Here is a 72,089-nt window from a genome sequence, read left to right on the forward strand (position 1 = left end):
GAGTAGTAGCCAGTCGTCCTCACTGAGCCCTCTGCCTCAGCACTACATTCCTACTGGATCTCCTATTCCTCTGAAGCTTCAGATGACTCCTCAAATGAAGGAACCAGCAGCCAGGTGAAACAAGAAGCTGGTACTGTGTCCAGATGCATCATTCAAACAAAAACAATAGCCAGCAGCAGAACTCGGCGGTCCGGTTCTGTGAGCTTGTGTGGCTTACCACTTCACGGCTGAGCCGTTGTTGCTCCTCGATGTTTCCACTTCACAATAACAGCACTTACAGTTGACCGGGACAGCTCGATTAGGGCAGGTCTTTGACAGTGCCACGTTGAAAGTCACTGAGCTTTTCAGTAAGGCCATTCCACTGCCAATGTTTGTCTATGGAGATTACATTGCTGTGTGCTCGATTTTAAACACCAGTCATCAACTGCTGTGGCTGAAATAGCCGAATCCTCTAATTTGAAATAGTGCCCACATATAGTACCAGTCAAATGTTTGGACACACCTACTCAAGGGTTTTTCTTTATTTTGCTATTTTCTACGTTGTAGAATGTAGAACAGTGAAGTCATCAAAACTATGAAATAACACATGGAATCATGTAGAAAGCAAAAAAAAGTGTTAAACAAATCAAAATATATTTTATATTTGAGATCTTTCAAAGTAGCCACCCTTTGCCTTGATGACAGCTTTGCACACTCTTGACATTCTCTCAACCAGCTTCATGAGGTAGTCACCTGGAATGCAGCAAACGGAAATGGATTATGAATAGGTGTCACACCCTGATCTGTTTTACCTGTCTTTGTGCTTGTCTCCACCCACCTCCTGGTGTCGCCCATCCTCCCCATTATCCCCTGTGTATTTATACCTGTGTTCTTTGTTTGTCGGTTGCCATTTTGTTTTGTTTGTGAAACCAACCAGCGTTTGTTCCCCTGCCTGTTTCTTGCTCCTGTTTTCAAATCCTTTCCTGTTTTGACCATTCTGCCTGCCCTGACCCTGAGCCAGCCTACCGTTCTGTACCCCACCTCTCTGGATTATTGACCCCTGACCCTGCCTGCCGTTCTGTACCCCACCTCTCTGGATTATTGACCCCTGACCCTGAGCCTGCCTGCCGTTCTGTACCCCACCTCTCTGGATTATTGACCCCTGACCCTGAGCCTGCCTGCCGTTCTGTACCCCACCTCTCTGGATTATTGACCCCTGACCCTGAGCCTGCCTGCCGTTCTGTACCCCACCTCTCTGGATTATTGACCCCTGACCCTGAGCCTGCCTGCCGTTCTGTACCCCACCTCTCTGGATTATTGACCCCTGACCCTGAGCCTGCCTGCCGTTCTGTACCCCACCTCTCTGGATTATTGACCCCTGACCCTGAGCCTGCCTGCCGTTCTGTACCCCACCTCTCTGGATTATTGACCCGTGCCTGCTTTTCACCTGTCGTTTGCCCACCAGTTTTTAGAAATAAAAGTTTGTTTAATAAAGGTCTGTCTGAACCTGAAACCTGAAACATGATAATAGACTCAGAAAGAGGAAGCGTTAACTACCTGAGAAAGGAAGGTTAGCTAGAAAGTCACAATCTGTACCCCACATTATTGTAGCTATTGGGGTGACTCCTCACCAAACTAGAAAAAATGCCTTGATTTGGGGGTTTTCACAACATTTAATCCATAGAAGGGTCCTTTGGAGTTTGGTAGGATTGTTGACATATATTTGACATCTGTATCTTAAAGCATATTTGAGAAATAATAATAATAATAATAATATATCCCATTTAGCAGACGCTTTTGTCCAAAGCGACTTACAAGTGACTACTTAATGCAAGCCCTGCTTAAAAATCCCATTGTGACCTTAATGACCCTGTTAAAAATCTGGTATGTGGTTCTCGTTAACGGCTGAACAGAACATGATGAGAGGCGGGCAGTGTTTTGTGTAACTCCATACAGGTTAATTTGCTACATTTCATTGGAATTGTCGACATATTGGCTTAGATGTGATGGTAGAAAAATGTTTTATTGAACACTGAGCATTGATCAACGCTTCATAAGCAGCCGGTGGCCGCCAGCTTCTTACTGTTTTGCTACACTGTGCCTAATGAACACAACCCTGATTCTGATCCAACAAGTTGAGTACAAAATTATTTCGATGATTTCGATATTAAAGTTGACCGTGATTATGACTGTTTGATATAGTATGTATTGTTGGTACCTGGCCCTGTCCGTGGGATAAATTGCAGGACTATGAAGCAGAGGTTCCTACTACAGAGATCAAGGCTATTACCAAAGCAGCAGTTAAACTGGGCAAACTTATTTTCAACACCTATTCAACTCATTCACATTATTAGCAGTTGATGTTACTCTTCAATAACACAGACCCCAAAGCAAATCAGGGGAAGAAAAATAGGTTTATTCAAAGAGGACAAATCATAGATGTTATGCATGTTCATTCTCCCCTGTCCTCAGTGATTCTCTCCTCAATGATTCTCTCCACAGAACAAAGGGACAGAGTGTAATGTATAACCTCCAACCCTAGCCTGTGGTTGACCAATTAGAATTCCTTGCAGTAAAACTGGGCTAATGTCCAAATAACAAGTATCCTGTTTCAGGCTTAATATATAGACCATTCAAACCAATGGAAACTTTCCACATGTAGCAATGAGTCCAGGACTGACATTCCTACACAGAGTTTGAACTGAAAAACAACTATTTCCATTGATCGTAAATTCCCTATTGACCTCTAGTCCTCTGCGTTGTGTATTATCTTAAAATATTCTTACAACATGCAGACGCACAATACTGGCCCAGCGTCGTCCGGGTTTGGCCGGTGTAGGCAGTCATTGCAAATAAGAATTTGTTCTAAACTGACTTGCCTTGTTAAATGAAGGTTACACACAGACAGGAACACTTTCCATTTTTCCCATGATTTAAATCAGTCTTCCAATTTGGGGACTAAATGTGAAGTGTTCCCACTTCTAAACATCGATTATTGGTGGGGCCATCTAGTGGAGTTTGTATGGTCATATCCTCTGGTGAAAATGGCAGCAAAACTGCCAAATAAGCAAAAGCCAAATACCTTAGATATATTGCTGTGGAAGCTGGATGTATTTCTGATACACCCATTTCTGAACATGGCCATGTTGGGATTGGAAATGATCTGTTGCTTTAGTTTGCTTCGACTGTATTGGGATCAAATTGGAGTTTCAAGAACAGCTCAGCAGGTTTGATACCATCTCATTGAGGCAGGGTCATAAAACATGAAGAAATCCCAAACTACTTTAGGCTGCCAGTTTCGGAACACGGTCATGTTTGGAGAAGGTCACCGACGGGGTAATAATTGTGGACTTGTTTGTCTAAAGATCTGTAAAACACAACAGCTCCCCATTTGATCCAAGTGTTTCTCCTTGTAAATGTTTTAGATTAAAATTACATTTATCCCTCCATTGACTTCACTCTGCCTGCTGAAAGGTGAAGACCTCATACCTTTACTGTGGACCACAGAGAGATCTGATACAGGCCAGCACATTATGTTGACCTTATTAGTCGACCATGAGGTCCTCACATTGCTGACACCGTAATAGATTTACAGTGAGATATGTAATATGGAAATTAAAATCTGAATTAACCGAGCCAAGATTGGATGTTTTGTGGGTCCATGCCACAGCATGTGACATACCACATCCAGATTTAGATTTGTTGTGGCTTTGACATTTTAATGGATTGAATCATGTAAAAAAAATGCTGACGTGAGCCAAGGCTCTGGAGTGTCTCAGGCCAACTACTTCACAGGTCATTTTACAGAACAAAATGTATTGGATCAGCAGTTACTATCCGATCCCCCCAAGGCCCTGCTAAAATACAAATGTACAATAACAGTTTTATAATGACAGTTTCCTCAACTGCTTAATGACATCTGTCAGTTAATAACAGTATATCAGGGGGCTTCAACTCCTGTTCTGGACAGCCCATCCACATGGTGTGCAGGCTTTTATTCCAGCCCAGCACTAACACAGTGGGTTCAGCTAAATCAAATTATCACAACCTTCAATTTATCCCTTAATTACTTGAAATCAGGTTGGGATTCCTATGAGTTGGGAGCCATCAGCCAATGAAGAAGAATATAATTGACTACTCTAAAATGGAGATAGCCTCAATGGCACTGCCCATGATGTCACAGCCACTATTATGGCACAGATACGAATATGAGTCCTCTATCTATCTGTTGTTAACACGTGTATCCGCCCTCTCTAAAATAGTCCTGCCTAATCTCATCTCCTCCCACCTGCCTTTCATCTTTGAGGACTCATGTATTTCCATTGTTAGAGTGGTCACTCGAATATCTTGTCAATATAATACACAATCTTTGGCAAAATCAACTTGTTGTGAAGGGTCATGCCACCTAGTTAAACGAAGGTTACACACAGACAGGAACATTTTCAATTTTTTCCCATGATTTAAATCAGTCTTCCAATTTGGCTAACTGAATGTGAAGTTTTCCACTTCTAAACATTGATCATTGATGGGTCTATCTGGTGGAGTCTGTATTGTCATATCCTCTCTCTCAAATGGCAGCAAATCTGTCAATGAAGCAAAGCCAAATGACCTTAGATACAGTGCCTTGCGAAAGTATTCGGCCCCCTTGAACTTTGCGACCTTTTGCCACATTTCAGGCTTTAACATAAAGATATAAAACTGTATTTTTTTGTGAAGAATCAACAACAAGTGGGACACAATCATGAAGTGGAACCACATTTATTGGATATTTCAAACTTTTTTAACAAATCAAAAACTGAATAATTGGGCGTGCAAAATTATTCAGCCCCCTTAAGTTAATACTTTGTAGCGCCACCTTTTGCTGCGATTACAGCGGTAAGTTGCTTGGGGTATGTCTTTATCAGTTTTGCACATCGAGAGACTGAAATTGTTTCCCATTCCTCCTTGCAAAACAGCTCGAGCTCAGTGAGGTTGGATGGAGAGCATTTGTGAACAGCAGTTTTCAGTTCTTTCCACAGATTCTCGATTGGATTCAGGTCTGGACATTGACTTGGCCATTCTAACACCTGGATATGTTTATTTTTGAACCATTCCATTGTAGATTTTGCTTTATGTTTTGGATCATTGTCTTGTTGGAAGACAAATCTCCGTCCCAGTCTCAGGTCTTTTGCAGACTCCATCAGGTTTTCTTCCAGAATGGTCCTGTATTTGGCTCCATCCATCTTCCCATCAATTTTAACCATCTTCCCTGTCCCTGCTGAAGAAAAGCAGGCCCAAACCATGATGCTGCCACCACCATGTTTGACAGTGGGGATGGTGTTCAGGGTGATGAGCTGTGTTGCTTTTACGCCAAACATAACATTTTGCATTGTTGCCAAAAAGTTCAATTTTGGTTTCATCTGACCAGAGCACCTTCTTCCACATGTTTGGTGTGTCTCCCAGGTGGCTTGTGGCAAACTTTAAACAGACACTTTTTATGGATATCTTTAAGAAATGGCTTTCTTCTTGCCACTCTTCTATAAAGGCCAGATTTGTGCAATATACGACTGATTGTTGTCCTATGGACAGAGTCTCCCACCTCAGCTGTAGATCTCTGCAGTTCATCCAGAGTGATCATGGGCCTCTTGGCTGCATCTCTGATCAGTCTTCTCCTTGTATGAGCTGAAAGTTTAGAGGGATGGCCAGGTCTTGGTAGATTTGCAGTGGTCTGATACTCCTTCCATTTCAATATTATCGCTTGCACAGTGCTCCTTGGGATGTTTAAAGCTTGGGAAATCTTTTTGTATCCAAATCCGGCTTTAAACTTCTTCACAACAGTATCTCGGACCTGCCTGGTGTGTTCCTTGTTCTTCATGATGCTCTCTGCGCTTTTAACGGACCTCTGAGACTATCACAGTGCAGGTGCATTTATACGGAGACTTGATTACACACAGGTGGATTGTATTTATCATCATTAGTCATTTAGGTCAACATTGGATCATTCAGAGATCCTCACTGAACTTCTGGAGAGAATTTGCTGCACTGAAAGTAAAGGGGCTGAATAATTTTGCACGCCCAATTTTTCAGTTTTTGATTTGTTAAAAAAGTTTGAAATATCCAATAAATGTCGTTCCACTTCATGATTGTGTCCCACTTGTTGTTGATTCTTCACAAAAAAATACAGTTTTATATCTTTATGTTTGAAGCCTGAAATGTGGCAAAAGGTCGCAAAGTTCAAGGGGGCCGAATACTTTCGCAAGGCACTGTAACTGCATAGTCCCCCGCCCCGCATAGACCCCCGCCCCGTAAGTTTCCTTGATAAATCACACTGCAAAAGGGCAGACAATATATCACCTTAAAACACATCATTTGTATTGCTGCTATTTAAAAATGACATAGGATGTTGACAGGTCAACAATCACCGGTTATGTGTCAGTTGGTGATAACTAAGTTGTTGGATTAAATGTGGATGTATTTTTTATAAATGATTAAACTTGTATTTAATGAGCAAAAAGCATTCAGTCATGTCCACTTTGATCTGTGTGTAATCTAGATTTCTGTTTCAGGAAGGAAAAGAGTTCAAAGATGCAGACATCTATGAGATGAACCCCCTAAGTACGACAAGATTGAGGACATGGCCATGATGACCTACCTGAATGAAGCCTCTGCGTTGTATAACCTTCAAAGTCACACCGCCAAAGGGTAGACTATTGGCCTAACCCACTAAATGACAAGCTATTGTCTCATGGGAAGTGGTTTGTCTAACATTTTAAAATACAACGACACAGTGCTCACTGCATTGTGAGAAGACCATGGTTGTTAAGTCAGTTGAGGTCTTTTGGCCAAATGCACAGTTGTCTAGTTGGGTATGACAGCTGCACATATCCCAGAGGGTAACTTCTGCCCAGAGCATGTTTGGAGCTTAGAGAAACATCTTCCTCAAATACAAAAACACAGGTCATATATCATGCAAGATCTTTGCACATTAAAATAACTTAATGTCATAAACGTTTAGTTTGCATGGTGCTAATTTTCTCTCCACCCACAAACACGGCAAGTAAATATATTGTCTATTAACAGTGGTATCGGTGCCAGAATTGGGCTGCGTTGGCAGATATATCAAACAATAAACCCTGGCTTCAGTGAAGACAGAGAGCACAGTCCAAGAAATGAAAAGGCCTTGATGGGATCCTTCCAGATGGTCACCCTGCTCAACTAGTGTATCCAGCAGATATGGGGCTTCTTGTACTGATGTGCTGTGTGGACACTGGACATAAAGAATGAATCAATATCAATATATAATAGTAGATAAGGTAATCCAAGCAATAACAATAACCCTAGAGAGGGAACAAATAAATATAGTGCCTTCGGAAAGTATTCAAACCCCTTGACTTTTTCCACATTTTGTTACATCACAGCCTTATTCTAAAATTGATTAAATCACTTTTTTCCTCCTCAATCTACACATCTACATCCCATAATGACATCACAATAGCCCATAATGCCAAAGTGAGAAACTGTTTTAGACATTTTTGCACATTTATGAATATAAGTATTCAGACCCAAAACAAGCCAAAGGAACCCAAAAGTACCTAAAAGAAAACAAAAAAGGCGTCCAAAATCATCAAGCAGAATAAAACGATCCAGCTTTATATCCTTTTTGCAAAATGTTCCATGGTGATGGGGCAAAGCTAAAAGCACTCCTACCAAACTCTGTTCTTATGTTGGGAACGTTATATAAAATTATATCCTACCAAACTCTGCTCTTATGTTGGGAACGTTATATAAAATGATATCCTACCAAACTCTGTTCTTATGTTGGGAATGTTATATAAAATTATATCCTACCAAACTCTGTTCTTATGTTGGGAACATGATATAAAATTATATCCTACCAAACTCTGTTCTTATGTTGGGAACGTGTAAAATTCTATCCTATTCTGTTCTTATGTTGGGAACATGATATCCTACCAAACTCTGTTCTTATGTTGGGAACATGATATAAAATTATATCCTACCAAACTCTGTTCTTATGTTGGGAATGTTATATAAATTATATCCTACCAAACTCTGTTCTTATGTTGGGAACGTTATATAAAATTATATCCTACCAAACTCTGTTCTTATGTTGGGAATGTTATATAAAATTATATCCTACCAAACTCTGTTCTTATGTTGGGAACGTTATATAAAATTATATCCTACCAAACTCTGTTCTTATGTTGGGAATGTTATATATAATAACATTATATACACAGTGAACATGTGTTTTTATAAAATTCTTACTCAAAATACACCACATTTTTGTTACCTGAGAACAAACTTGCAAACCCCTTCTTCTCCCCCTGCTCTTCATTAAGTGCCTGTGTATTGTCAGAGTTCAACCTCCCCTGCTCTTCATTAAGTACCTGTGTGTTATCAGAGTTCAACCTCCCCTGCTCTTCATTAAGTACTTGTGTGTTATCAGAGTTCAACCTCCCCTGCTCTTCATTAAGTACCTGTGTGTTATCAGAGTTCAACCTCCCCCTGCACTTCATTAAGTACCTGTGTGTTATCAGAGTTCAACATCCCCTGCTCTTCATTAAGTACCTGTGTGTTATCAGAGTTCAACCTCCCCTGCTCTTCATTAAGTACCTGTGTGTTATCAGAGTTCAACCTCCCCTGCTCTTCATTAAGTACCTGTGTGTTGTCAGAGTTCAACCTCCCCCTGCTCTTCATTAAGTACCTGTGTGTTATCAGAGTTCAACCTCCCCCTGCTCATCCTGGACTTCTATTGGAATTCTTTGTGTCGTTTTGTTCCTAACTTATTAGGTTCCAGAACTGTAGAGTATGTCATATCTGTATCTACTCACGGTTTAATAACTGCCCTCTCTGAAATTTGTGTTAGAATAGGCAGCCTTCTATAAAACACATGCTTTCTAAGATGGCCTCTTGTATTCCTATCTTTACACTGTTTAAATAAGTGCTCCGCTCTGCACATTACAGACCACAGGTCCCTTAATAACACATCATTCCAATAATCAAATCAAATCAAATGTATTTATATAGCCCTTCGTACATCAGCTGATATCTCAAAGTGCTGTACAGAAACCCAGCCTAAAACCCCAAACAGCAAGCAATGCAGGTGTAGAAGCACGGTGGCTCAGAAAACTCCAATAAGGCTTGTTGTCCAGCTTGTAAACGTTCCTGACTTGGGGTGTATTCTTTATTCACATCATTTTTTGACCATTTCAGAATATAGGATATAACAAAATGTTTCATAAGAGCCCCAAATCTAAATCAAATCAAGTTGTGTTTCTCCACACTGTCTTCCGATGAGTTCTCTCAGTGTTCTGCCATTTCAGGACAGAGGAAATCATTAGGCACATTTCTTTTCTTACATTTAGGCCTTTTGCAGGATATGTATATTTTGCCCTGAGTGAAGCTCAGTAATCGCTCAGAAACTTCATGGCCAAACAGAAAAGGTCATAAATAAAGGTCATCGTTGAAGCCAGCTCAGCTGCTAAGAAGTTAACTTCAGAGTGTAATAAACGTTTGAGGCAGTTATATCGCTGTCAGCAATATGAGTGGATAAGATTATTGAAATACTGTACTGGTGATATGTGTCATAAGAATCCTACTGGACCGTTTTAGCCAACTGACATGTGAGACAAATAAAAGTGCCTCCAGAATCTTCAATAGGAACATGGGTCCTTCCAAATGATGAGCCCCTTCTGGGTAGTGAAACTTGGAATGAAAACGTTTTATTTCACCTAATTTTAACATTCTGTCGTAAAGAGAACACGTTCAACTTAATAAAACACGTTTTCCCATCTCAAGAGGTTAAACAAAAATAATACTATAGTAAGTGCCTCTTCTCGACCCGCTCAGTTTTCCACCAGCTCACCTGCTTTTACACCAAGCTTTGACTATTAGATGTTCAATGTTGACATTGAAAAAAAATCTTTCAAAAGGAGAAGGATTCATCATATTAAAACGAGAGTTCAGTTCACGTTGACCTTAAAATGAAAAACATGACATAATTAATAATCTTCCAACGTGTATTTGTCATATTAACAAAACAACTAGCAATGATACAATTATGATGAAAACTTGGAGACATTTTGGGGTTAAGGAGGTTAAAATCTTCCTAGAGGTCACAGAGGGTGCACAGAGGGACATTCCTAAATGTATTTTGGGGTTAAGGAGGTCAAAATCTTCCTAGAGGTCACAGAGGGTTCACAGAGGGACATTCCTAAATGCATTTTGGGGTTAAGGAGGTCAAAATCTTCCTAGAAGTCACAGAGGGTTCACAGAGGGACATTCCTAAATGCACTATGCCACTTTAGCAAGTCTTGACTCATATTAGAAATCAGAGCATTTCATTTAATACAACAGGCTTTTAAAATGCAATATTTGTACACAATTTCTACATAAAATGTCAAAGGGATGTGAAAGGGACTCATTTCGTGGAACGACTGTCAAACTGAAGATAAATAAACTACATGACCAAAAGTATGTGGACACCTGCTCATCGGGCATCTCATTCTAAAATCATAGGCATTAAAATGGAGTTGGTCTCCCCTTTGCTGTTATAACAGCCTCCACTCCTCTGATAAGGCTTTCTACTAGAACATTGCTGTGTGGACTTGCATCCATTCAGCCACAAGCAACGTGGACTCAGTCCATTACAATATATGAGGTTCAGTGGAAGTTACATTGGGAAGAATCAAACTTTTGTTATCGTCATAATTATTAATAATGACATCTATCATTTTAAGTAAATTCAGTGAAATTCAATTCAGAGACAAATATGACATTAAAAAGTAATGTCATGGGAGTGTGGTGCTCCTGGAAGTGGGAGGTGCTAGTGAGACACAGAAATAAACAGGTCTCTCATCCAATACATGTCCTTTCCCAGAGTGGTCCATAATTAACTTTTGCTTGGTTAGCACTTCCAACCAGATATAAGGAGGCTGAGGCCCCAGCATCCATAAGTCAGATACCTTCTTCCTCTGTGGTAAGACCTCTACATCTCCTTAGATGTTTACATTTGTCTCATCTTTGTACTCAGCATCTGAGGCAGTAGCTAACTGCACTGTTTGAATTGACTTCTGCATGTCTCTTGTAAGATTTGACCATAACGCAATCAAGTGGCACTTATAAAAAAATATATATTTGTATCATGTGTTATACTTCAAATGTGTTTTATTTCAAATCTGTAACTTTAATTTACAGTCAAAAGTGGTGCTCCTGCACTTGAAATGGTGTTCTAGAATGTATCTGGGTTTTATGGGAATGTATTTGAATTCCTGACAGAATGTGTAGTAAAGTGAGTTGGTGTTCTAGAATGTATCTGACAGAATGTTTTGAGTTGGGAAATGTATCTTTTTATGAATTCCTGACAGAATGTGTAGTAAAGTGAGTTGGTGTTCTAGAATGTATCTGGGTTTTATGGGAATGTATTTGAATTCCTAGAATGTGTAAAAGTGAGTTGGTGTTCTAGAATGTATCTGGGTTTTATGGGAATGTATTTGAATTCCTGACAGAATGTGTAGTAAAGTGAGTTGGTGTTCTAGAATGTAACTGAGTTTCAGGGGAATGTATTTGAATTCCTGACAGAATGTGTAGTAAATTGAGTTGGTGTTCTAGAATGTATCTGGGTTTTATGGGAATGTATTTGAATTCCTGACAGAATGTGTAGTAAAGTGAGTTGGTGTTCTAGAATGTATCTGGGTTTTATGGGAATGTATTTGAATTCCTGACAGAATGTGTAGTAAATTGAGTTGGTGTTCTAGAATGTATCTGGGTTTTATGGGAATGTATTTGAATTCCTGACAGAATGTGTAGTAAAGTGAGTTGCCACTAGGAAAATTAAAGTTACCAGTTGCACCTGTAGTTGAATTTGACATGTAATGATTGAGTTAAATGTTTTCTTACCCTTCAGGCGATAAATGATAAGGCTTTAGACTGGTATGTTTTCACAACACTCTCATGTTTCACAGGGTCCTCAAAGAAGTACACATTCATCTGTAGGAGGGGAAAAGAAGGTGAGACGTGGTTTCAGTCTTCACATAAGAAGTGTGAGAATATTCTGAGCGATACCGCTCACCTAACTCTGTTGACTGGGGAGGAAGCACCACAGAGTCAATCAATCATGTTTCTTGTTTTATCTCTTTCCTAGTTATCCGTCACCATGAGTACGGACGCGGAGATGCAAATCTACGGCAAGGCTGCCATATACCTCCGTAAGCCTGAGAGGGAAAGGATTGAGGCACAAGCCGCACCCTTTGATTCAAAGAACGCCTGCTACGTGACAGACAAGGTGGAGCTGTACCTTAAGGGTTTAGTCACTGCCAGGGCAGAAGGGAAGTGTACTGTAACAGTTACGAGACCTGACGGAAGTAAGGAGGTAAGCCTGATCTGAAAAGTAGTCAAGTTTAATTTTGTGAATTTACTCTATTTCTTAAAAAAAATCACTGAAAATCCAAACAATGTCTATAAGGCAATAAGAAATCAGTTACAAAAAAAAAATAGATTAAGAAACATTACATTATGTTTTGCAGACAAAGTATCACCTTAAAACACATACTTTTAATTGCTGCTATTTAAAAATGATATAGAATGTTGACTAGTCAAGAATCACCAGTTATTTGTCAGTGGGTGATAACTAAGTAGTTGGATTAAATGTGGATATATATTTTTTAAATGATTCAACTTGTATTTAATGAGCAAAAAGCATTCCGTCATGTCCACTTTGATCTGTGTGTAATCTAGATTTCTGACTGTTTCAGGAAGGAAAAGAGTTCAAAGATGCAGACATCTATGAGATGAACCCCCCTAAGTACGACAAGATTGAGGACATGGCCATGATGACCTACCTGAATGAAGCCTCTGTGTTGTATAACCTCAAAGAGCGTTATGCAGCATGGATGATCTATGTAAGAAACCTGCACATACAAACACACACATACATGAACATAATAAATATATACATACAGTACTACACATACATGAATGGTAGAAACCAAAACATATCAATACAGTAGACCCACATCAGTTTACCAAAGTACACCCACATCATCACATCAATCCAGGTAAATGTCAATCTGACTTTGTTAATCTCCTAAATGAATTATGCTTTCATCCAGACCTACTCTGGGCTCTTCTGTGCCACGGTGAACCCCTACAAGTGGCTCCCTGTGTGACGAAGAGGTTGTCAACGCCTACAGAGGGAAGAAGAGGATGGAGGCTCCACCCCATATCTTCTCTGTGTCTGACAACGCCTTTCAGTTCATGATGATTGGTACGATATCTCATGTATGGATGGATGGATGGATGGATGGTTGGTTGGTTGGTTGGTTGGTTGGTTGGTGGTTTGGTTGGATGGATGTATTATTGTGTGGTTGGATGGACGGATGGTTGGTTGGTTGGTTGGATGGATGGATGGACGGATAGATGTCCAAAAGTGCATATGGAAAGATGGATGGATCTATCAATGGAAATTAAAAACTGCCTCAGTCAGGTATCTACTGTTTTGTAACAGTTTCTAACAATATTTGATTTTCACTAAGCTATCACTACAATGGAACATTTTCAAAAATTAAATTCATGATGATGCTATGAATTAAATAATGTCCCCTGAATGTTTCTTGAGCATGATAAGTAATGTGTTTTTGGTTCCAGATAAGGAGAACCAGTCCATCCTGATTACGTAAGTTGTTTACTAAAATGTCACTTGAGGAAGTGTTTCTATTGTAATAAGTTGGGTCACTTGGTGTGATGAAATACATGACAATATGAATAGATTAGAGCATCAGGCTATGTGTAATAACGAGTCGATGAGTGGAAATATTTGTTATTGATTTACTTATCTTAGAAAACAGGTATTTTTCAATGCTATTTCTTGGTGAAAGCCAATCTGACACTCAAACCTGTAACTAAAACCCCTCTTTCTCTGTCATATAAACCAGCGGAGAATCCGGTGCAGGAAAGACTGTCAACACCAAGCGTGTCATCCAGTACTTTGCCACCATTGCAGTGTCTGGTGGCAAGAAGGAAGCAGACCCCAACAAAATGCAGGTAAGTTGTTCTTATGTTTGCCTTCTCATCACATTTCAGTTTGGTTTTCTGAGCAAACTTTTTTTCCAGCTGTGAATCATGTTTCAAGAAATTTGTTCAAGTCATAGAGAAAAACAAACTTTACCACTTTACCAGTTTTTGAGCAACTTGTGTTTGTCTCAATCAGGGGTCTCTTGAGGATCAGATCATTGCAGCTAACCCTCTGCTGGAGGCTTACGGTAATGCCAAGACAGTGAGGAACGACAACTCGTCTCGCTTTGTAAGTAGTATGAAGGGCATACTGTGGAAGTTACCTTATATTGGAAACATGTATTTCAGTAGTTCCCTTTTGTTAAATCAATAGATGTCCAACAAACTGTATAATTTAAAAGGGTCTATCAAAGTAAAATGTTAGATTATTCTGTTGACCTATTTCTGACCCCCATGCTCTACTACAGGGTAAATTCATCAGGATTCACTTCCAAGCTGGCAAACTGGCTAAAGCTGACATTGAGACCTGTGAGTTGGCTTTGATTATTTCTCAATGCTTTCCTAAGTTCACAGATAAAATGTAATTATATCATCTCCATTTTATCGCTCTCTTTCTCTCTCAGACCTGCTGGAGAAGTCCAGAGTGTCCTTCCAGCTGCCCGATGAGAGAGGCTACCACATCTTTTTCCAGATGATGACAGGCCACAAACCTGAGATAGTTGGTACGACAAAGTAGAGGTTGATGGGAAATTATTTCCACCCCCATCTGTGGAACTTGTTAAAAATATTCATAGTCCACACTAATAATACTATTACAATGATTACATCCAAGGTAACAAGGCATCTAGACATGGGTCAGGTCTCTGGGAAATATCTATAAAGTAATGCACTGTGATGCACTAGTCCACATCTCAGTCTCCTCTTTTGATGCTATTCATTATATACTACATGTATTATTGAGTCCATCTATTGAGTAAAGAAGGGAGAGATACTGTAAAGTTAGAACAGCAGAATTCTAAGAGATTTAACTGACAAGCTGTTCTCCGTTGTCCACAGAATTGGCGCTCCTCACCACCAACCCCTACGACTTCCCCATGTGCAGTCAGGGTCAGATCGCTGTGGCCAGCATCGACGACAATGAAGAGCTGGATGCCACAGACGTGAGTTAAACAAACAGTCACGTAAAGCATCCGCAAGAGAGCTCAGTGCCTTGTGGAACTGTGTAACAAACTCCTTTTGTGTTTCCATCACTAATGTGTTGGCACAGAGTAATATCTATTCATCACATTCGTTCTGGAGTGAGCCGAGAACTGTAGTGTAACTGAGCAAACTACCATTCAGTTAATCTCTGTTGTACTTCGTCTTTAATGTCAGGATGCCATCACAATCCTGGGCTTCACTAATGATGAGAAGATTGGCATCTACAAGCTGACAGGAGCTGTAGTGCACCATGGAAACTTGAAATTCAAGCAGAAGCAGCGTGAGGAGCAGGCCGAGCCAGACGGCACAGAGGGTGAGTCCCACTCATAGATATACAATATGTAGAGCATTAGTCCCATTCCCCAACATAGAAATAGAACACCTAAGACAGACAGTGCCACATGAAAGTCAGGCAGAAGATCATTTTGGGGACCAAATTACCACCTTCAGTTGTGATTTGAGAAAACAATTTGTCAATGTGACATCCAAAACAAGTGATCTTGTGTCCCTGAGTCTGTTGTTGTTGGTTCTTTCTCCAGTGGCTGATAAAATCGCCTACCTGCTGGGCCTGAACTCAGCTGAGATGTTGAAGGCTATGTGCTACCCCAGAGTGAAGGTCGGCAACGAGTATGTGACCAAGGGACAGACTGTGGCTCAGGTAAGGTGGCCAAACATGGCATCTACCTTTTTCTGAGAGAGTAATTATTTTCGGAACGAGTGCATTGCTTTAATTGAATAGTGATGTTTTCTCCCAAGCTCGTATAACCTTATCACTGGACATGGTCAATATCTAATGTATTAATTTGAGGTATTATCATTGCAGGTTAATAACTCAGTCATGGCTCTGGCCAAGTCCATCTATGAGAGGATGTTCTTGTGGATGGTCATCCGTATCAATGAGATGTTGGACACCAAGAATCCAAGGCAGTTCTATATCGGTGTGCTTGACATTGCCGGGTTTGAGATCTTTGATGTGAGTATGAGACCAGAACAAGACAATTAGTTGTGATTCAGATTGATTACAATCTTGTATGATGAAATTATCCCTTTTAAAATTCCATCAACAGTACAACAGCATGGAGCAGCTGTGCATCAACTTCACCAATGAGAAACTGCAACAGTTTTTCAACCACACCATGTTCGTCCTGGAGCAAGAGGAGTACAAGAAGGAGGGAATCGTCTGGGCCTTCATTGACTTCGGCATGGACTTGGCTGCCTGCATTGAGCTTATTGAGAAGGTAAGATGTCTGTGAGGATTATAATGGACCATTATAATGGACCACAACAGCAAAGCTCATATGGAGCGTTTGTGAAATATTATCACAGTGGTACAACATATACAGTATTAAAATCACTGGGGAAGCCAATCGAGTCAAAAAAATCGCTTAGCGACCGTTATTATCACAGTGGTACATCTGACTGTTGAGATCTCAATATGTTCCCTGAATCCCAAAATGAATATCATCCTATAATAGCATGTTTGCTAAAATAATAAATATGATCTTAAATCATGCTAATTTGATATACATCTCTTTTCGTAAAGCCATTGGGCATCTTCTCCATCCTTGAAGAGGAGTGCATGTTCCCCAAGTCTTCAGACACTACCTTCAAGGACAAGCTGTACTCACAGCATCTTGGCAAAACAAAGTCGTTTGAGAAGCCCAAGCCTGCCAAAGGCAAGCAAGAGGCCCACTTCTCCCTGGTGCACTACGCCGGTACTGTGGACTACAACATCACTGGCTGGCTGGAGAAGAACAAGGACCCCCTGAACGACTCAGTTTGTCAGCTGTATGGGAAGTCAGGAGTCAAAATTCTGGCTGCCCTGTATCCACCTCCCCCTCCTGAGGGTAAGACTAGCATCACGTCACAATATTTAACTAAATACTAGTTATAACTCAGAACCAAATGTTCTTTAAAGTCTTTCAATGTATGACAATTTCTTAGGGTTTATCACTGGGTTGATTTACTAATACACTTGGTTAATTTAATAAAACAATATATGTTATTTAACACAATCTCATTGGCAGCATTTGCCTCTGGATAAGTGTGAAGTTAACCAGAGATTCTCTGGTTTATACAATGGGGCAAAAAAGTATTTAGTCAGCCACCAATTGTGCAAGTTCTCCCGCTTAAAAAGATGAGAGTCCTGTAATTTTCATCACAGGTACAAATATGACAGACAAAATGAGGGAAAAAATCCAGAAAATCACATTGTAGGAGGGTATATAACAAAGTATTGAGATAAACTTTTGTTATTGACCAAATACTTATTTTCCACCATAATTTGCAAATAAATTCAGAGATTCTCTGGTTTATAATTAGTGTGCTTGTTGAAGACAAGACCACTCTAGATTTCTTACATACTCTTATTATTATTATTCTATTTATTCCACCCGCTCTAGGAAATGTACTTTTCTAGTTATATTTAACTTTCCCCCATTTTAACAGATAAAGCCAAGAAAGGAGGCAAGAAGAAGGGTGGTTCCATGCAGACTGTGTCCTCCCAGTTCAGGGTGAGCTTTTGAAATGTGTAGATTCAGTCCTTCAAAAGGTGCATTGATTATCATAAATGATAACATGGTTTGTAACCCTCTTACAGGAGAACTTACATAAGCTGATGACCAACTTGAGGAGCACTCATCCTCACTTTGTGCGCTGCCTGATCCCCAACGAGTCAAAGACTCCAGGTACAAGAAATATTGAGTTAAATATGTCATCTTATCAGTACAGTATCAGTAACCTTAACGATCCCAATCTATAACCTGTTTATGAGTATTAAAAGAGACTTGTTTTGTTTTACCAGGTCTGATGGAGAACTTCCTGGTTATCCACCAGCTCAGGTGTAATGGTGTACTGGAGGGTATCAGGATCTGCAGAAAGGGATTCCCCAGCAGAATCCTCTATGCTGACTTCAAACAGAGGTACATACGCACACATACACACACACACACACACACACTGAGCCACCCGGGAGGCCCCAAATTTGGCATATTTTAAAACTGTCTTCTCATTCAGGTACAAAGTACTGAATGCCAGCGTCATCCCTGAGGGCCAGTTCATGGACAACAAGAAGGCTTCCGAGAAGCTGCTTGGGTCCATTGATGTGAATCATGAGGATTACAAGTTTGGACACACCAAGGTCAGTCAAAAACCCCCAGAAAAATCTGACAACAAAACACAACTTGAATAATAATTTAAACCCGTACCATATAAAATCTCTGCAGGTGATCTATCCATCCTTTTGTTCTTTCTTCTTCATTTAACTAATGGAAAATGTGGAAAAACGTTGTAGTGTTTTTCTTCAAAACAAAACATTGTGTTTTTTCTTCAGTAATGCAACACAAGTATAGAAGAGAAACTAAAGTCATTATCATGTGCATTGTGTTAGAGTGGTATGGCTGCAGTTATCTGTATCTGAGTACATTATTAATATATATATTTTTTTTCACCTTTATTTAACCAGGTAGGCAAGTTGAGAACAAGTTCTCATTTACAATTGCGACCTGGCCAAGATAAAGCAAAGCAGTTCGACACACAACGACACAGAGTTACACATGGAGTAAAACAAACATACAGTCAATAATACAGTATAAACAAGTCTATATACGATGTGAGCAAATGAGGTGAGATAAGGGAGGTAAAGGAAAAAAAAGGCCATGGTGGCAAAGTAAATACAATATAGCAAGTAAAACACTGGAATGGTAGATTTGTAATGGAAGAATGTGCAAAGTAGAAATAAAAATAATGGGGTGCAAAGGAGCAAAATAAATTAATTAATTAATTACAGTAGGGAAAGAGGTAGTTGTTTGGGCTAAATTATAGGTGGGCTACGTACAGGTGCAGTAATCTGTGAGCTGCTCTGACAGTTGGTGCTTAAAGCTAGTGAGGGAGATAAGTGTTTCCAGTTTCAGTGCTTTTTGTAGTTCGTTCCAGTCATTGGCAGCAGAGAACTGGAAGGAGGGGCGGCCAAAGAAAGAATTGGTTTTGGGGGTGACTAGAGAGATATACCTGCTGGAGCGTGTGCTACAGGTGGGAGATGCTATGGTGACCAGCGAGCTGAGATAAGGGGGACTTTACCTAGCAGGGTCTTGTAGATGACATGGAGCCAGTGGGTTTGGCGACGAGTATGAAGCGAGGGCCAGCCAACGAGAGCGTACAGGTCGCAATGGTGGGTAGTATATGGGGCTTTGGTGACAAAACGGTTTGCACTGTGATAGACTGCATCCAATTTGTTGAGTAGGGTATTGGACGCTATTTTGTAAGTGACATCGCCAAAGTCGAGGATTGGTAGGATGGTCAGTTTTACAAGTGTATGTTTGGCAGCATGAGTGAAAGATGCTTTGTTGCGAAATAGGAAGCCAATTCTAGATTTAACTTTGGATTGGAGATGTTTGATATGGGTCTGGAAGGAGAGTTTACAGTCTAACCAGACACCTAGGTATTTGTAGTTGTCCACGTATTCTAAGTCAGAGCAGTCCAGAGTAGTGATGTTGGACAGGCGGGCAGGTGCAGGTAGTGATCGGTTGAAGAGCATGCATTTAGTTTTACTTGTATTTAAGAGCAATTGGAGGCACGGAAGGAGAGTTGTATGGCATTGAAGCTTACCTGGAGGGTAAGTGTCCAAAGAAGGGCCAGAAGTATACAGAATGGTGTCGTCTGCGTAGAGGTGGATCAGAGACTCACCAGCAGCAAGAGCGACCTCATTGATGTAAACAGAGAAGAGAGTCGGTCCAAGAATTGAACCCTGTGGCACCCCCATAGAGACTGCCAGAGGTCCGGACAGCCGACCCTCCGATTTGACACACTGAACTCTATCAGAGAAGTTTTGTTCTTAACTGACTTGCCTAGTTAAATTTAAAAAATATATCCTCTTAAATATAACATTTTCGGCTTTGGAGAAGGCACGAGAGATTGGCTAAAGCCATGCCAGCTAGCTTCAAAAGGCAAGGCAATCATTTGAGAAACCAAGGCTGTCGAGTCTGCCGATGAGGATGTGGTGATTGACAGAGTCGAAAGCCTTGGCCAGATCAATGAATACGGCTGCACAGTAATGTTTCTTATCAATGGCGGTTAAGATATCGTTTAGGACCTTGAGCGTGGCTGAGGTGCACCCATGACCAGCTCTGAAACCAGATTGCATAGCAGAAAGGTATGGTGAGATTCAGTGGTGAAATGGTCGGTAATCTGTTTGCTGACTTGGCTTTCAAAGACCTTAGAAAGGCATGGTAGGATAGATATAGGTCTGTAGCAGAACAGCTGCATATCACGGGGGCTGTTCGATGCTAATGCAGAACGCCATAGGATGTTTTTCTGTTGGTTAAGGGCAGTCAGGTCTGGGGAGAACCAAGGGCTATATCTGTTCCTGGTTCAAAATTGCTAGAATGGGGCATGTTTAGTTAAGATGGTTAGGAAGGCATTTAAAAAAAATATCCAGGCATCCTCTACTGACGGGATGAGATCAATATCGGATACTGAAGTTTTTCAGGGAGCGTTTGACAGTGATGAGTGGAGGTCGTTTGACCGCTGACCCATTACGGATGCAGGCAATGAGGCAGTGATCGCTGAGATCTTGGTTGAAGACAGCAGAGGTGTATTTAGAGGGCAAGTTGGTTAGGATGATATCTATGAGGGTGCCCGTGTTTAAGGCTTTGGGGTTGTACCTGGTAGGTTAATTGATAATTTGTGTGAGATTGAGGGCATCAAGTTTAGATTGTAGGATGGCTGGGGTGTTAAGCATGTTCCAGTTTAGGTCGCCTAGATGGAGGGCAATCAGTTCACATATGGTGTCCAGAGCACAGCTGGGGGCAGAGGGTGGTCTATAGCAGGCGGCAACGGTGAGAGGCTTGTTTTTAGAGAGGTGGATTTTTAAAAATAGAAGTTCAAATTGTTTGGGTACAGACCTGGATAGTAGGACAGACCTCTGCAGGCTATCTTTGCAGTAGATTGCAACACCGCCCCCTTTGGCAGTTCTATCTTGTCTGAAAATGTTGTAGTTTGGGATTAAAATGTCAGAATTTTTGGTGGTCTTCCTAAGCCAGGATTCAGACACAGCTAGAACATCCGGGTTGGCAGAGTGTGCTAAAGCAGTGAATAGAACAAACTTAGGGAGGAGGCTTCTAATGTTAACATGCATGAAACCAAGGCTATTACGGTTACAGAAGTCGTCAAAAGAGAGCGCCTGGGGAATAGGAGTAGAGCTAGGCACTGCAGGGCCTGGATTCACCTCTACATCGCCAGAGGAACAGAGGAGGAGTAAAATAAGGGTACGGCTAAAAGCAATAAGAATTGGTCGTCTAGAACGTCTGGAACAGAGAGTAAAAGGAGGTTTCTGGGGGCGATAAAATAGCATCAAGGTATAATGTACAGACAAAGGTATGGTAGGATGTGAATACAGTGGAGGTAAACCTAGGTATTGAGTGATGAAGAGAGATATATTGTCTCTAGAAACATCATTGAAACCAGGAGATGTCATTGCATGTGTGGGTGGTGGAACTAATAGGTTGGATAAGGTATAGTGAGCAGGACTGGAGGCTCTACAGTGAAATAAGCCAAGAAACACTAACCAGAACAGCAATGGACAAGGCATATTGACATTAAGGAGAGGCATGCTTAGTCGAGTGATCAAAAGGGTCCAGTGAGTAGAGAGGTTGGTTGGGGGTCACGGCGATTTAGACAGCTAGTCAGGCCATCGGTAGCAAGCTAGCATAGGATGGAGGTCTGTTATTAGCCACCTCTTGCGTTCCGTCAGTAGATTAGTGGGGTTCCGTGAGGTAGAGGGGATTAATCCAAATCACACAACAACAAAAAATCAATAGATATAGTTATAGAGGCCCAAGAAGAAAAATAATAATAATAATAAAAATAAATGAATTGTCCGATTGTCTTTTCAGATAGCAGCCGATAAGACAGCTTATGGTTAGCGGGCCACAGATGGGCGTTCAGGTAACGTTGCGACGGAGGAGCCAGCCGGATAATTCCTTCGGGTAGATAACGTCGGCAGTCCAGTTGTGAAGGCCCGGTGGGGCTTCGCGAGACAGTAAAACGGGTCCGGATAGGTGACTGCAGCCCAGGAGTGATTGATGGAACTCTTCAGCTGGCTAGCTCCGGAATAATTGATGTTTGCTCCGCAATCGACGAAAGCCAATAGTCACACGGATAGCAGCTAGCTAGCTGTGAGATCCAGGTATGAATGTCCAGAGTTCGCGGTTGAAATCCAGGGACATGGAGAGAAAAATTGGTCCGGTATGTTCCGTTCCGAGCCGTGCTGCGCCGTACAAAACTGGCGATAGATTTTCGAGCTAAAGGATAGCTGATGACCACAAACCGTGGTTAGCTGACTACTAACGATTAGCCAGTAATGAAGCTAACTAGCTTCTGATTAGCTTCTGATTAGCTTCTGGATTAGCTTCAGGGAGTTTCTGGCTAGCTTCTTGGAGGATTACAGATTTGAGGTAAATAATACTTTTTTATAAATATAAATTGGTGAGGCGGGTTGCAGGAGAGTGTTTTGAAGATGAGTTTATGGAAAATTGAAAATATATATAAAAAGGTATGTGAAAAAAGTTGTAAATATATATATATATATACGGGACACGTCAAGACGAGGACAAAAGACGTCTGAACTGCTATGCCATCTTGGAAATAATCTACAACTGTACAATAACTAACAACTTAGAAACAACCTATCCCATGGTTTGTTTGTAACCATTGCAAAGTTAATGTTGTTTAAATCAATCTAGTGGTGTTGTTCCCCTCTTTTGATTCAACCATTTCTATCTGTCACCATCTGTGGTTCCATTGACCATGTTAACCTGTGTCTCAGGTGTTCTTCAAAGCCGGTCTGCTGGGTGTCCTGGAGGAGATGAGAGATGAGAAGCTGGCCACTCTGGTCGGCATGGTCCAGGCTCTCAGCCGTGGATTCCTCATGAGGAGAGAGTTTAGCAAGATGATGGAGAGGAGGTGAGGAATAGTAGACATCTTGGCAAAGCTTTCTGTCAACCACTTGTATCTAATGCATTATGATTACATACTGTATATGCTGTGAGTTGTTCAGAATGAGAAAGTACATCTTATAATGGTCTACTACAGCTTTTGGGTTCATTCATTTAGTCCAGAAATGGATGTAGCAACTAAGGATTCTAGCTTTATAGCTGCAGTTTGGGATTTGGCTGTTCAATTGTCATTTAATGTGTGATATTAACCCATTCATTTTTGAAGAATATAAAAATGTCTCATGAGCTTAGCATAATCTGTCAGTCCTTGCATTTAGAGTCTTTGAATTTAAGATGGGTTACATTTCCCTAGCCCCTTTCAGCTGTATACAAAAAGTGATGGGGTTCCATTTAGTTATTCTTGGATTCCCAGATTGTAGCTTTATGAAACATCCCACTGGTCATTTCAACCCCCAAATTAAATGTGATGACATTGAAACAACCTGGATTTAAAAAAAAGTTATCAATATAAGGGAATTTTGATTTTTTTTCCACTCAACTTTGAACCTAAATCCAATAACATGGTGACATTTCTGTTGTTTTCACGTTGAATTCACGTTAGACCAAATATACATCAAAAATAGACATTGAACTGGGATGTCACTCACCATCTGTCCTTTCTGTTGAACAGAGAGTCTGTCTTCGCCATCCAGTACAACATCCGCTCATTCATGAATGTCAAAACCTGGCCATGGATGAAGTTGTACTTCAAGATCAAGCCCCTGCTGCAGAGCGCTGAGACTGAGAAGGAGCTGGCCAACATGAAGGAGAACTATGAGAAGATGAAGACAGATCTGGCCAAGGCTCTGTCCACGAAGAAGCAAATGGAGGAGAAGTTGGTGGCCCTGACACAGGAGAAAATGACCTGGCGCTCCAAGTAGCATCTGTGAGTCAGCAACGACCTTCAGGAGGGCACATTTACATATACATGAATACACACACATACACACGCATATGAACACACTAAAGTATGTGGCCAACTGACACATTTTCATTGCCAGTGTTATATACTTTGTAAAATCCATTAATTTCTTTTTTGATTTGCTCGACCTTCAATACACAAAGTGAGGTCTCTGATTTTGTTTCTCCTGTTCTGAAACCAGGAAGGAGAGAGTCTGAACGATGCTGAGGAAAGGTGTGAGGGGCTCATCAAGAGCAAGATCCAGCAGGAGGCCAAACTCAAAGAGACGACCGAGAGGCTGGAGGATGAGGAGGAGATCAATGCTGAGTTGACTGCCAAGAAGAGGAAGCTGGAGGATGAGTGCTCTGAGCTGAAGAAGGACATTGATGACCTGGAGCTCACCCTGGCCAAAGTGGAGAAGGAGAAGCACGCCACTGAAAACAAGGTCTTGTGTCTTACTATAGACAGTCTAACCAAACAATAATCCAAACATTAAACAACTCAAAACACAGCTTAACAGAAATGGAATTCAAGTTGTATTGTGGGTGCAGGAAATATTATGACACAATAGGGGAATTTCAGTTGCGGGGTACTTCCAACATTCATTGTATGTTCTGCTCCCCCTCATTTATGACTTTCACTCAGTACACTGGCATGGTGAACACTGACATCTAGTGTTGAATCTATAGTACAGTCAATTTTGATGAAATGTTTTATCTAAATGAAATGAATGCAATATATAACAAACTAAATCTCCCCTTTATGGTGAAGTATAATTATGTTGTGGCCATTTTCAGGTTAAAAACCTGACAGAGGAGATGGCGTCTATGGATGAGAGTGTTGCCAAGCTGACCAAGGAGAAGAAAGCCCTCCAAGAGGCCCACCAGCAGACACTGGATGACCTGCAGGCAGAGGAGGACAAAGTCAACACTCTGACCAAGGCCAAGACCAAGCTGGAACAGCAAGTGGACGACGTGAGTTAAGATTTTGGCCATGATAGTGTGTAAGATGATATTATCTTCAGTTGTTAAGATTTTAACAATATATGTGTTTTTATCTTCTAGCTTGAGGGTTCTCTGGAGCAAGAGAAGAAGCTCCGTATGGACCTTGAGAGATCCAAGAGAAAGCTGGAGGGAGATCTGAAACTGGCCCAGGAGTCCATAATGGACCTGGAGAATGACAAGCAGCAAGCTGATGAGAAAATCAAGAAGTAAACACAAACAAATGAGAACAGTATTACCTACTATAATGGTTGTTCTTGACTAACTATTGTAATTATGAATTATTATTTACATGTGACTCTTTAAAGCAAAGTGAATGGTATGATCCTCTGCCTTTAAACTATTGAACCAAAAACAACTCTACAGTCAACCTGTTTGTGTTTCTTAGGAAGGAGTTTGAGACCACCCAGCTCCTCAGCAAGGTTGAGGATGAGCAGTCTCTGGGAGCTCAGCTGCAGAAGAAGATCAAGGAACTCCAGGTACAGTACAGGATATAAGCTCCAGTACAGAAAAGCACAGACTTGAATCATTTCCTGAAAAACATTATTCTGGAAGCAAACATTTTTCCAGGTGGCTTCTGATGGCTGAGTAGGTTGGAAGATGGTGGTTCTTAACATTGAGGTTTTGGCTCCTGAATGATACACTGTCTACTGAATATATTAGTGTAATTGGCTTCATATTAAACACATTTATGCAAAATATACATACTTTTATTATTTTGTTGAGTTTCAATTGTTTCAACTGTATTGTAGTGTTCATCCCCCTGCTCCTACCCCTGTTCTAGGCCCGTATCGAGGAGCTGGAGGAGGAAATTGAGGCTGAGCGTGCTGCCAGGGCTAAGGTTGAGAAGCAGAGGGCCGATCTCTCCAGGGAACTTGAGGAGATCAGCGAGAGGCTGGAGGAGGCTGGAGGCGCCACTGCTGCTCAGATTGAGATGAACAAGAAGCGTGAGGCTGAGTTCCAGAAGCTGCGTCGTGATCTTGAAGAGTCCACCCTGCAGCATGAGGCCACAGCCGCCGCTCTGCGCAAGAAGCAGGCCGACAGTGTGGCTGAGCTCGGAGAGCAGATCGACAACCTGCAGCGCGTCAAGCAGAAGCTGGAGAAGGAGAAGAGCGAGTACAAGATGGAGATTGATGACCTCTCCAGCAACATGGAGGCCGTCGCCAAGGCGAAGGTGAGTAGTGATGTTTTGGTCAAGCAGTATAGAGGAGAGTCAACTATATTACCATTCAAGTGAACTGAAGTTGACAGGAGTCACATATATAAAGTAATGATGGAACATGTTTCACTAACAGGGCAATCTGGAGAAGATGTGCCGTACTCTTGAGGACCAGCTGAGTGAGCTCAAGACTAAGAATGATGAGAATGTTCGCCAGGTCAACGACATCAGCGGACAGAGAGCCAGACTCCTGACAGAAAATGGTACCATCAACAATGATCAACAACCCAATCCTTTCCTTCAGTAAAACACAATAACGTGTTGGGGGCTGTATCCACATAATTTATACTGTACTATTGCCCTATGATACCTCAGAATCCATTTTCAATCTTAGAAAACAGTGACCCTATTAACAAGATGTTCCTCTGTCCCTGCAGGTGAGTTTGGTCGCCAGCTGGAGGAGAAGGATGCCCTGGTGTCTCAGCTGACCAGAGGAAAACAGGCCTTCACCCAGCAGGTGGAGGAGCTGAAGAGGGCGATTGAGGAGGAGGTCAAGGTAAGGGACCCAAAATGGACTCCACGTCCACAGAGTTTAGAGCTTTTTCTTCATATAGATGTGACTGTGACTACGCAACCCTCTGAGACTCCTACGGTCTCTCCAGAGACCCTACTGTCTCACCATCCTCAGAGACTCCTACTGTCTCAGAAACTCCTCCACGGTCTCTCCACCCTCAGAGACTCCTACTGTCTCTCCACCCTCAGAGACTCCTACTGTCTCTCCACCCTCAGAGACTCCTACTGTCTCTCCACCCTCTGAGACTCCTACGGTCTCTCCACCCTCAGAGACTCCTACTGTCTCTCCACCCTCAGAGACTCCTACTGTCTCTCCACCCTCAGAGACTCCTACTGTCATTTGTTTGACTCTCTCTCTAATCTGTCTTTGTCTTCGTCTTTCTTTCTCACAGGCTAAGAACGCACTGGCCCACGGTGTTCAGTCTGCCCGCCATGACTGTGACCTCCTGAGGGAGCAGTTTGAGGAGGAGCAGGAGGCCAAGGCAGAGCTGCAACGCGGCATGTCCAAGGCCAACAGTGAGGTGGCTCAGTGGAGGACTAAGTATGAAACTGATGCTATCCAGCGCACAGAGGAGCTGGAGGAGGCCAAGTGAGTCACACGCAACAGAAAAACTCAGATATGGTGTGGATGGTGAGGGTGGTAGGAGGCTCTGACAAAATGTTACGTCAATATGTATTGTCTGTCAAAATAAAAAATTACACCATAAAACCACCCTCTGTTGTCCAACAGAAAAAAGCTGGCCCAGCGTCTTCAGGATGCTGAGGAGACCATTGAGGCGACCAACTCCAAGTGCGCCTCCCTGGAGAAGACCAAGCAGAGGCTGCAGGGAGAGGTGGAGGACCTCATGATTGATGTTGAGAGAGCCAACGCATTGGCCGCCAACCTTGACAAGAAGCAGAGGAACTTTGACAAGGTGAAAATTAATAAACCTATATTTTCTCATCAATTTTGTAATTGTTGCATATTTCTAATTTAATAACTCTTCATCTATGACTTCTCATGAAAATCCTATGGATTCTCCTAGGTTCTGGCAGAGTGGAAGCAGAAGTACGAGGAGGGCCAGGCTGAGCTGGAAGGAGCTCAGAAGGAGGCTCGCTCTATGAGCACTGAACTCTTCAAGATGAAGAACTCCTACGAGGAGGCTCTGGATCATCTGGAGACTCTGAAGAGAGAGAACAAGAACCTGCAACGTGAGCATTTGACAGCAGTTCTATTTCATTCATGTTTGACTAGTGTTTTGAAAATGGAGGGAACTGCAATCAAAATGAAAATTACACCATTTCAGAAAAGCCATGTTCAGTATAATTTGTATATATTTTACTTGTAGTTGGTATTCCTTTTAACATTCCAAATAAGTGGTCGGCGATTAGATGTGCAAGATCCTATGAAGAGCTGTTAATTAATTAACTGTTTATATGATTTAATGTCAAATTCTGCGCATTGGCATATCCACTGAAAACCCCCAAAGTCTAAACGTCTTGTGTGTGTGTGCAGAGGAGATCTCTGACCTGACTGAGCAGATCGGAGAGACTGGCAAGAGCATCCATGAGCTGGAGAAGGCCAAGAAGACCGTGGAGACAGAGAAGTCTGAGATCCAGACCGCTCTGGAGGAGGCTGAGGTACAAACTACAGCTGTTTGATGGGGAAAGCACTGTTACGCTAGCCAATGCCAGCTACAGTCCAATAATCCCTGTATTGGAGTTTATTGTAGTCATTTATATTTAATTCCTACATCCAAATGTATTGAACACAATTGGCCTGACTGCTTCTGTTTGTCCAGGGAACACTGGAGCATGAGGAATCCAAGATTCTGCGTGTGCAGCTGGAGCTGAATCAGATCAAGGGTGAGGTGGACAGGAAGATCGCAGAGAAGGACGAGGAGATGGAGCAGATCAAGAGGAACAGCCAGAGGGTGGTTGACTCCATGCAGAGCACCCTGGACTCTGAGGTCAGGAGCAGGAATGATGCCCTGAGGGTGAAGAAGAAGATGGAGGGAGACCTGAACGAGATGGAGATCCAGCTGAGTCATTCCAACAGGATGGCCTCTGAGGCCCAGAAACAGCTGAGGAATGTCCAGGGACAGCTCAAGGTAAAGGGACTGGGACATCAGGCTCAAACACCTGAACATGGAGAGGGATTTGTTTGTGAATCTGTAGAAAATAATAGAACAGAGGAATTGAATAGAGTGAACTATGTGCTGTAGAAAGGTAGGGATACTGTGGAAATTCTTACCAATGAATATTTCTATCACTGATTGATCCTATGTGTGAACACTTCTATCAGCCATCCTATCACCTCTACTTCCACAAGTCCTAATGAACGTATGTCATTGTGAACCCCAGGATGCCCAATTGCACCTTGATGACGCCGTCCGTGTCGCAGAGGACATGAAGGAGCAGGCAGCCATGGTGGAGCGCAGAAACGGTCTGATGGTGGCTGAAATCGAGGAGCTGAGAGTTGCTCTGGAGCAGACAGAGAGAGGCCGCAAAGTGGCTGAGACTGAGCTGGTAGACGCCAGCGAGCGTGTTGGACTACTGCACTCCCAGGTATGGGTCAAAAGCCATTTCTAATGAAACTCAACCAAGCATACAGTTTAAACACACCTGGAATTTGACAGTGCTTGCCTTAGAGTTTTAGAATTTCAGTCTTGTGACTTGCAAGTAATCTTGAGAGTCAAACAAATCATCTTGTGTCCTTCTTAAGAACACCAGCCTTCTGAACACCAAGAAGAAGCTGGAGTCTGACCTGGTGCAGGTGCAGGGAGAGGTGGACGACATCGTCCAGGAGGCCAGGAATGCAGAAGAGAAGGCCAAGAAGGCAATTACTGATGTGAGTCCTTGATTTACATCAACTTAATTGGTCCCTAAGGTCCAATGGTAGCTGGGCTGGTTAAGAACCACAAAGATCTGAGAGGGACGTTATGATTGGTGCATAAATGAAACAAACTACTTTTCCAGGCGGCCATGATGGCTGAGGAGCTGAAGAAGGAGCAGGACACCAGTTCTCACCTGGAGAGGATGAAGAAGAACCTGGAGGTCACAGTCAAGGACCTGCAGCACCGCCTGGATGAGGCTGAGAATCTGGCCATGAAGGGAGGCAAGAAGCAGCTCCAGAAACTGGAGTCCAGGGTGAGTTATCAGCAGAGTGGATTTGGGGATGGATTAAAAAACAGTTTGCTGGAAAAGTATTTGATCATGTAAAATACACAGGAGCATTATGTCATGACTTTTTCTCACCTTTATCAGGAGTTCACAAACTTCTTTGCATCAGGGACCCCTTCATAATATCAGAGCACAACTCTTACTTTAGAGTGAGATATAAACATTATCCACACAGTTTTACTATGACTTCAGCAGTACATGGTCGGACTAATCAAGTCTTGGCTGCTGGGAAAGAACATTTGACAGTCGCCTCTTGGCATCAGAGGGAATATTTTCCCGTTTTAAAGCATAAATTACAGTGTAATTATGTTCAAAACAAAAACATTGTAAATATGTCACACATATGTTGTGGACTTGAGAAGAATTGAAGTCAAGACCTTCAAATTAAGTCAAGATATACAAATGTATTCATCTTGTTGTTTCCTTTAGGCTTGTAACGTTCTTCTAAACTGCCATTTCATTCATGATTCAATAATAATAATAATAATGATAATAATACACATTTCTGATACACAAACACGCATTGATCCAATTAATCTTATAGTACTACTTTATTTACATCTAGTTACAGTTGTTTAATTTCTCTCTCCAGATCGCTATCAGCTACATGTCTCATTCACTCTGCTGCAAAAGGGCCGTTACTAGGGAAGCTAGCGTTGCTATGCAGGGCTACAACCTAGAAGGCTAAAGGCTAAATTAGCTTGTAGGCTACAGGATTTTCTTAAGTTCATAAAAACATAACATCTTAACAAACATTACTCTCTATAATATTGTGCTTTTCCACTCGCTTACCTTCAAAATAATGACATACAAATGTATTTATGTCGGTGCTTCTGTCTTGCTGTGGACTCACTTGGCAAACTTCGCAATCCCCCATAACAGATGCAAACTCATAACATTAAAACAGACGAGTGGCGGCCTCTATTGGTCATATTGGTACTGCAACATGCACTGCTAAATGCACAACAAAATCGGTCAAATCAAACAAGAGTCCTATATATTATAACTACAAGAAGAATTGAGTTTAAAATATATATATATATAATTGTTGGAATAATGTGCCTACCAGTATCCCTGTGAGCCTCCCAGGCCCATGTTGTACATCTAAGGGTTTAGAACATAAATAGTGGATTAATAATATTACATTGTATTGTATTGTACCTTCTAATCTTGTTCCACAGATCCTTGGAAGTTTAATCTGTTGTTGCTAGCAATATTCATTAACACATTTAAGTGTAAATTCTACTTTGGGAACCACTTGGAAAAGTACATAATGAAAGACATCAATTGTGCCTCCTTGACTGGATAGAAGACTCATCCTCTGTTTTACAAAGATTTGTTTCACCACCTCAAATGCCTAAATGTATTTGTTCCACAAAGGTGCGTGAGCTCGAGACTGAGGTGGAGGCTGAGCAGAGAAGAGGTGTAGACGCAGTAAAGGGAGTCCGCAAGTATGAGCGCAGAGTCAAGGAGCTCACTTACCAGGTAACAGAAAGTGTCAAGTTTGTGAAGAATGAACTAACACAGACAGGTTTCTGTATAAAACTATTGGGGCATTGATTCTTTGCTCTTCTCTCACAGACTGAGGAGGATAAGAAGAACGTTAACAGACTTCAGGACCTGGTAGATAAACTGCAGATGAAAGTGAAGGCCTACAAGAGGCACGCTGAGGAGGCGGTGAGTCACTGACAAAACTTCATGTCCATACAACTTAGTTTGACGTGTTGCTACAGCAACAACACATCAGTCAACAATGGCAATTGACAGTGTAAGTAAATGCTGATGAAATTATGCACATTTCTAAATGCCTCGTATTCGTTACAAACTTACAGGAGAGGGGTTGAATATGAATTAGCTGCAACAGGGGCTGGTCTAGTGATCGTGCTGGAGGCAGTGGTTTGATCCCCTGTTCTGCCACTCACTTCCTCTGCTGGATCATCCAGCTCCCTGTATACATTGTTATCCTAAAAACAGAATATTAATTTGCTAACTGAAGCATCAAACTTTAAATACTGATGTTCTGCTCTCCCTCTCTTTTCCTCACCCAGGAGGAAGCAGCAAACCAGCACATGTCTAAGTTCAGGAAGGTTCAGCATGAGCTGGAGGAGGCTGAGGAGCGTGCTGACATCGCTGAGACTCAGGTCAACAAGCTCAGAGCCAAGACCCGTGACTCTGGAAAGGTACAGAACTGCTTCTAAACCTGTACCTGACTCATGTTCAGATATGACCACATCATCACCACCTATGATTCAGTCTCCTCAGAGGTCAATACAGACCTTATACACTCAACTGTATTGAAGATCTCTAAGAAGAACATTTCAGGAAGGGCTAAACAATCAAATGAGAGTTAATTCAGTTGGTACTTCAACATCAAATATCCAAGCTGAGCATTGAGCACTAAAGACTTGATCCATTATATTATATCCATATATTTATCATGTTCATTATTATTACTGATCCATTATATTATTTATTTTCTTACAGGGAAAAGAAGTTGCTGAATAAACAAGACCAAAGAATTGAAGATCAAAGTCTTACCATTTTCCTGTGTTGCATAAAATATGATTTTCATGGTGAAATGTTGAGCATTGATTAAAAACATGTGGATCTACATACACTTCCTTTGTGACTGTGGACCTATTACTCAGCAAACAGCTTTTTAATACCATAAAATATTGTACTTTAAATAATGGAGCAATCTGGGATTCCAACAACAATGAGGTAACATTTTTTGGTAAACCTCTGAGGGATGAGAAATTTAAACACAATCCAATTCTCAGACTGAGCTATGGATGTAAGGACCGATCATCCATAACATCAAAATTATAGCTTTTATAGCTTTAACTCTTTACATTCAGTGGAATTTTAGTGATATTGTCAGAACAAAGTTCTCAGAAAACAACGAACCAGAGTTTTGCATTTGAATTTTGTCACAGATTATGCAAATATTAATCTGTTGTGGACACACTGCATACACATAAATGGTGATAGAGCATCTGACCAAATTACTGAAGATTTTAGTTCTGGGTTTTACTGATATTATATCCATATAAATGAGAAAATAAATTACACGTGATGTTGTTTTATCATTTTGCAATAGGCCAGATATAATTTCTAAGGGATATTTTGGTAATACACATTACAAACACGCGTTTTTACATTATAAACAAAATAATATACCATCTACATAGGTCAAACACATCTACACAGTAATACACAACAGTTTGTACAACGCTACTCAAACCAGAGCATTCCGGACCAGAACATCCATATCCACGGATTCCTACCGCAAGCTCTGGACCTTTTCACCTGGATCATCGCAGCTAGCTAGCTGCTACTCGAGTGACTACTCCTGGCTAACGTCTGTCCCGAAGCAAGCACCAATTATCCTGGAGCTAGCCCATGCTAGGCCCATTCTCCCGGCTAGCTGAAGCGGCCCATCAGCCACTCCTGTGCTACAATACCCGGACCCCTTCTACTGCCGGTACGGGGCACGGAACCCCGGATTACGACGTAATCTGCTCGAGGGGGTACTCAACTGGCCCCTACATCGCGACATCCTCTGAATGCCTCACTGCTAGCCTGCTATCCACGGCCCGCTAGCTTCTAGCCGCGGCCTGCTAGCTGTCTAGGTCATATTGGACTGTTAGCCGAATAGATCCATCGGCCAATTTAAGCCACTATACCTATTTTGCCAATTGGACTTGGACCCCTCTGCTACTCGAAACCCTACTAATCCTTCACGACTGGTCTATCGACCTCACCGCACGCGGGGGCTAAAACAGACTTTCCTCCGTCGAGACGTCCCCCTAAGGCCGTTCTGCTAGTTTGCTAGCCCCGGCCTGCTAGCTGTCTGAATCGCCGTGTCCCCAGCCCAAACACTCACTGGACCTCTATGATCACCCGGCTACGCATGCCTCGCCCTAATATCAATATGCCTTGTCCATTACTGTCCTGGTTAGTGATTATTGTCTTATTACACCATAGAGCCTCTAGCCCTGCTCAATTTGCCTTAACCAACCATTTAGTTCCACCTCCCACATATGCGGTGACATCACATGGTTTAAACGTCTCTAGAGACAATATCTCTCTCATCATTACTCAATGCCTAGGTTTAACTCCAATGTACTCACATCCTACCATACCTTTGTCTGTACATTATGCCTTGAATCTATTCTATCGCGCCCAGAGACCTGCTCCTTTTACTCTCTGTTCTGAACATAATAGACAACCAGTTCTGATAGCCTTTAGCCGTACCCTTATCCTACTCCTCCACTGTTCCTCTGGTGATGTAAAGGTTAATCCAGGCCCTGCAGTGCCTACCTCCAATCCTACTCCCCAGGTGCTCTCATTTGTTGACTTCTGTAGCCGTAAAAGCCTTGGTTTCATGCATGTTAACATTAGAAGCCTCCTCCATAACTTTGTTTTATTCACTGCTTTAGCACACTCTGCCGAGTCGTGTCTGAATCCTGGCTTTGGAAGACCACCAAAAAAACAGAAATGTCCATCCCTAACTATAACATTTTCCGACTAGATATAACTGCCAAATGGGGTGGTGTTGCAATCTACGGCAGAGACAGCCTGCAGAGTTCTGTCTTACCATCCAGGTCTTTTCCCAAACAATTCGAGCTTCTACTTTTAAAAATCCACCTTTCCAGATACAAGTCCATCACCGTTGCCGCTTGCTATAGACCACCCTCTGCCACCAGCTGTGCCCTGGACACCATATGTGAATTGATTGCCCCCCCATCTATCTTCAGAGATCGTGCTGCAAGGTGAGCTGAACTGGAACATGCTTAACACCCCTACAATCTAAGCTTGATGCCCTCAATCTCACATAAATTATCAATGAACCCACCAGGTACAACCCCAAATCCGTAAACACGGGCACCCTCATAGATATCATCCTAATCAACTTGCCCTCCAAATACACCTCTGCCGTTTTCAACCTTGATCTCAGTGATCACTGACTCTTTGCTTGCATCCATAATGGGTCTGCGGTCAAACGACCACCCCTAATCACTGTCAAACGCTCCTTAAAACACTTCAGCGAGCAGGCCATTCTAATCGACCTGGCCCGGGTATCTTGGAAGGATATTAACCTCATCCTGTCAGTAGAGGATGCCTGGGTATTCTTTAAAAGTGCCTTCCTCACCAGTTTAAATATGCATGCCCCATTCAAAAATTTAGAACCAATAACAGATAGCCCTTGGTTCTCTCGAGACCTGACTGCCCTTGACCAGCACAAAAACATCCTGTGGCATTCTGCATTAGCATCGAATAGCCCCTGTGACATGCAACTTTTCAGGGAAGTTAGGAACCAATATACACAGGCAGTTAGGAAAGCTAAGGCCATCTTTATCAAGTAGAAATTTGCATCCTGTAGCACAAACTCAAAAAGATTCTGGGACACAGTAAAGTCCATGGAGAATAAGAGCACCTCCTCCCAGCTGCCCACTGCACTGAGGCTAGGAAACACTGTCACCACTGATAAATCCACTATAATTGAGAATTTCAATAAGCATTTTTCTACAGCTGGCCATGTTTCCACCTGGCTACCCCTACCCCGATCAACAGCCCTCCACTCCCCACAGCAACTCACCCAAGCCTCCCCCATTTCTCCTTCACCCAAATCCAGATAGCTGATGATCTGAAAGAGCTGCAAAATCTGGACCCCTACAAATCAGCCGGGCTAGACAATCTGGACCCACTCTTTATAAAATCATCTGCCGAAATAGTTGCAACCCCTATCACTAGCCTGTTCAACCTCTCTTTCGTATCGTTTGAGATTCCCAAAGATTGGAAAGCTGTCGCGGTCATCCCCCTCTTCAAAGGGGGAGACACTCTAGACCCAAACTACTACAGACCTATATCCATCCTTCCCTGCCTTTCTGAGGTCTTCGAAAGCCAAGTTAACAGATTACCGACCGTTTCGAATCCCACCGTACCGTCTCCGCTATGCAATCTGGTTTCAGAGCTGGTCATGGGTGCACCTCAGCCATGCTCAAGGTACTAAACGATATCATAACCGCCATCGAAAAGAGACATTACTGTGTAGACGTATTCATCTACCTGGCCAAGGCTTTCGACTCTGTCAATCACCACATTCTTATCGGCAGACTCAACAGCCTTAGTTTCTCAAATGATTGCCTCGCCTGGTTCACCAACTACTTCTCTGATAGAGTTCAGTGTGTCAAATCGGAGGGCCTGTTGTCCGGATCTCTGGCAGTCTCTATGGGGGTGCCACAGGGTTCAATTCTCCGGCCAACTCTCTTCTCTGTATACATCAATGATGTCGCTCTTGCTGCTGGTGATTCTCTGATCCACCTCTATGCAGACGACAGACACCATTCTGTATACCTCTAGCCCTTCTTTGGACACTGTGTTAACAAACCTCCAGACGAGCTTCAATGCCATACAACTCTCCTTCCGTGGCCTCCAACTGCTCTTAAATGCAAGTAAAACTAAACGCATGCTTTTCATCCGATCGCTGCCCGCACCTGCCCACCCATCCAGCATCACTACTCTGGATGGTTCTGACTTAGAATATGTGGACAACTATAAATACCTAGGTGTCTGGTTAGACTGTAAACTCTCCTTCCAGACCCACATTAAGCATCTCCAATCCAAAATTAAATCTAGAATCGGCTTCCTATTTCGCAAACAAAGCATCCTTCACTCATGCTGCCAAATATACCCTCGTAGAACTGACCATCCTACCGATCTTTGACTTTGTCAATGTCATTTACACTCGACTCAACAAATTGGATGCAGTCTATCACAGTGCCATCCGTTTCATTGATTAAATTTGATTGACTTACATGGCAATACACATCTACAAAGCAATGCACATTATCAACCAAATAATACACAATATAAACAGTAATACACATTATCAACAAAATAATACACAACATCACAACATCAACACGGTAATACACAACATCAACATGGTATTACACAACATCAACACATGTAATACACAACATCAACACACGTAATACACAACATCAACACGGTAATACACAACATCAACACGGTAATACACAACATATAATACACAGTAATACACAACATCAACACAATACACAACATAATACACAACATCAACACATGGTAATACACAACATCAACATGGTAATACACAACATCAAACACAGTAATACACAACATCAACACAGTAATACACAACATCAACACAGTAATACACAACATCAACACGGTAATACACATCATATACATCAACATCAACATGGTAATACACATCATATACATGGTAATAATCAACATGGTAATACAACATATACATGGTAATACACATCAACATGGTAATACAAACATCAACATGGTAATACACACCATCAACACGGTAATACACAACATCAACACGGTAATACACAACATCAACACGGTAATACACAACATCAACACAGTAATACACATCATATACATGGTAATACACATACACAGTAATACTCATTATAAACATGGTAATACTCATTATAAACATGGTAATACACATAAACACAATAATACACATAAACATGCAGTAGTCTTTTGAAAGTTTCAGATGGATAAATTGACCTTTTATGAGGATTGTACTTTGTTAAAGAGATAGTCCTACACAATACTTCAGGGTCATTTCCCCAAATCCTTAGAATGGGCTCGACGATTATATCATCAAATTTGTTAAAATGCAGTCATTTAAGATATACTGAATAAAAATATAAACGCAACACGCAACAATTTCAAAGATTTTACAGAGTTACAGTTCACATAAGGAAATCCGGTAATTGAAATAAATAAATTAGGCTGTAATCATTGGATTTCATATGACTGGGAGTAGATATTCATCTGTTGGTCACAGATACCTTTAAAATAAAAGGTTGTGGGCGTGGATCAGAAAACCAGTCAGTGTCTGTTGTGACCACCATTTGCCTCATTCTGCGCGACACAACTCATTCGCATAGAGTTGGTAGGCTGTTTAGTATGGCCTGTGGAATCTCCAATGGCTGTGCGAACTTGCTGGATATTGGCGGGAACTAGTACACGCTGTCATGCACGTTGATCCAGAGCATCCGAAAACATGCTCAATGGGTGACATGTAGGCCATGGAAGAACTGGTACATTTTCAGCTTCCAGGAATTGTGTACACATCCTTGCGACATGAGGCCATGCATTATCATGCTGGCGGCAGATGAATGACAAGACAATGGGCCTCGGGATCTCGTCATGATATCTCTGTGCATTCAAATTGCCATCGATAAAATGCGATTGGCCATACCTTATGCCTGCCCATACCATAACCACACCCCCACCATGGGGCACACTGTTCACAACATTGACATCAGCAAACCGCTCAAATGTTTTTGAACAACATAGCAATTGTATAATTTTGTACTTGACTGAAAGCGCATGTCAAGCGTCAAATGAAATGGCGGGGCATTCCTTTGATCTAGAAAAAATCAAAGAGTTAACTCCTGAACATTTTTATTTTTGAAAAGGACACTCCTGACAATATCCAAAGGGTTTAGAGAATTTAATGTTGTAACTGTGACGTTTCAGAACTTTGTAATTGTCGTACTGTAAATGTTAGAAAAGTTGCTAGCTTAGAGCTAGCTCCGGTTAGCTATTAGCTAGATCCTGTTAGCTTTAGCTAGATCCTGTTAGCTATTAGCTAGATCTATTAGCTAGCTCCGGTTATCTATTAGCTAGATCCTGTTAGCTATTAGCTAGCTCCGTTATCTATTAGCTAGCTCCGGTTATCTATTAGCTAGATCCTGTTATCTATTAGCTAGCTCCGGTTATCTATTAGCTAGATCCTGTTAGCTATTAGCTAGCTCCGGTTATCTAGATCCTGTTATCTATTAGCTAGCTCGGTTATCTATTAGCTAGCTTTATCTATTAGGGTTGACTCCGGTCAGTTGGTATGAAGGTTTACCATCTGTAAATAGCCCATCCAAACAACCAACTACCTACCTCATCATCCCCACATTTGTTTTTGTCTTTCTGCTCTTTTGCACACCAATGTTTCGACTTGCACATCCTCATCTGCACATATATTACTTCACCACAATTGGCCTATTTATTGCCTTACCTCCTAGCTTCATTTGCACACATTGTATACAGATTTTTCTATTATGTTACTGACTGTATGATTGTTTATCCCATGTGTAACTCTGTGTTGTTTTGTCGCAATTTATCTTGGCAAGGTCGCAGTTGACTTGGAAGCCCTTGTTGACTACTGCCGTGATCACACCTTTCCGAAAACACTCAAACCTGTTGTCTATAAATATGCTAACCAACCAACTGTCGGGGAAAGCCTTCACTACATGCTGACTCGGTCAGGGTGGAGAGGTTAACTGTGGTTATTATTACTGTTTGTTTGAGCAACGCTTTAGGCTCCTCCGATTCCCCTCCAGGATCTCTTTCAGGCACCTCCACTAACCTTTTCAGTGGTAGGCAACAAAAGCCCACTTGCGAAGCCTCTTCTAACCTTGGTGTTTATCGCCCTCTAGTGGAGAGTAGTTACAATTTATGTTTGGAGATTTCATATAAATAGCAAGGCCGATGAGGTGGGTCATGTTCATTAAAACATTTTGCACTGGAAAATAAAAAACATCTGCAAATCTTGAAACATCATGGAAATATATAGAAAACATTTGTAGTTAAATAATTTCTGGACAAAAATATAATCCTGATGTACCTTTGTTTTATCGCCTTTACCTGGTTGTAATCTGGTTAGTTGACCAGTTTACAACTAGAAAATGGCGTCACTAAACCGAATGTTCAGTCTGTGAAAATGTGATGCAGGACAAGTCTCTCGCTGTCTCTCATCTTAAAGGAAAAAAGTGAGGCAACAAGCTCATAATTTCTCATGATATCCTGCTAAACATAAACAGCATGATTCTATCTGTCTCTCTGTGACCGCCGATAATTGCAGAACGAAGTTGCCTACAAAGTTGTCTTCTGTAGTATTATCTAAAATAAGGGCGGCAGGGTAGCCTAGTGGTTAGAACGTTGGACTTGTAACCGGAAGGTTGCAAGTTCAAATCCCGAACTGACAAGTTTCTTCCCCTAAACAGGCAGTTCCTAGGCCGTCATTGAAAATAAGAATTTGTTCTTAACTGTCTTTGCGGCACACGTCACCTGGAAAGAATGGTAGCAGGGCTAACTGACAGCTATTCCGCTGTTAAGACGGATTTATGTTTTATAATTAAATGTTGTATAAACCTCATATCTTTTTTGTAAAGCACATGGATGTGTGTGAAATGAATAAGCAAAAGCTTTGGATTTTGTCATATGTGAAAACGTGTCTCTTGAATGTTGTCTAACGTCAGTAACTAATGACCTAGTTAAGGATGCATCATGCAATAACAAAAATAAACCTTAAATTATCTTCTGGTCATCCAGTTGATCTATTTTAAGTAACGTGGATATAAAGTCTAAGATCTTTGGTAGGCTGATGCGGAATTACAGGAAGTAATCACCAGCCAGCTGGTTAGTTTAGCATAGGGCTAAATGGGCCATGTAATCTTATGGGGACAGCTATACATGTAACATTGTATCAAGTCCAACTATGTCATTGATTTTAATTGTCTGATATGCATTTTGAGACAGAGTTTTAGTTTCAACTTCGTCTCTTTCTAATGTTCATAAGTATAGACCCGTGTGATTCTGTAGCAGCGGATCAAGTCATACCTTTTTGTTTTGACTTCCTACAAGCCTTTCGGGCTGGTGTTTACAGAACATTTGGAGGCTGGTGTTTACAGAACATTTGGAGGCTGGTGTTTACAGAACATTTGGAGGCTGGTGTTTACAGAACATTTGGAGGCTGGTGTTTACAGAACATTTGGAGGCTGGTGTTTACAGAACATTTGGTGCTGTCTGATTAGGATATAAAGGGCCCGTCTCCAAGAGGCTGGTGTTTACAAAACATTTGGAGGCTGGTGTTTACAGAACATTTGGAGGCTGGTGTTTACAGAACATTTGGAGGCTGGTGTTTACAGAACATTTGGTGCTGTCTGATTAGGATATAAAGGGCCTGTCTCCAAGAGGCTGGTGTTTACAGAACATTTGGTGCTGTCTGATTAGGATATAAAGGGCCTGTCTCCAAGAGGCTGGTGTTTACAGAACATTTGGTGCTGTCTGATTAGGATATAAAGGGCCATTTGGTGCTGTCTCCAAGAGGCTGGTGTTTACAGAACATTTGGTGCTGTCTGATTAGGATATAAAGGGCTTGTCTCCAAGAGGCAAGTTACACATTTTCTCTATCTTTATTATCTGAGATTAATGTGGACGCTACCATGATTACTGGTAATCACAACTTAATCGTGATTTATAATTAGTGAGAAAGTTACAATAGGTATGTGACAAATATAAATCTAATTAACATTTAAACTGCAATTTTTCACATAAATAATAATTATGAACTGAAGTCACTATTCAGATATGGTAGTGTGTAAGAACAATACTAGGGGGCAATGCAGTTCAATCTACTGCAGTCCTGACTAGCTACCAGCTGGCTCTCACTTTACTGCTGTCCCCCACCCACTCAACAACGTTTTAGGCTCTCTGCTGTGTCTCTCCTCCATGTTCTCAGTACGTCATGTCCCACTTCTCATCCGTGTGATGGCTCTTTACAGTGATGTATAACAGTGTGTTAATAGACGTCCAACAAGCTGTAATAACTTTTCTATTTGTAATGTAATAACACTGGCAAATGTAATAACACTGGGAAATGAAGTAACTTTTCTATTTGTAATAACCCTGTTAAATGTAATAAAACTGGTAAATGACTTTTCCATTTGTAATGTAATAACACTGGCAAATGTAATACATTTTCTATTTGTAATGTAATAACACTGGCAAATGTAATGACTTTTCTATTTGTAATGCAATAACACTGGCAAATGAAATAACTGTTCTATTTGTAATGTAATAACACTGGCAAATGTAATAACTTTTCTATTTGTAATGTAATAACACTGGCAAATGTAATAACTGTTCTATTTGTAATGTAATAACACTGGCAAATGTAATAACTTTTCTATTTGTAATGTAATAACACTGGTAAATTAAATAACTTTTCTATTTGTAATGTAATAACACTGGTAAATGTAATAACTTTTCTATTTGTAATGTAACAAAATAGGTCAATATAAATAACTTGCCGGTAAACGTTAATGACTTTTTCTGCCAGCACCGGTGGTTATTACATTAACAGGCTCATTTACATTTTTCATATAGAATAATGTAATAAGTTCAGCCAATGAGTTTAGCTCAATTTGGTACACATACCAACACCTACTATTACAACACAAACAGGCTCATGCACATCATACAGGTATACTCATACATAGACACTCACAAGACACGCACTGAGACTCCTCTACAGCTCCAGTACTGAGACCATCCTCTACAGCTCCAGTACTGAGACCAGACTCCACTACAGCTCCAGTACTGAGACCAGACTCCTCGCAGCTCCAGTACTGAGACCAGACTCCTCTACAGCTCCAGTACTGAGACCAGACTCCTCGCACTCCAGTACTGAGACCAGACTCCACTACAGCTCCAGTACTGAGACCACGCTCCAGTACTGAGACCAGACTCCTCTACAGCACGCACTCCTCTGCAGCTCCAGTACTGAGACCAGACTCCTCTACAGCACCTCTGCAGCTCCAGTACTGAGACACAGCTCCAGTACTGAGACCAGACTCCTCTGCACCAGACACACACACACAGTACACACAGCTCCAGTACTGACCAGACTCCTCTACAGCTCCACACAGTACTGAGACCAGACTCCTCTACAGCTCCAGTACTGACCACACACACACACACAGAGACCAGAGTAGCTCCAGGACTGAGACCAGACTCCTCGGCAGCTCCAGTACTGAGACCAGACTCCTCTACAGCTCCAGTACTGAGACCAGACTCCTCTACAGCTCCAGTACTGAGACCAGACTCCTCTACAGCTCCAGTACTGAGACCAGACTCCTCTACAGCTCCAGTACTGAGACCAGACTCCTCTACAGCTCCAGTACTGAGACCAGACTCCTCTACAGCTCCAGTACTGAGACCAGACTCCTCTACAGCTCCAGTACTGAGACCAGACTCCTCTACAGCTCCAGTACTGAGACCAGACTCCTCTACAGCTCCAGTACTGAGACCAGACTCCACTACAGCTCCAGTACTGAGACCAGACTCCTCTACAGCTCCAGTACTGAGACCAGACTCCTCTACAGCTCCAGTACTGAGACCAGACTCCTCTGCAGCTCCAGTACTGAGACCAGACTCCTCTACAGCTCCAGTACTGAGACCAGACTCCTCTACAGCTCCAGTACTGAGACCAGACTCCACTACAGCTCCAGCTCCAGACTGAGACCAGACTCCTCTACAGCTCCAGTACTGAGACCAGACTCCACTACAGCTCCAGTACTGAGACCAGACTCCTCTACAGCTCCAGTACTGAGACCAGACTCCTCTACAGCTCCAGTACTGAGACCAGACTCCACTACAGCTCCAGTACTGAGACCAGACTCCTCTACAGCTCCAGTACTGAGACCAGACTCCACTACAGCTCCAGTACTGAGACCAGACTCCTCTACAGCTCCAGTACTGAGACCAGACTCCTCTACAGCTCCAGTACTGAGACCAGACTCCACTACAGCTCCAGTACTGAGACCAGACTCCACTACAGCTCCAGTACTGAGACCAGACTCCACTACAGCTCCAGTACTGAGACCAGACTCCACTACAGCTCCAGTACTGAGACCAGACTCCTCTACAGCTCCAGTACTGAGACCAGACTCCTCTACAGCTCCAGTACTGAGACCAGACTCCACTACAGCTCCAGTACTGAGACCAGACTCCTCTGCAGCTCCAGTACAGTCATCTTGATTTATATCTGAAGCATCATTTTATCCTTTGCTTGTTTGTAGAGAGAAAAATAGCGAGAGACACACATTGTCACTGACTGAATAATACCCCAGTTGGCAACATCTGGCTTAGTGAAGCCTGTTCCTAGTTTTTAACTAGTTTTCTAGTTGTTTATATTTCAACAAACCAGATTACAACCAGGTAAAGGTGATGAAACAAGGAGCAGTATACAATGTCCAAGTCGTGGTCTGGTAAACAATCAGAAACATTGTGGAGACGGGATAAAGTCAGCAGGATGAGGATTCATTAGCAGATCTCTGGTCATAAAAGGTTCATAGGGATTATTTTTTTGTCTAGAAAGGCCAAGGACTGATATGAAAACCACACAACAACAAAAACAATATACAAAACATAAGTACAAAAAAAAGGTTGGTTAAAACATAATAAAAACGACTAACTATAAAGGTCCAATTATCGAACACTGGCACGCCACAGGATATCTTGACCCTGGTAGACGCACTGTCACGACTCCCGCCGGAGTCGGTCCCTCACCTTGTTGAGGCGGCGTTCGGCGGTCGACGTCACCGGTCTTCTAGCCTTCGCACCTTTCATGTTCCATTTTGTTTTGTCTTGTTTTCCCACAAACCTGGTTTTACATCCCCTCATTTCTCTACTTGTATATTCTCCTCTGTTCCCCCCATGTGTGTGGGGTACTGTTCGTTCGTTACGTGTGTGAAGCTTCAGGCTGGTTTTGAGCCGGGTATTGTTGTAACCCGTGGTTTTGTTATTTGTACCTGTTTGTGTAGCTTGTGCGCATTCGCTTTTTCCCTTGGGCCGGAGTGTTGTGTTGTGACGCAGTTGCGTGCTTTTTCCCTTGGGCCGGAGTGTTGTGACGCAGTTGCGTGCTTTTTCCCTTGGGCCGGAGTGTTGTGACGCAGTTGCGTGCTTTTCCCTTGGGCCGGAGTTGCGGGTGTTGTGACGCAGTTGCGTGCTTTTTCCCTTGGGCCGGAGTGTTGTGACGCAGTTGCGTGCTTTTTCCTTGGGCCGGAGTGTTGACGCAGTTGACGCAGTTGCGTGCTTTTTCCCTTGGGCCGGAGTGTTGTGAGGCAGTTGCGTGCTTTTTCCTTGGGCCGGAGTGTTGTGAGGCAGTTGCGTCCAGCTGTTTTCCTCTGGCTGAATAAAGTGTGCCTGTTCACTCATCTCTGCTCTCCTGCACCTGACTTTCTTCGACCAGTTGCGCCCACTCTGACATGCACCGTCATTTGACATGCAAACAAATTGACATGCACCGGCATAAACACATTGTTCTTAACTACATAGCCAATGATATGTATAATCATGAAAACCGTAATAATGCAATTTAGAAAAGTAATATTTCATGATATCGGCGGATGCGTTAGATTGAGACATGCAGCCCATGCAAAAAAAACTGAAAAAGTATCTCTAGCTTAAATTGATGGATTTTGATGTATATTTGTTTTATTTTAGATTTCCGCAGAAATTGTAGGCGAAGGGTTAATGTTTTGTTTTCCAGTGCTAAATGTTTTGAATATGTTTTTGTTGCATGCCTTATTAATGAACATGAGCTGCCTCATGGGCCTTGCTAATTATTGCAAATCTTCAAACAACATTTAGTATAGCTCTTCTCCAATAGAGGGCGCTAAACGCCCAAACTAGAAAACGCTACAAAAGGGGCCTTTCTTTTTCCTGCCACTGCAAAGGTTAGTGGAGGTGCCTGAAAGAGATCCTGGCGGGGAATCAGAGGAGTCTAAAGCATTGAGGAATCGGAGGAGCCTAAAGCATTTGGGAATTGGAGGAGCCTAAAGCATTGAGGAATCAGAGGAGCGTAAAGCATTTGGGAATCGGAGGAGTCTAAATCATTGTCAAAACAAACAGTTAATAATACCACAGTTAACCTCTCCACCCTGAATGTCTGTGAGTCAGCATGTAGAGAGTGTTTTCCCTGACAGTTGGTTGGCGAGCATATTTACAGACAACATGTGTGAGTGTTTTAGGAAACTGGGGATCAACGGCTGTACTCAACAAGGGCTTTCCCTGGGCTGGCTGGCAGGAAGTATTTATGGACTAACGTGGTGTGTGTGCTCTGTAGAGGGATCACTGCAGTAGATACGTGTGTGTAGAAAGAAACACAATGGAACATCTTTCAAAATGTCTACCTTAAGTGTATGATTATTGCCTTTTAACTGTGTTCTATGCCTGCCAGAAATGTTTGCCCTTCAGGGCTGAATGACCTTCATTGCATTACATTGAATTGATTGTTTGTAATTTATGTTACTTATAATGCAGTTATGATGTGACATCTGTTCTGCCATCTTGATGCACGTTCCCCATAGCCTTCATTCAGAACGACAGATTTGTACCTTGTCGGCTCGGGATTTGAACTTGCAACCTTTTGGTTACTAGTCAAAATGGGCCAGCATTCCATTGGGACACTTTCTCTACCTTGTGGAGGGCAAAACTTTTGTGCAACTCAATATTAGGAAGGTGTTCATAATTAATGTTTTGTACACTCAGTGTACAGTCAACTTCAAAATTATTGGCACCCTTCATGAGGATTTGTACAATAAATAAAACAAATACTGAGCAATATTGTACGCTAAAAATAATGGGAACATTTTAGTATTTATTTTAATTGTTAAGGAACTGTTTAGACAACCTTAATGCTTCGTTCGTGTTCAGTTGGTGACAAAGAATAAATAATAATACAGAAAGCTCTAAAAGGAGATGTCAAAAGAATGATACAAAATAAAAGCCCTGCTGGTGGGAGATGGTTCAGCTGATTAGCTCAGTAATCCCTCCCAGCTGTTCACAGACCTCTAATGCAGACGGAACCGTTTAAACAGCATTAGTGTTTCACTATACTCACATTGTCCAGGGGACCAAGGCTGTAACCTTACTAGGTGTGTGCATGAACATGAAAGTATGAGTGTGTGGACCGTGGGTATGGTTGAGTGTGCAGACGGTGTTGAGTGTGTGTGGGGGGACAATGGATTTGCTTACCGACTCTGGTGTGACTCCGTGGTCAGGCCAGCTCAATCTGGTTCATGTTCAGTTGGTGACAAACAATAAATGATAATATGGAACACTGTAAAAGTAGATGTCAAAAGAATGACGCAAAATAAAAACCCTGCTGGTGGGAGATGGTTCAGCTGATTAGCTCAGTAATCCCTCCCAGCTGTGCATACCACAGACCTCTAATGCAGACCAGAGCTTCCTCTACTGGCCCCTCGTCCACTGGCCCCTAGGGATGGGATGTGTATCATAGTAGTGTGCTGAATAACTGGCCCCTCCTACACTGGCCCCTAGGGATGGGATGTGCATGATAGTAGTATGTTGAAAAACAGCATTTGTGTTTCACTATACTCACATTGTCCAGGGGACCAAGGCTGTAACCTTACTAGGTGTGTACATGAACATGAAAGTATGAGTGTGTGTGCAGATGGTGTTGTGTTGAGTGTGTGTGTGGGGACAATGGATTTGCTTACCGACTCTGGTGGGACTCCGTGGTCAGGCTCAAGCTCAGTTCATGTTCAGTTGATGGGGACAATGACATGCTGCTTTAGCAATCACCACCTCTATCTCAGGACCTCTATCTCACAAACACATGACCTCTATCTCACAAAAACATGACCTCTATCTCACAAACACATGACCTCTATCTCACAAACACATGACCTCTATCTCACAAACACATGACCTCTATCTCACAAACACATGACCTCTATCTCACAAACACATGACCTCTATCTATGACCTCTATCTCACAAACACATGACCTCTATCTCACAAACACATGACCTCTATCTCACAAAAACATGACCTCTATCTCACAAACACATGACCTCTATCTCACAAACACATGACCTATCTCACAAACACATGACCTCTATCTCACAAACACATGACCTCTATCTCACAAAAACATGACCTCTATCTCACAAACACATGACCTCTATCTCACAAAACATGACTCACAAACACATCTATCTCACAAACACATGACCTCTATCTCACAAACACATGACCTCTATCTCACAAACACATGACCTCTATCTCACAAAAACATGACCTCTATCTCACAAAAACATGACCTCTATCTCATGACCTCTATCTCAAAACACATGACCTCTATCTCACAAACACATGACCTCTATCTCACAAACACATGACCTCTATCTCACAAACACATGACCTCTATCTCACAAACACATGACCTCTATCTCACAAATCTCACAAAAACATGACCTCTATCTCACAAACACATGACCTCTATCTCACAAACACATGACCTCTATCTCACAAACACATGACCTCTATCTCACAAACACATGACCTATCTCACAAACACAGGACCTCTATCTCACAAACACATGAACTCCTGAAGAGTCTTGACCAGTCGCACCACCAAAAAGCTGACAGTTCAGCAGCACAAGTGGAGACACTGCAGGCTGAGGCCTGAGTTTCAGCTCCCCATCTGCTACACAAGCAATAACAAGTCTGTACCCGATTAGGAAAAAAGCATTTTAATGTATTCGGTAATGTTACACTTATCCAGATTTACCAGAGGGTTCAAATTGCATTGAGTTAGAGGCTAGATCACTTTGTCAGCATAGCGGAGGCTTCACAGTTTTATTGGATGGCTATAAATAGAATCCACAGTGGCGGGAGAGGTTGGAATGAAGGCCCAACAGTCAGCCAACACAGACTAGACACATGGTGTCAGAAGGCAGTCATGGAGCAGTGAGCATTACCTACTCTGTCAGATTACTTTAGTTGCAGGTTTTGTGAAATCTGTGGTTCTGAAACACAATGGCCACCCTCCATGCTGACAACATTGAAGACGCATGCAAGTAGGCCAGCAGCATACCAGCCTGCATACCACTGCTGGCTTGCTTCTGAAGCTAAGCAGGGTTGGTCCTGGTCAGTCCCTGGATGGGAGACCAGATGGTGTTGGAGGGCCAGTAGGAGGCACTCTTTCCTCTGGTCTAAAAATATAAATCCCAATGCCCAGGGCAGTGATTGGGGACACTGTCCTGTGTAGGGTGCCTTATGTTGGATGGAACGTTAAACGGGTGTCCTGACTCTCTGAGGTCATTAAAGATCCCATGGCACTTATCGTAGGGGTGTTAACCCCGGGGTCCTGGCTAAATTCCCAATCTGTCCCTCAAACCATCACGGTCACCTAATAATCCCCAGTTTACAATTGGCTCATTCATCCTGTAACTATTCCCCAGGTCGTTGCTGCAAATGAGAACTTGTTCTCAGTCAACTTACTTGGTAAAATAACAGATAAATTAATTAAAAAGTTCTCAGAATGCCTGTATTTGATGTTCATTAACATAACAGCTAACCACATCATATGGTGTAGTAATCTGACATGGCACACAACCAATAAGAGACTCTGGAGTCATGATCCTATGTGACCTAAAGAGGAAGGTCCTACCCCAAGGCCTTGGAGTGTGAGGGCAAGTTGATCAGACACATTGGTTCCACACTGATGTCACTTCAATGTTGTGATTTTGAACATAATTAGTGTTGAATAAGTTCTGAAAGAAGAGGAAGCATTTTTGAGAAAGGAAGGTTAGATAGAATGGAAGGTTAGATAGAAAGGTTAGGAAGGTTAGATAGAATGAAAGGTTAGATAGAAAGGAAAATTAGCTAGAAAGGAAGGTTAGATAGAATTAGGAATGGTTAGCTAGAATTAGAAAGGAAGAATGAAGGTTAAGAATAGTTAGCTAGAAAGGAAGGTTAGCTAGAATGGAAGGTTAGCTAGAAAGGAAGGTTAACTAGAATGGAAGGTTAGCTAGAAAGGAAGGTTAGCTAGAATGGAAGGTTAGCTAGAATGGAAGGTTAGCTAGAAAGGAAGGTTAGCTAGAAAGTCACAGTCTCTATGCCACATTATTGTAGCTATTAAAAAGCTATTGGGGTGATTCCTCAAGAAACTAAAACGAAAACATACCATTCCATTCATACCATTCATTTTATCAATTTAATCCAGAGAAGGGTCCTTTGAATGAAGGATTGTTGACATGTATTTAACATGAGTTAAATAGAAAGACGTGAATTTAACATTGAGCATTGAACAATGCCTTCTTCATTTTAAGAAAGACGGTGGCCACCAGCTTCTTAATGTTTTGCAATGGTGTGCCTAATGAACACAACCCTGATTCTGATCCAACAGGTTGTTTACAACATTATTTAGATGATTGCGATACTAAAGTTGACTGTTTAACATATTAGAACTTTTTGGTACATGGCCCTGTTCGTGGTATCAATTGCAGAACTATAAAGCAGAAGCTCTTATCAGGTCTTCAGTCATCCCAGATAAAACAGCTGCCATAGAGATCAAGGCTATTACCGAATCAACAGTTAAAAGTAGACTGCCCTTTAAAACCGACTTCTCCTTTGGAAAACGGCCTATGATGCATGATATGAGTCAGAAACATTTACTCTAGTGTCAAAATTGACTACATAGTGTGAATAGGATAATTTTGGTAATAAAAACAGAGTTTGGTAAGTGACTGACTAACAACGGGTACATGAAGGTTGGGTTGGGATTACAGTTATGTCAACAATTTATGCCCCCGTTCCCATAGTACCTAGGGGTGTGCAGATATCATCATACTAGCATGAGTAATCGTATCCGTTTCATCACGCTTGATACTTGGAATCGTATTTATTTGTGATCGGAAAACTCACAAGTGCACGTTAAAAATGCTGCTATATTAACTGCAATACACTGGTCTCAAATATATTCGCATAACTAGGCAACACAGAACCATTGCGGACTCACGGTAAAAAAAAAAAAAAAAAATTAGAGGCCTTTTATGGTATTAAAACGTGTCCCAGTCCAACATGCCCAACTCTGCCCACTGGGGCGTGGCTTACGAGCGCTGTCTGAAAGAAGCTCTCGTGTCGTCCTATTCCACCGGACCGAGTTATCTAATCACACCGGTAAAGCCTATACAGTACCTCACAGAAAATACTGATGTTCCTTCACTCATTCACATGCATAGATCAAAGGTAAACGACACCGACTGATGAAAATTCCCACGATTTACTTACTTAGTCCTATTAAATGATCAACTAAACGGGCTAATACTAATACTTCTACTGCCTGCATGTATTTCAGACACAGATTTAGATAAAGGGGCTAATACATCGCCTCTACTGCCTGCATGCATTTCAAGCATTTCGCTACACTCGCATTAACATCTGCTAACCATGTGTATGTGACAAATAAAATTTGATTTGATTTAATACATCGCCTAGCGACTTCTACTGCGACTGCCTCTACTGCCTGCATGTATTTCAAGACATGGCTTACATCGCCTAGCGCCTGGCTGACTTCTACTGTATTCCAGACACAGATTTAGATAAAGGGGCTAATACATCGTCTAGCGCATGGCTGGATTTACTAAAGGGGCTAATTCTCTTGCCCCATATAGTTCCTCTAAAAAGTAAGGGGTCTTTAGATAAAGGGGCTGACAGCTGCCCTGATTCTTCCTAGATTGTGTTGTAGAGGCTTCCATTAAACACCATCTGTGTTCTGTTAGACAAGTAACTCTTTATCCACAACATAGCAGGGGGTGTAAAGCCACAACACACACGTTTTTCCATCAGCAGACTATGATCGATAATGTTAAAAGCCGCACTGAAGTCTAACGAAACAACTCCCACAATCTTTTTATCATCAATTTATCTCAGCCAATTAGTATTTGTGTAAGTGCCGTTCTTGTTGAATGTCCTTCCCTTTAAGCCTGCTGAAAGTCTGTTTGTCAATTTGTTTACTGTAAAATAGCATTGAATCTGGTCAAACACAATTTTTCCCAAAAGTTTAAAGGTTGGTGACAGGCTGATTGATTGGCTATTTGAGCAAGTAAAGGGGGCTTTACTATTCTTGGGATGCAAAAAAATTTTAGCTTCCTTCCAGGCCTGAGGGAACATAATTTCTAATGGGCTTAGATTGAAGATATGCCAAATAGGAGTGGCAATATCATCTGGTGTCATCCTCAGTCATTTCCCCTCCAAGTTGTCCGACCCCGGTGGCTTCTCATTGTTGATAGACAGCAATCATTTTTTCACCTCTCCCACACTCACTTTACAGAATTAAAAATTACAATGCTTCTTTCAGAATTTGATCAGATATACTTGGATGTGTAGTGTCAGCGTGCGTTGCTGGCATGTAAATGCAAAGTATTTGGCAATATCAGTGAGTTTTGTGATGAATGAGCTATCTGATTCAATGAAGGATAGAAACGAGTTTGTGTTTTTGATAAAACATTAATTTAAAGTGCCCCAAAGTGAAGTTTATTTTTGTTCAGTCAGGTCACATGATTCCTCAGTTTGCCAGTCAGTTGTGCAGCCATACCTGTTTGCCATCCCAGTCAACCATACAATTCCTTTTCAATCCGCGGGTATTTAACAGTCCTTTTCTTAATGGTTGCATGCTCATTAGTAACTGGAATTAGACATGTCATAAGTGTCAAGTGCAGCGTCTGTTTGCTCCTCATTAAACGGCACAGACCAACACATATTTTTTACATCAACAACTTAGGAATCACTGCAAAATGGATTGTATGACCTCTTATACACTATATTAGACGCAGCCTTTGGAACTTTGGTTTTCCTAGATATGGCTACTTATCACAACTCAGGATAAGACCCAGGTGCAGACACACAAAACTGAAAGCCCGAACCACTGCTTTTAACCAGGGCAAGGTGACCGGAAACATGACCGAATACAAACAGTGTAGCTATTCCCTCCGCAAGGCAATTAAACAAGCTAAGTGTCAGTATAGAGACAAAGTACAGTCGCAATTCAATGGCTCAGACACAAGAGGTATGTGGCAGGGTCTACAGTCATTCACGGATTCCAAAAAGAAAACCAGCCCCGTCGCGGACCAGGATGTCTTGCTCCCAGACAGACTAAACAATTTCTTTGCTCGCTTTGAGGTCAATACAGTGCCACGGCCCACTACCAAAACCTGCAGACTCTCCTTCACTGTAGCCGACGTGAGTAAAACATTTAAACGTGTTAACCCTCACAAGGCTGCAGGCCCTTACGGCATCCCCAGCCGCGTCCAGACCAACTGGCTGGTGTGTTTACGGACATATTCAATCAATCCTTATCCCAGTCTGCTGTTCCCACATGCTTCAAGAGGGCTACCATTGTTCCTGTTCCCAAGAAAGCTAAGGTAACTGAGCTAAACGACTACCGCCCGTAGCACTCACTTCTGTCATCATGAAGTGCTTTGAGAGACTAGTCAAGGACCATATCACCTCCACCCTACCTGAATGCCTAGACCCACTCCAATTTGCTTACCGCCCCAATAGGTCCACAGACGACACAATCGCAACCTCACTGCACACTGCCCTAACCCATCTGGACAAGAGGAATACCTATGTGAGAATGCTGTTCATCGACTACAGCTCAGCATTTAACACCATAGTACCCTCCAAACTCGTCATCAAGCTCGAGACCCTGGGTCTCGACCCTACCCTGTGCAACTGGGTACTGGACTTCCTGACGGGCCACCCCCAGGTGGTGAGGGTAGGTAACAACATCTCCACCCCGCTGAGCCTCAACACTGGGGCCCCACAAGGGTGCGTTCTGAGCCCTCTCCTGTACTCCCTGTTCACCCACGACTGCGTGGCCATGCACGCCTCCAACTCAATCATCAAGTTTGCAGACGACACTACAGTGGCAGGCTTGATTACCAACAAAAAGGAGACGGCCTAAAGGGAGGAGGTGAGGGCCCTCGGAGTGTGGTGTCAGGAAAATAACCTCACACTCAACCTCAACAAAACAAAGGTGATGATCATGGACTTCATGGAAACAGCAGAGGGAGCACCCCCCTATCCACATCGACGGGACAGTAGTGGAGAGGGTAGTACGTTTTAAGTTCCTTGCCGTACACATCATGGACAAACTGAATTGGTCCACCCACACAGACAGCGTGGTGAAGAAGGCGCAGCAGGGCCTCTTCAACCTCAGGAGGCTGAAGACATTTAGCTTGTCACCAAAAGCACTCACAAACTTCTACAGATGCACAATCGAGAGCATCCTGTCGGGATGTATCACCGCCTGGTACGGCAACTGCATAGGGATAAATACACCAGCGCCTGTCTTCCCGTTTATGGGATCCTTTAAACCATCTGTATACACTGTAAGACAAGAATAAAACTGATTACTAATATATTGATCCACTTGTAATATACGCTAGGAGTCAGGAAGCAAGTAAAGGAAGTGCATTTAATAATAAATTAAACAGAACGAAACATGTAGTGTACCGACATAAAACACAGAAACAGAATCAATAACACCTGTGAAAAGAACCAAAGGGAGTGACAGATATAGGGGAGGTAATCAGGAAGGTGATGGAGTCCAGGTGACTCTCATGAGGCGCAGGTGCGCGTAACGATGGTGACAGATGTGCGTAAAAATGAGTAAACTGTCGACAACGAGCGCCAGAGAGGAGCAGGAGTAGACGTGACACCACTATTGTTCCTACATTATCTTCTTCACGCCACTGTTTTCTTTTCTGGTAGTTCATCCGTTCACCTTCTCTGTGTCTCACACATTTTGACCTATCAGCCCCAGAGCACCAGGCTGTCTTTCCTGTCTTTTCCATGCAAATACAGGTGCTCCCGCCTGTCCTGAGCTGCCAGTCTCCCGTCTGTCCTGAGCTGCCAGAGCCACCCGTCATCAGGAGCTGCCAGAGCCGCTCGGTCTGTCAGGATTTTGACTAGAGCCGCCGGTCAGTCAGGAGCTGCCCTCCAGAGCCGCCGGTCAGTCCTGAGCTGCCAGAGCCGCCGTCTGTCAGGAGCTGCCAGAGCCGCCGGTCAGTCAGGAGCTGCCAGAGCCTCCAGTCAGTCAGGAGCTGCCAGAGCCTCCGGTCAGTCAGGAGCTGCCAGAGCCTCCGGTCAGTCAGGAGCTGCCAGAGCTGTAAGTTACTCCGGTGATGCCAGAATCGCCCTTCACCCCGGAGCTGCCGGAGTCTCCCGCCTATCCGGTGCTGCCGGAATCTCCTGTCCATTTGGGACCCGTTGCTAGGGTTCCCAGTCCGAGGTCGGCGGCGAGGGTTGCCCCTCAAAAGGCGCCACGGAGGTGGGTTAAGAGGTGGAGAAAGACTATGGTGGAGTGGGGTCCACGTCCCGCACCAGAGCCGCCACCGCAGACAGACACCCACCCAGACCCTCCCCCTATAGGTTCAGGTTTTGCGGCCGGAGTCCGCACCTTGGGGGGGGGGGGGGTACTGTCACGTTGGGGTGGGTTGTCTATGTTAGTTTTTCTATGATTTGGTATTTCTGTGTTTGGCCTGGTATGGTTCTCAATCAGAGGCAGCTGTCAATCGTTGTCCCTGATTGAGAACCATACTTAGGCAGCCTGTTTTCACCCTTGAGTTGTGGGTGATTATTTTCTGTTTCGTATCTGTACCACACAGAACTGTTTTGGTTTCATTTCGTTCTCTTGTTGGTTATGTATTTTAGTGTTCTGAGTTCTATTAAAGAATATGAACACTTACCACGCTGCGCATTGGTCCTCACCTTCTTCCACCACAGACAACCGTGACACATTGGCAGGACAGAGAAGCTACTCCTGGTAAGACAAGGGGCGGGGGGTGTTTCTATTTGTCAATAACAGCTGGTGCGCGATGTCTAATATTAAAGAATTCTTGAGACATTGCTTGCCTGAGCTAGAGTACCTCATGAAAAGCTGTAGACCACACTATCTACCAAGAGAGGTCTCATCTATTGTATTCATAGCCGTCTATTTACCACCACAAACCGATGCTGGCACTAAGACCGCACTCAACGAGCTGTACAAAGACATAAACAAGAAAATGCTCATCCAGAAGTGGCGCTCCTATTTTTTTTATTTTACTAGGCAAGTCAGTTCAGAACAAATTCTTATTTTCAATGACAGCCTAGGAACAGTGGGTTAACTGCCTGTTCAGGGGCAGAACGACAGATTTGTACCTTGTAAGCCCTGGGGGCTTGAACTTGCAACCTTGGTTACTAGTCCAACGCCAACCACTAGGTTACCCTGCCGCCCCGGCAGTGGTCAGGGACTTGATTGCAGGCAAACTTAAATCCATTGTATCTAATTTCTACCAGGATGTCACATGTGCAACAAGAGCGATAAAAAAACTATTTACTACACACGAGAGACGCATACAAAGCTCTCCCTCACCCTCCATTTGGCAAATTTGACAATAATAATATCCTCCTGATTCCTGCTTACAAGTAAAAACTAAAGCAGGTTGTACCAGTGACTCGCTCAATACGGAAGTGATGAGATGACATGGATGGTACACTACAGGACTGTTTTGCTAGCACAGACTGGAATATGTTCCGGGATTCACCCAATGGCATTGAGGAGTATACCAACTCAGTCACCGGCTTCATCAAAAAGTGCATCGACGATGTCATCCCTATGGTGACCATACGTACATATTCCAACCAGAAGCCATGGATTACAGGCAACATCCGCATTGAGCTAAAGGGGAGAGTTGCCGCTTTCAAGGAGTGGGACAGTAATCCGGACGCTTATAAGAAATCCCGCTATGCCCTCAGACGAACCATCAAACAGGCAAAGCGTCAATACAGGATTAATATTGAATCCTACTACACTGGCTCTGAGGCTTGTCGGATGTGGCAGGACTTGAAAACTATTACGGACTACAAAGGAAATCACAGCCACGAGCTGCCCAGTAACGCAAGCCTACCAGACAAGCTAAATGCCTTTTATGCTCACTTCGATGCAAGCAACACTGAAGCATAAATGAGAGCAATAGCTGTTCCGGACGACTGTGTGATCACCCTCTACATAGCCAATGTGAGCAAGACCTTTAAATAGGTCAACATTTACAAAGCCACGGGGCCAGACAGGTTACCAGGACGTGTACACACAAAGCATTTTTCACTGATATTTTCAACTTCTCCCTGACCGAGTCTGTAATACTTACATGTTTCAAGCAGACACCCATAGTTCCTGTGCCCAGGAAGCGAAGCTAACCTGCCTAAAAGATTACCTCCCTGTGGCACTCACGCTGGTACGTAGCCATGAATTGCTTTAAAAGGCTGGTCATGGCTCACAACACCATCATCCCGGAAATCCTAGACCCACTCCAATTCGCATACCGCCCCAACAGATCCACAGACAATGCAATCTCTATCACACTCCACTCTGCCCTTTCCCACCTGGATAAAAGGAACACCTATGTGAGAATGCTGTTTATTGACTACAGCTCAGCATTCAACACCATAGTGCCCATCACTAAGCTAAGGACCCTGGGACTAAGCACCTCACTCTGCAACTGGATCCTGTTACATGCTTCATCCCCTCCTGTACTCCCTGTTCACCCACGACTGCGTGGCCAAACACAACTCCAACACCCTCATTAAGTTTGCTGATGACAGAACAGTGCTAGGCCTGATCACCGACAATAATGAGACAGCCTATTGGGAAGAGGTCAGCGACCTGGCAGTGTGGTGCCAGGGCAACAACCTCTCCCTCAATGTGAGCAAGACAAAGGAGCTAGTCGCGGACAACAGGAAAAGGCAGACTGAACTGGCCCCCATTAACATCGACGGGGCTGTAGTGGAGCGGGTCAAGAGTTTCAAGTTCCTTGGTGTCCACATCACCAGCGAACTATCATGGTTCAAACACACCAAGACAGTCGTGAAGAGGGCAGGACAACACCTTTTCGCCCTCAGGAGACTGAAAACATTCGGCATGGGTCAACCAGATCCTCAAAAAGTTCTACAGCTGCACCATCAAGAGCATCCTGACCGGTTGCATCACTGCCTAGTATGGAAACTGCTTGGCATCTGACAGTAAGGCACTACAGAGGGTAGTGCGTACAGCCCAGTACATCACTGGGGCCAAGATTCCTGCCATCCAGGAGCTATATACTAGGCGGTGTCAGGGGAATGCCCAAAAAATGGTCAAAGACTCCAGTTAACCAAGTCATAGACTGTTCTCTCTGCTACCTCACAGCAAGCGGTACCGGAGCTCCAAGTCTAGGACCAAAAGGCTCCTTAACAGCTTCTACCCCCAAGCCATAAGCCTGCTGAACAACTAATCAAAATGGCAACCTGGACTATTTACATTGACACCCCTCCCTCCATTTGTTTTCGCCTACTAAGCACTGACTATCTGTGGATAGTCACTTTACCCATACCTACATGTACAAATTACCTTTACAAACCTGTACCCCGCACATTGACTCGGTACTGGTACCCCTGTATACATTGTTATTTTATTGTCTTACTTTTTTATTATTTTTAACTTTAATTTATTTAGTTAATATTTTCTTAATTCTTTCTTGAACTGCATTGTTGGTTAAGGGCTTGTAAGTAAGCATTTCAGAGGTTCCAGGAGCTATATACAATACAATTTGACTTGATTCCCACCGTGAAGCATGGAGGAGGAGGTGTGATGGTGTGGGTGTGCTTTACTGGTGACACTGTCTGTGATATATTTAGAATTGAATTGAAGGCACACTTTTCCAGCATGGCTACCACAGCATTCTGCAGCAATATTCCATCCCATTAGGTTTGCATTTAGTGGGATTATCATTTGTTAATCAGCAGGACAATGAACCAACATACCTCCAGGCTGTTTAAGGGCTATTTAACCAAGGAGAGTGATGGCATGCTGCATGGCAGGCATCTAGTGGATTGGGTTGCCAGTTGTCCTGCCTCTTCCAAAAGGCTTGGCTAGTACTAGTCCTCTGCTACCCCAGAGACGCCTGTGTTTCAATAGCTGCATCTGAAGGGAGGGTGTGGTGTTTCCAGTTTTATTGATGTTCTCTCTTTTGCACTTTGACTTTTCTTTCTGCAGGATAAGAAAAGTAATCTCTGTTTTTTTTTTACATTTGAAAGTCTAAAAATAAAGCTGTCCAAAAGAAGCAGGTATTTGACTGGTCCATTTGCTAATGGCCATATCAGCTATAAATCTGTTTCGTTTGGTCGAATTCTCTGGTGCACAGCTCAAATGGCATCAGATCTGCTGATGAATCAATGACAAATTACTTGGCATAAATTGCTGTGGAAGCTGGATGTATTTCTGACTCACTCGTTTCTGAACATGGTCATATTGGTTTGTAAGTTACAGTTGAAGTTGGTATTTTACATACACCTTAGCCAAATACATTTAAACTCAGTTTTTCACAATTCCTGACATTTAATCCCAGTAAAGATTCCCTGTCTTAGGTCAGAAAGGGTCACAACTTTATTTTAAGAATGTGAAATGTCAGAATAATAGTAGATCGAATGATTTATTTCAGCTTTTATTACTTTCATCACATTCCCAGTGGGTCAGAAGTTTACATACACTCAATTAGTATTTGGTAGCATTGCCTTTTAAATTGTTTAACTTGTGTCAAACGTTTTGGGTAGCCTTCCACAAGCTTCCCACAATAAGTTGGGTGAATTATGGCCCATTCCTGCTCACATAGCTGGTGTAACTGAGTCAGGTTTGTAGGCCTCCTCGCCGCACACGCTTTTTCAGTTCTGCCCACAAATTTTCTATAGGATTGAGGTCAGGGCTTTGTGATGGCCACTCCAATACCTTGACTATGTTTTCCTTAAGCAATTTTGCCACAACTTCTGAAGTATACTTGGGGTCATTGGTTCATTTGGAAGACTCATTTGCAACCAAGCTTTAACTTCCTGACTGATATCTTGAGATGTTGCTTCAATATATCCACATAATTTTCCATCCTCATGACGCCATCTATTTTGTGAAGTGTACCAGTCCCACCTGCAGCAAAGCCCCCCTACAACATGATGCTGCCACCCCGGTACTTCACAGTTGGGATGGTGTTCTTCGGCATGCAAGCTTCCACCTTTTTCCTCCAAACATAACAATGGTCATTATGGCCAAACAGTTCTATTTTTGGTTCATCAGACCAGAGGACATTTTTCCAAAATGTACGATATTAGTCCCCATGTGCTGTTGCAAACCATAGTCTGGATTTTGTATGGCGGTTTTGGAGCAGTGGCTTCTTCCTTGCTGAGCTCTTTTTCAGGTTTGGTCGATATAGGACTCGGTTTTACTGTGGATATAGATACTTTTGTACCTGTTTCCTCCAGCATCTTCAAAAGGGCCTTTACTGTTGATCTGGGATTGATTTGCACTTTTCGCACCAAAGTACGGCTTCTCTCGGAGACAGAACATCTCCGTCCTGAGTGGTATGACGGCTGCATGGTCCCATGGTGTTTATACTATTGTTTGTACAGATGAACATGGTGCCTTCAGGCATTTGGGAATTTCCCAAGGATGAACCAGACTTGTGGAGGTCTACAATTTTTTTTCTGAGGTCTTGGCAGATTTCTTTTGATTTTTATGATGTCAAGCAAAGAGGCACTGAGTTTGAAGGTAGGCCTTGAAATACATCCACAGGTACACCCTGCCATTTTGATGTCAATTAGCCTATCAGGAGCTTCTAAAGCCATGACATCATTTTTTAGTTTTCCAAGCTGTTTAAAGACAGTCAACTTCTGACCCACTGTGATACATGAATTATAAGTGAAATAAACAATTGTTGGAAAATTCCTTGCTGTCAGCTCAAAGTTGTCAACCGACTTGGCATAACTATAACAACAAATTTGTGGAGTGGTTTTAAAATGAGATTAATGACTCCAACTTTTGTACCTGTTTCCTCCAGCATCTTTGATAAGGGTTTACTGCATTCGTTCTGGGATCAAATGATTTGAACAATTCAGCAGATGTGGTTTGATTCCATCTCTATCGGAGCATCATAAAGCAATCCCATCCTTTAGGTGGTATGACGGCTACTTGGCTTGCACATGGTGTTTATAGAACAAAATATATTATCAAAAGTTACTATCAAATCCTCCAAAGGCCCTGGTAAAAATACAGTTTATTCAACTGCTTAACTTAAGGAGACAAATTTTTCTCCTGCAAGGATGAACATAACCAAATCTAACTGCCTGTAGCTCAGGCCCTGAAGCAAGGATATGCATTTCTTTTCCCATTTGAAAGCAAAGAGGCACTTTGAGTTTGAAGGGAGTATGAAATAATGTACAGGTATAACACAATAGATCTGGAAAGATCATGTCAATTAGAAAATCAAAAAAACAACGCTTTTGTAAAAAAATTGTACATCATTTTCTAGAATTATTCCAGCCCTGTTTAAAGACACAGATGGCAGCAGTGTATGTGCCAAATGTTAGAATTGATGAACCATTGTATTTCTGTTGAAAATAATCTATCTGTAAACAATTGTTTAAAAATTACTTTTTATGTTCACAAATTGTAGAAATAATTGTCTTGTTTTTGCCGACATGCACTATAACAACAAATTTGTGGAGTGGTTGAAAAATCCTGTACAATCAATTTACTTTAACCAAGTGTCTCATAGTCAATTTGTAGAAACATGTCAAGTATAAATAAACAGGATGCATCTGAGCTTTTTAATACATTTGGTAAAATTATCAAAAAACCTGTTTTTTCACTTTGTCATTATGGGAAATTCTGTGAAGATTGATGAGGAATTTACTTGATTTTAATCAATTTTAGAATAAGACTGTAACGTAACAAAATGTGGAAAAAGGGAAGGGGTCTGAATACTTTCTGAAGGTGCTGTATTGCTGTGGAAGCTGGATGTATTTCTGACTCGCCTGTTTCTGAACATGGACATATTGGGCTTGTAAATGATCTGTTGCTTTAGTTTGCTCCCTGTAACACTGCCATCGACTGTATGGGATCAAATTGGAGTTTCAAGAACAGCTCAGCAGGTTTGATACCATCTCAATGAGGCAGGGTCATAAAACAATCCAAAACTACTTTAGGCTGCATGTATTTCTGACACCCAGTTTGGATCATGGTCATGTTTGGAGAAGGTCACTAGGCAGAGGGATAATAACTGTGGACTTGTTAGTCCAAAGATTTGTACAACTTGCTGAAAAACACAACAGCTCCCATTTGATCCAAATGTTTATCCTTGTAAATGTATTAGATTAATATTCCATTGACATTACACTGCATGCTGAAAGGGGGAGCACAGAGATCCGATACAGGCCAGCACATTATTTTCACCTTATTAGTCGACCATGAGGTCCTCACATTGCTGACACCGTCATAGATTTACAGCAAGATATGTGATCTGGGAAATAAAATCTGAATTAACCGAGCCAAGATTGGATGTTTTGTAGGTCCATGCCACAGCATGTGACATTTCAAATCCAGATATAGACTTTAGTGGCTTTGACATTTTAATAGATTGAATCATATAAAAAAAAAATGCTGACGTGATCCAAGACTCTGGGGCGTCTCAGGCCAACTACTTTGCAGGGCGTTTTACAGAACAAAATGTATTGGATCAACAGTTACTATCCAATCCTCCCAAAGCACTGCTAAAATACAAATGTACAATCACAGTTTTATAATGACAGTTTACTTTGCTTAATAACATTTGACAGTTTATAATAGTATATCAGGGGCCTACAACTCCTGTTCTGTACAGCCCATCCACATGGAGTGCAGGCTTTTATTCCATACCAGCACTAACACAGTGGTTTCAGCTAAAATAAATTACCATAACCTTCAATTTAGCCCTTAATTACTTGAAATCAGGTTGGGATTCCTATGAGTTGGGAGCCATCAGCCAATGAAGAAGAATACAATTGACTGCTCTAAAATGGAGATAGCCTCATTGGCACTACCCATGCTCTCACAGACACTGTAATGGCAAAGATACAATTATGAGTCCTCTATCTATCTGTTATTAACACGCATATCTGCCCTTTCATTGGATAAAATGGTCCCACCTAATCTCGCCTACTCCCGCCTGCCTTCCGTCTTTGAAGACATTTATTTCCATTGTGAGAGGGGTCACTCAAATTTCTTGTCAATGTAAACATTCTTTGGCAAAATCAACTGTTTGGAAGGGTCATGCCACTCCTACAGGACTCCCAATTGTTCCTAATTATGCCCCTATCCTCCAAACCTGTTACCACTCCCCTATCCTCCACACCTGTTACCACTCCCCTATCCTCCACACCTGTTACCACTCCCCTATCCTCCAAACCTGTTACCACTCCCCTATCCTCCAAACCTGTTACCACTCCCCTATCCTCCACACCTGTTACCACTCCCCTATCCTCCAAACCTGTTACCACTCCCCTATCCTCCAAACCTGTTACCACTCCCCTATCCTCCAAACCTGTTACCACTCCCCTATCCTCCAAACCTGTTACCACTCCTCTATCCTCCAAACCTGTTACCACTCCCCTGTCCTCCAAACCTGCTACCACTCCCTATCCTCCAAACCTGTTACCATTCCCCTATCATCCACACCTGTTACCACTCCCCTATCCTCCAAACCTGCTACCACTCCCCTATCCTCCAAACCTGTTACCACTCCCCTATCCTCCAAACCCTCCATCCTCCAAACCTGTTACCACTCCCCTATCCTCCACACCTGCTACCACTCCCCTATCCAAACTCAACTCCCCTATCCTCCAAACCTAACCACTCCCCTATCCTCCACACCTGTTACCACTCCCCTATCCTCCAAACCTGTTACCACTCCCCCCTGTCCTCCAAACCTCCACTCCCCCTGTCCTCCAAACCTGTTACCACTCCCTATCCTCCAAACCTGTTACCACTCCCCTATCCTCCAAACCTGTTACCACTCCCCTGTCCTCCAAACCTGTCCTCCAACACCTGTTACCACTCCCTATCCTCCACCTGTTACCACTCCCTACTCCAAACCTGTTACTATCCTCCAAACCTGTTACCACTCCCCTATCCTTCAAACCTGTTACCACTCCCTATCCTTCACACCTGTTACCACTCCTCTATCCTCCCCACCTGTTACCACTCCCTATCCTCCAAACCTGTTACCACTCCCCTATCCTCCCCAATCACCTCTCCTCTGCCTTTTTACACCCCTTTCATTTCCATATAGAAGTGTTTCACTGCACCCAGTTAGGATCAATGTCACACTTCATTTCCATATAGAAGTGGTTCACTGCACCCAGTTAGGATAAATGTCCCACTAAATGTCACTGCACATCTAATATAGTCCCAACATCATTTGTACACGTGGTACATTTCCTTGAGAAGTCACACTGCAAAAGGGGAAACTATCGGCCTAACCCACTAAATGACAAGCTAATGTCTCATAAGAAGTTGTTTGTCTAACGTTTTAAACTACAATTTTATGTTTCTACGTTTCCACAACCTTACCTTCCTATCGGCCTTAACAAGCCCCAACTCCAAATCCTAAACCTTAATCAACCTCAATCAAACCTCCCCTCATGTGCTCTGTGTTCCTGTTCCGCTGTGTAATAAATACTGAACCTGGATTCTTAATCTCAATCTCCTCATTACATTCTGACCAATGAAAACGTCTTATTTTGGGGGATTTGCCTCTATTGTATTGTTAGGTATTACTGCACTGATAGGAACATAAGTGTTTCGCTGCACCTGTGATAACATATGTAAAATATGTGCTACGTGACCAATAACATTTGACTTACAACTAATCATGATCTCAATTTAGCCCTCAATTACTTGAAATCTGGTCCAGTTTGTTAGTGCTGGAGTGGAAGAAGTTCAATTCAGTTCAATCAGGAAGTAAACCAATTTCAAATATTTCACAATGCTTTCAAATAGACAATTCAGTTCACCTCCTGAATTTACTTGAAATGACCCCTGATCTGCATAGTGAGAAGGTCCATGGTTGTTAAGTCAGTTGAGGTCTTTTGGCCAAATGCACAGTTGTCTAGTTGGGTATGACAGCTGCACATATCCCAGAGGGTAACTTCTGCCCAGAGCAAGTTTGGATCTTAGAGAAACATCTTCCTCAAATACAAAAACACAGGTCATATATCATGCAAGATCTTTGCACATTAAAATAACTTAATGTCATAAACGTTTAGTTTGCATGGTGCTAATGTTCTCTCCACCCACAAACATGGCAAGTAAATATATTGTCTATTAACAGTGGTATCGGTGCCAGAATTAGGCTGCGTTGGCAAATATATCAAACAATAAACCCTGGCTGCAGTGAAGACGAGAGCACAGTCCAAGAAATGAAAAGGCCTTGATGGGATCCTTCCAGATGGTCACCCTGCTCAACTAGTGTATCCAGCAGATATGGGGCTTCTTGTACTGATGTGCTGTGTGGACACTGGGCATAAAGAATGAATTAATATTAATATATACCAGCAGATAAGGTAATCCAAGAAATAACAACAACACTAGAGAGGGAACAAATTAATGAAACGGATGGCGTTTAAACCCATTCTGACACAAAGAGAAGAGTCAGGTGTGAGAGACAGAGACCTACACAATCTATACATACATACACTTTGCTATATGTTCCCAGCCCATGTCCCCAGTTACTGCCAATATAGGAGCAAACTTGTGGACACCTAAAAATAACGTCCTTCTCTGTTATGGACATGTTCATTTGATTACACCTTTTAGAACCCCACCTTCCTGCTGAATAGTTCAGAACAGGACACACACACGTCTGATACACCTTGGAATACGTAGGCATAACCAATATCTTTCAGTGTTTTTGTTTTCCCTATGACTCCCCCAAGGGGTCTTGCTAATCACCCCAAACAACCCAAAAGTACCAGGAACAACCCAATTAGAAATAAAAAATACCTTACTTATATAAATATTCAGACCCTTTGCTGTGAGACTTGAAATTGAGCTCAGGTGCATCCTGTTTGCATTGATTATTCATTGGAGTCCACCTGTGGTCATTTCAATTGGTTGAACATGATTTGGAAAGTCCTGTCTATTTAAAGTCCCACAGTTGACAGTGCGTGTCAGAACAAAAATGAAGCCATAAGGTTGAAGGAATTGTCCATAGAGCTAGACAGGATCGTGCGAAGCACAGATCTGGGGAAGGTTACCAAAAAATGTCTGCAGCATTGAAGGTCCCCAAGAACACAGTGGCCTCCATCATTCTTAAATGGAAGAAGTTTGGAACCAGCAAGACTCTTCCTAGAGCTGGCCACCTGGCCAAACTGAGCAATCAGGGGAGAAGGGTCTTGATCAGGAGTTGACCAAGAACTCGATGGTCACTCTGACAGAGCTCTAGAGTTCCTCTGTGGAGATGGAGAACCTTCCAGAAGGACAACCATCTCTACAGCACTCCACTAATCAGGCCTTTATGGTAGAGTGGCTAGATGGAAGCCTCTCTGAGTAAAAGGCACATGACAGCCTGCTTGAGTTTGCCAAAAGGCACCTAAAAACTGTCAGACCATGAGAAACAAGATTCTCTGGTCTGATGAAACCAAGATTAAACTCTTTGCCTGAATGCCAAGCATCACGTCTGGAGGAAACCTGGCACCATCCCTACGGTGAAGCATTATGTTAGGGACTGGGAGACCAGTCAGATCAAGGTGTGACATCTGGAGGAAACCTGGCACCATCCCTACGGTGAAGCATTATGTTAGGGACTGGGAGACCAGTCAGGATCAAGGCAAAGATGAACGGAGCAAAGTACATAGAGATCCTTGATGAAAACCTGCTCCAGAGCACTCAGGACCTCAGACTGGGGTGAAGGTTCACCTTCCAACAGGACAACGACCCTAAGCACACATCCAAGACAACGCAGGAGTGGCTTCGGGACAAGTATCTGAATGTCCTTGAGTGGCCCAACCAGAGCCAGGACTTGAACCCGAATGAACATTCCTGGAGAGACATGAAAATAGCTGCGTAAAATGTTCCACGATGATAGTTCAGCAAAGCTAAAAGCACTCCTACCGAACTCTGTTCTTTTGTTGGGAACATTGTATATATAATGACATCCTACCGAATCTCTGTTCTTTTGTTGGGAACATTGTATAAAATGACTTCCTACCAAACTATCTTCTTGTGTTGGGAACATTGTATAAAATGCTAGCTATAAGAGGGCTCCTGACATTGTTTTTTTAAAGTTTAGTTTTCAGGGAACATGTGGCTTTATAAAATTCTTCCTCAAAATTTGCCACATTTTCTCAGTACTTGAGAACAAATTAGCAAACCCCCTTCTACCATTCATTAAGTACCTGTGTGTTATCAGAGTTTAACCCCCCCACTCTCTGTCTTTTTGTTGTTGTTGTTTTGTTGTTCCTAACTTATTCGGTTCCAGAACTGTAGAGCATTTCGTATCTGTATCTACTCAAGGTGTAATAACTGCCCTCTATGATATCTGTGTTAGAATAGGCAGCATTTTATAAAACACATACTTTCTAAGATGGCCTCTTGTTTTTGTGGATTGACACTGTGTAAATATGGGCTCCTCACATCACAGACAGTCCCTTAACTTATCATATTTTTCCCATTTCATTTAAGTCATTTAGCAGATGCTCTTGCAGAGGGATGTACAGTCGTGAGTGCAAACATTTTCATATTTGTTTGTACTGGTCCCTCTAGAGGAATTGAACCCACAGCCCTGGCATTGCAAGTGCCATGCTCTACCAACTGAGCCACACTGGACCAAACTCGAACACCAAATGTTTCATACCATACTTCTAAAGTTTCGATGAGTTCTAACAGTGTTCTTGGTGCCGTTTCAGACCAGAGGAAATCATTTGCCATGTTTATTTGCTTACATTTATCCCTTTGCAGGGATGTGTATGTTGCCCTGAGTGATGCTCTGTGGTCTCTCAGAACATTCATGGCGAAACAGAAAAGGTCATAAATAAAGGTCATCGTTGAAGCCAGCTCAGCTGCTAAGCAGTTCACTTCAGACTGTGAGAACAGTTTGAGGCAGTTATATCGCTGTCAGCAATATGAGTGGATAAGATTATTGAAATACTGGACTGGTGATATGTGTCATAAGAATCCTACCGGACCGTTTTAGCCAACTGACATGTGAGACAAATAAAAGTGCCTCCAGAATCTTCAATAGGAACATGGGTCCTTCCACATGATGAGCCCCTTCTGGGTAGTGAAACTTGGAATGAAAACGTTTTATTTCACCTAATTTTAACATTCTGTCGTAAAGAGAACACGTTCAACGTAATAAAACACGTTTTCCCATCTCAAGAGGTTAAACAAAAATAATACTATAGTAAGTGCCTCTTCTCGACCCGCTCAGTTTTCCACCAGCTCACCTGCTTTTACACCAAGATTTGACTATTAGATGTTCAATGTTTGCATTGAAAAAAAAGATTTCAAAAGGAGAAGGAATCATCATATTAAAACAAGAGTTCAGATCACGTTGACCTTAAAATGAGTCACTAATCACATTAAATAAATAATAATCTTCCAAAATGTATTTGTCAAAGCAACAAAACAACCAGCAATGATAAAATGATTGGGGTTAAGGAGGTTAAATCCTTCCTAGAAGTCACAGAGGGTTCACACAGGGACATTCCTAAATGCATTTTACCACTAGTGAATCTTCATTTATATTAAAAATCAGGAGCATTTCATTTACTATAACAGGCTTTTATAAAGCATTATTGGGTTTCAATTTCTACTTAAAATGTCAAAGGGATGCTAAAGGGACTCATTTCGTGGAACAACGATCATACTGTTGATAAACTACATAACCAAAAGTATGTGGACACCTGCTCGTCGACCATCTCATTCCAAAATCATAGGTATTCATATGGAGTTGGTCTCCCTTTGCTGCTATAACAGCCTCCACTCTTCTGGAAAGGCTTTCCACTAGATGTTGGAACATTACTGTGGAGACTTGCTATCATTCAGCCACAAGAGCATAAGTGAGATCGGGCACTGATGTTGGGCGATTAGGGCCTGGCCGCAGTCGGAGTTCCAATTCATCCCAAAGGTGTCTGATGGAGCTGAGGTCAGGGCTCTCTGCAGACCAGTCAAGTTCTTTCACACCGATCTCGACAAAACCATTTCTGTATGGGCTTCGCTTGTGCACGGGGGCATTGTCATGCTGAAACAGGAAAGAGCTTCAAACTGTTGCCACAACGTTGAGAGCACAGAGACGCCTAGAATATCATTGTATGCTGTATCGTTAATATTTCTCTTCACTGAACTTAGGGGCCTGGAACCATGAAAAGAGCCCCAGACCATTATACCTACTCCACCAAACTTTACAGTTGGCACTACACCTTCGGACAGGTAGCTTTCCTCCAACCCAGATTTGTCCATCAGACTGCCAGATGGTTTTACGTGATTCATCACTCCAGAGCCCATATTTCCACTGCTTCAGAGGCGAAGTAGCTTTACACCAGTCCAGCTGGTGCTTGGCATTGGGCATGGTGATCTTAGGGCTTGAAAAGGGTTGCTTTGGCCATGGGAAACCTTTTTCATTAAGTTTCCGATAAACAGTTATTGTGCTGACATTGCTTTCAAATGCAGTTTAGAACTCGATAGTGAGTGTTGCAACCGAGGACAGACGATTTGTATGTGCATCAGCTCTCGGCGGGTTCCATTCTGTGTGCTTTTGTGGCCTACCACTTCGCGGCTAAGCAGTTGTCGCTCCTAGACGTTTCCACTTCAAAACTACAGCACTCCTACCGTTGCTCGGGGCAGCTCTAGCAGGGCAGACATTTGATGAACTGACTTGTTGGAAAGGTGGCATCCTATGACAGCGCCTACGTTGAAAGTCACTGAGCTCTTCAGTATGGCCATTCTACTGCCAATGTTTGTCTATGGAGATTGCATGGCGGTGTGCTCGAATTTATACACCTGTCAGCATTGGGTGTGGCTGAAATATCCGAATCCATTCATTTGAAGGGGTGTCTACATACATGTTTATATATAGTTTACCTAAACATTATATTTAACAGTTTCATGAGTTGTAATTAAAAGCCTACATGTTTCATTCTAGCTTTATTATTGGGGCAACATGGATTCCACTACAGTATTTGAGGGTCATTGGTAGTAACATTGGAATCAATTAGATTAATCAAACTTTTGATATTGTCATAACTATTAGTAATGAATCTCATTTATGTTAATTCATTGAAATTCACCTCGGAGACAAACATTAAAAACATGTAATTTAAGAGTCATGTAATGGGAGTGTGGTGCTCATGGAAGTGGGAGGTGCTAGTGAGACACAGACACAGATAGTCTCTCAGTCAATACATGTCCTTTCCCAGAGAGGTCCATAATTAACTTTTGCTTGGTTGGCACTTCCAACCAGATATAAGGAGGCTGAGGCCCCAGCATCCATGAGTCAGATACCTTCTTCCCTCTGTGGTAAGACCTCCCACCTCCTTTGATTTTTAAATGTATCTCGTCCTTGCACTCAGCATCTGAGGCAGTAGCTAACTGCACTATTTGAATTGAGTTCTGTAAGATTTTACAATATTAAATCATGTAAGCATTAAAAATAATGTTGTTTTTATTATGTTTTACATAAAATCTGTGACTTCTATTTACAGTCAAAAGTGGTGCTCCTGCACTTGGAAAGGGTGTTCTAGAATGTATCTGGGTTTTATGGGAATTTATTTGAATTCCTGACAGAATGTCTGGATGTAGTAAATTAAAGTTACCAGTTGCACCTGTAGTTGAATTGGACATGTAATGATTGAGTTAAATGTTTTCTAGCCCTTTAGAGGTTCAATGATAAAAAGCTTTAGACTTGTGGGTTTTCACAACACTCTCATGTGTCACAGGGTCCTCCAAGAAGTACACATTCATCTGTAGGAAGGGGAAAAGAAGGTGAGACATGGTTTCAGTCTTCACATAAGAGAATATTTGGTTAGAGATACCGCCACCTAACTCTGTTGACTGAGGAGGAAGCACCACAGAGTCAATCATGTTTCTTGTTTAATTTCTTTTCCTAGTTATCCGTCACCATGAGTACGGATGCAGATGCAAGCCTACGGCAAGGCTGCCATATACCTTCGTAAGTCTGAGAAGGAGAGGATGGAGGCACAAGCCACGCCCTTGATTCAAAGAACGCCTGCTATGTGACAGACAAGGAGCTGTACCTTAAGGTTTAGTCACTGCCAGGGCCGACGGAAGTGTACTGTAACAGTTACGAGACCTGGACGGAAGTGGCAGGAGGTAAGCCTGACCTGAAAAGTACTCAAGTTCAAGTTTGTGCACTCTACCTTGAAAAGTCAACTCAATGCAAAAACAAACTTCCAATGTTTTTGTAAGCAGAATATAAACTTCAAAGACATCAATTTTAATGCTGCTATTTAAAAATTATATGTAATTTCTTATGATGACTTGTCACATCACCAGTTATGTGTCAGTGGGTGATAACTAAGTAGTTGGATTAATGTGGATATGCATTTTTTAAATGATTAAACTGTATTTAATGAGCAAAAAGCATTCAGTCATCCAGTTTGATCTGTGTGTAACCGAGATTTCTGGGAATGTTTCAGGAAGGAAAAGAGTTCAAAGATGCAGACATCTATGAGATGAACCCCCTAAGTATGACAAGATTGAGGACATGGCCATGATGACCTACCTGAATGAAGCCTCTGTGTTGTATAACCTCAAAGAGCGTTATGCAGCATGGATGATCTATGTAAGAAACCTGCACATACAAACACACACACACATGAACATAATAAACACACATATACAGTACTACACATAATTAAATGGTAGAAACCAAAACATTTTCAATACAGTAAACCCACATCAGTTTACCAAAGTACACCCACATCCTCACATAAATCCAGGTAAATGTCAATCTGACTTTGTTAATCTCCTAAATTAATTATGCTTTCATCCAGACCTACTCTGGGCTCTTCTGTGCCACGGTGAACCCCTACAAGTGGCTCCCTGTGTACGATGAAGAGGTTGTCAACGCCTACAGAGGGAAGAAGAGAGTAGAGGCTCCACCCCATATCTTCTCCGTCTCTGACAACGCCTTTCAGTTCATGATGATTGGTACGAAATCTCATGGATGGATGGATGGATCAATCAATCACATTTATTTATAAAGCCCTTTTACATAAGCAGATATCAGAAAGTGCTTATACAGAAACCCAGCCTGAAACCCAAGACAACCTAGAGAGGAACCATGCTCTGAGGGGTGGCCAGTCCTTTTCTGGCTGGAGATTATAGGAGTATATGGCCATTAAGGCCATACAAGATGTTCAAATGTTCATAGATGACATGCAGGGTCAAATAACTATCACAGTGGCTGTAGAGTGTGCAATAGGTCAGCACCTCAGGAGTAAATGTCAGTTGGCTTTTCATAGCCGAGCATTCAGAGGTCGAGACAGCAGGTGCGGTAGAGAGAGAGGGAGAGTCAAAAACAGCATGTAGCACG

At 42.4% G+C, this 72,089-nt stretch overlaps 1 pseudogene; it reads left to right on the plus strand.

The window, feature by feature from the left end:
* Nucleotides 1-12,133: 12,133 nt before the first annotated feature.
* Nucleotides 12,134-32,593, plus strand: LOC135530004 (myosin heavy chain, fast skeletal muscle-like; annotated as a pseudogene).
* Nucleotides 32,594-72,089: the final 39,496 nt, after the last annotated feature.

The sequence above is a fragment of the Oncorhynchus masou genome, unplaced genomic scaffold (genome assembly GCF_036934945.1).
Source record: "Oncorhynchus masou masou isolate Uvic2021 unplaced genomic scaffold, UVic_Omas_1.1 unplaced_scaffold_1232, whole genome shotgun sequence".
Classification (NCBI taxonomy): domain Eukaryota; kingdom Metazoa; phylum Chordata; class Actinopteri; order Salmoniformes; family Salmonidae; genus Oncorhynchus; species Oncorhynchus masou.